This window comes from Staurois parvus, unplaced genomic scaffold, assembly GCF_062004578.1.
Source record: "Staurois parvus isolate SC_StPar_1 unplaced genomic scaffold, SC_StPar_1.0 ptg001521l, whole genome shotgun sequence".
Classification (NCBI taxonomy): domain Eukaryota; kingdom Metazoa; phylum Chordata; class Amphibia; order Anura; family Ranidae; genus Staurois; species Staurois parvus.
The window spans coordinates 433234-495524 of record NW_028319317.1 but is presented as its reverse complement, the minus strand read 5'-3'; the positions used below and the strand labels follow the sequence as shown (position 1 = coordinate 495524).

Genomic DNA, 62291 nt, shown 5'->3' with positions numbered 1-62291 from the left:
CGTCTCCAGGATCTTCTATAATTATCCGGAACAGGCCGGGGCCCCGCATTGTTCCCTGCCTGTGAATGGACGAGTCTGTCCCACCGGGGACCGTACATCCTCTGTACCATCGCCGCACCAGCATGGTCTGTGCACAACATTTACTAATATGGCTCTGACGTATACTGTGGTGCTGTACAAATAATAAACCGTTCACATCAGTCTCTGTACAGAGGAGCTTACACTCTAATGTCCCCTCCCCCACAGTCACATCAGTCTCTGTACAGAGGAGCTTACACTCTAATGTCTCCTCCCCCACAGTCACATCAGTCTCTGTACGGAGGAGCTTACACTCTAATGTCCCCTCCCCCGCAGTCACATCAGTCTCTGTACAGAGGAGCTTACGCTCTAATGTCCCCTCCCCCACAGTCACATCAGTCTCTGTACAGAGGAGCTTACGCTCTAATGTCCCCTCCCCCACAGTCACATCAGTCTCTGTACCAGAGGAGCTTACGCTCTAATGTCCCCTCCCCCACAGTCCCTGCACCAGAGGAGCTTACGCTCTAATGTCCCCTCCCCCACAGTCCCTGCACCAGAGGAGCATACGCTCTAATGTCCCCTCCCCCGCAGTCACATCAGTCTCTGTACCAGAGGAGCTCACGCTCTAATGTCCCCTCCCCCGCAGTCACATCAGTCTCTGTACCAGAGGAGCTCACGCTCTAATGTCCCCTCCCCCGCAGTCACATCAGTCTCTGCACCAGAGGAGCTCACGCTCTAATGTCTCCTCCCCTGCAGTCACATCAGTCTCTGCACCAGAGGAGCTCACGCTCTAATGTCCCCTCCCCCACAGTCTCTGCACCAGAGGAGCTTACGCTCTAATGTTCCCTCCCCCGCAGTCCCATCAGTCTCTGCACCAGAGGAGCTTAGGCTCTAATGTCCCCTCCCCCCGCAGTCCCATCAACCTCTGCACCAGAGGAGCTTACGCTCTAAGGTCCCCTCCCCCCGCAGTCACATCAGCCTCTACACCAGAGGAGCTTACGCTCTAATGTCCCCTCCCCCCGCAGTCACATCAGTCTCTGCACCAGGGGAGCTTACGCTCTAATGTTCCCTCCCCCCCAGTCCCATCAGTCTCTGCACCAGAGGAGCTTACCCTCTAATGTCCCCTCCCCCTGCAGTCCCATCAGCCTCTGCACCAGAGGAGCTTACACTGTAATGCCCAATATTATCATTATTAGTATCATACATTTCCATAGCTGGGACCAGGGGCGGACTGACCATTTGGAAACTCGGGCACTGCCCGAGGGCCCGGGGTCAGTAGGGGGCCCCATGAGATGCCCCTGGTACCTTTTTCATAGGCTTTTTTGAGTTTGGGCAAGGACACAGGGGCCCCATGATCCCCTATTGCCCGGGGGCCCCATGAGTTGTCAGTCTGCCCCTGGCTGGGACCTATACTATGGCGTTGTACAGAGCACAGGGGGCGATGTGTAGTAGCGGCGCCCTCTGGCGGAGGGAGATATACTGTGCACAGCGCTGTGTGCAGTGTGGATGGAAGCGGACGGGCGCCCTCTGGTGGAGGGAATGAGCGTTGCAGGGTGAGGGGCCCCCGGGCGCTGAGTCAGAGCTGGTTGTACAGGAATGAGCGGGGGGCGGAGCGACCCTCCCAGAGACCGACACAGGACGGGGCGGGGGGGGGGACACCGGGGGGAGACTCGGGACGTGACAGCGGAGAGAAGAGGAGGAGGGGGGACCGGACAGGTGAGAGAGTTCTACTACTACCACCCCCCACTGATTCCACTACTACTACCACCCCCACCTATTCCACTACTACCACCCCCCACTGATTCCACTACTACCACCGCCCACTGATTCCATTACTACCACCCCCCCCAATGATTCCACTACTACCACCCCCCACTGATTCCACTACTACCACCCCCCACTGATTCCACTACTACTACCACCCCCCACTGATTCCACTACTACTACCACCCCCCACTGATTTCAGTACTACTACCACCCCCCACCTATTCCACTACTACCACCCCCCACTGATTCCAGTACTACTACCACCCCCCACTGATTCCACTACTACTACCACCCCCCACTGATTCCACTACTACCACCCCCCACCTATTCCACTATTACCACCCCCCACTGATTCCAGTACTACCACCCCCCACTGATTCCACAACTACTACCAACCCCCCACTGATTCCACCACTACTACCACCCCCACCTATTCCACTACTACTACCACCCCCCACTGATTCCACAACTACTACCATCCCCCACCTATTCCACAACTACCACCCCCCACCTATTCCACCACCCCCCACCTATTCCACTACTACCACCCCCCACCTATTCCACTACTACCACCCCCCACCTATTCCACTACTACTACCCCCCACTTATTCCACTACTACCACCCCCCACCTATTCCACTACTACTACCCCCCACTTATTCCACTACTACCACCCCCCACCTATTCCACCACTACCACCCCCCACCTATTCCACAACTACTACCACCCTCCACTTATTCCACTACTACCACCCCCAACCCATTCCACCTATACCCCAACTACCTTCACCATAAACCTAACTATCCCACCATTACTAACACCCTCCACTACTACCACCCCCCCCCACACACACACCTATTCCACTGCTGCTTCCACCATAAACCTAACTATCCCACCATTACTACCACCCCCAACTACAGCACTACTACCCCTCTATATCTCTCAGCACTCCAACTAACTCCCCCCCATACTCCCCAACTATACCCCTCTACCACCAGAACCCCCTCACCCCTCACCTTAAACCTAACTAGCCCACTATTACACCTCATCACCCTCACTATCCCTCTCCACTGTACCCCCAATCACCCCGACTACCCCGTTAATAATCCCCGACTACACCATCGTATTTTGTATCACCCCAACTGCACCTCCCTGCAATACCCCCAACTACTCCGCCATACCCCTCCATATACCCCACTACTACCACTACATGTCCATCCACCACCACCGCCCCATAGCCCCAATTACACCTAAATGACTACTCAAACCCCATCCATCACCCCCCCAACCAACTACACCACCATACCCCCCCTTTACTCCTCTACTTCTCCACCGTACCCCACATTACCCCAGCTACTCCACTATTATATCCCCGCCATACCCCCAAATACCCTTATACTACTCCACCATCCCCCCAAATACCCCACTATAACCCTCTACTACCCCACCATCCCCCCAAATACCCCACTATAACCCTCTACTACCCCACCATCCCCCCAAATACCCCACTATAACCCTCTACTACCCCACCATCCCCCCAACTACGCCTCTCTACTACTCCACCATACCCCCAAATACCCCACTATGCCTCTCTACTACTCCATCATCCCCTCAACTACCCCACTACGTCTCTCTACCCCATTATAACACTCTACTACCCCACCACCAACCAACTACCCCGCTATGACCCTCTACTACTCCACCACCACCCCCAACTCCCCCCCCAAAAACTACCGTACTACAACCCTCTACTACACCATCCCTCCAACTACCCCACTATGACCCTGTATTACCCCATTATGCCTCTCTACTACTCCACCATCCCACCAACTACCCCACTATAACCCCCAACTACCCCACTATGACCCTCTACTACCCCACCATACCTATAACTACCCAACTATGACCCTCTACTACTGCACCATCCCCCCAACTACCCCACTATGACCCTCTACTACTCCACCATACCCCCAACTACTCTATAACCCTCTATTACCCCACCATACCCCCACCTACCCCAGTATGACTTTCTACTACCCTACCATGACCCTCTAATAGTCCAGTATGCCCCTCTACTACTCCAACATCCCCCCAACTACCCCACTATGCCCTTCTACTACTCCACCATCCCCCCAACTACCCCACTATGACCCTCTACTACTCCACCATCCCCCCAACTACCCCACTATGACCCTCTACTACTCCACCATACCACCAACTACTCCATTGTGCCTCTCTACTACTCCACCATACCCCCAACTACTCCACTATAAGCCTCTCTTACCCCACCATACCCCCAATTCCCCCAAAATGACCCTCTACTACCCTACCATGACCCTCTAATAGTCCACTATGCCCCTCTACTACTCCACCATCCCTCCTACTACCCCACTATACCCCTAACTACCCCACTATGTCCCTCTACTACTCCACCATCCCCCCTTGTACCCCACTATATCCCTCTAATACTCCACCATACCCCCAACTACCCCACTGTGACCCTTTACTACCCCACCATACTCCCAACTACCCCACTATACCCCTTTTACTCCACCATCCCCGAACTACCCCACTATACCCTTCTATTTCTCCACCATACCCCCAACTACCCCACTATACCCCTCTTACTCCACCATCCCACAACTACCACACTATACCGCTTTTACTCCACCATCCCCCAACTACCCCACTATACCCTTCTACTACCCCACCATACCTCAAACTACCCCACTATACCCCTGTACTACTTCATCATCCCAACTACCCCACTATGCCTCTTTACTACCCCACCATACCCTGAACTACCCCACTATACCCCTCTACTACCTTACCATCCCCCCCAACTACCCCACTATGCCTCTTTACTACCCCACCATACCCCGAACTACCCCACTATACCCCTCTACTACTCCACCATCCCGCCAACTACCCCACTAATAACCTATTACGCCACCATACCCCTCCACCACACTTCCATACCCCTCTACTACTCCACTACTCCCTCAGCTACCCCACTCCACCCCTATGTTACTTCACCACAGTCCCAACTACCCTACTATACCTCTGTACTATTCCACTATCCCCTCAATTACCCCACTATACCCCTGTACTACTGCACCATACCACCAACTTTCCCTCTCTAGCCCTCTACCACACTTCCATACCCCTCTGCTACTCCACCATTCCCTCAGCTACCCCACTTTACCCGTATACTACACCACCATACCTCTAACTACCTCACCTAAACCTCCACTAACAATCTACTAGCCCACTATAAACCCAACTACCCTTCAACTACTCCAACCCCCCACCATATTCCTAACTACCCCACCATACTACTTTACTACCCCTACATACCCCCAACTACACAAACCCCTGAACACCCCACCATATCCAACTACCCCGCTGTACCCCCCCACTATTCATGACACCTTATGACCCCTTTATAACCCCCTATTACCCCACCACACCCCTATCTATTCCTATTACCCCACCATATCACTCTATACCCCTCTGCAACCCCACATGCCTGCCCCTGTATAACTGCCCCAGTAACCCCTTCATTACCAATACCCCTCCACTTCCTCTATATAACTGCCTCAATCACCCTGTCCTCCTTCCATAACCCCCTCCCCCCACCATTTATTTTCTCACCCCCTGCCTTTCTGATATCTAGCTGTTAACCCTTTCCCGTGCTTCTTCTGGATGACAGCGTCAGTACTGAGGACTGGCTGTACTGATCAGAGTGAAGCATGCCTTGGATTCCTCAGTTAGAGATTGAAAGCAAATTTGATTGGCTGTTGGGCAGGACAGACAGTTCTCAGTACACTTTCCCCTGTGCAGTCACAGTTGTCCTCTTGTAAGGTTGAATTGCACTTGTGGGTTCAGTGACCCTGGTGCAATGTGTTGTCACTCTGGTGACCCCGGCACCGTCTGTCTCCTGGTGTCACACCCTGCACGCCCTCCCACGCCCCCTCGCCCTCTGGCCGAATGTCTTGACATGTGTCTGCAGGGATGGGTCTGGTCATGTCTGCCGAGCACTTCCTGCCATCTCTGCTGCTGCTTCTTAACTGTTTATGACCCCAGAGGTGACAGAAACATCTGCTGGGACCATAAAACCATATATCAGCCTGGCATACTGGCGTCACTGCGACGGCACAGAGCCCACCCAGAGCTGCCAATCACTGTACTTATCAAGAAGGACATTCTGCATCATCCAGGACTAATGATCAATACCGATCCTGTGCCTACACACAGGTCTACCCACTGATTTATCAATACCCCTTCTCTACGTGCCCACCCACATCTATCGATCAATAAATCGATAATCTATACATACCTACCTACTCAGATCGATTAATCAATATATCAATACCCCTTATGTACCTGCCCACCCAGATCTATCTATCAATCAATAAATCAATAAACCATCTATACATACCTACCTACTAAGATCTATTAATCAATATATCAATACTCTTCTGTGCATGCCCACCAAGATCCATCAGTAGATCAATACACCTCCTGATACCTGCCCACCCAGATCTATCGATCAATATTCATACATTCCTACCTACTCAGATCTACTAATCAATATATCAATTCCCCTTCTGTACCTGCCCACCAAGATCTATCAGTAGATCAATACACCTCCCGATACCTGTCCACCCAGATCTATCAGTAGATCAATACACCTCCTGATACCTGCCCACCCAGATCTATTGATCAATATTCATACATTCCTACCTACTCAGATCTACTAATCAATATATCAATTCCCCTTCTGTACCTGCCCACCAAGATCTATCAGTAGATCAATACACCTCCTGATACCTGCCCACCCAGATCTATCAATCAATATTCATACATTCCTACCTACTCAGATCTACTAATCAATATATCAATTCCCCTTCTCTACGTGCCCACCCAGATCTATCAATCAATAAATCAATAAACAATCTATACATTCCTACCTACTCAGATCGATTAATCAATATATCAATACACCTCCGACACCTGTACATCCAGATCTACAGATCAGTATATCAAAACCCTTCCTATACTTCCTACTCACCAGATCTACCAAAAAATGTACGAGTACCCCATAAATGTCCCACCTACCCACCTAGATCTATCAAACAATGTATAGATCCCCCACCTACCCACCCAGATCTATCATACAATGTATAGACCCCCCACCTACCCACCCAGATCTATCATACAATGTATAGATCCCCCACCTACCCACCCAGATCTATCATACAATGTATAGACCCCCCACCTACCCACCCAGATCTATCATACAATGTATAGATCCCCCACCTACCCACCCAGATCTATCATACAATGTATAGACCCCCCACCTACCCACCCAGATCTATCATACAATGTATAGACCCCCCACCTACCCACCCAGATCTATCATACAATGTATAGATCCCCCACCTACCCACCCAGATCTATCATACAATGTATAGATCCCCCACCTACCCACCCAGATCTATCATACAATGTATAGACCCCCCACCTACCCACCCAGATCTATCATACAATGTATAGATCCCCCACCTACCCACCCAGATCTATCATACAATGTACAGACCCCCCACCTACCCACCCAGATCTATCATACAATGTATAGACCCCCCACCTACCCACCCAGATCTATCATACAATGTATAGACCCCCCACCTACCCACCCAGATCTATCAAACAATGTATAGACCCCCCACCTACCCACCCAGATCTATCATACAATGTATAGACCCCCCACCTACCCACCCAGATCTGTCATACAATGTATAGACCCCCCACCTACCCACCCAGATCTATCAAACAATGTATAGATCCCCCACCTACCCACCCAGATCTATCATACAATGTATAGACCCCCCACCTACCCACCCAGATCTATCATACAATGTATAGACCCCCCACCTACCCACCCAGATCTGTCATACAATGTATAGACCCCCCACCTACCCACCCAGATCTATCATACAATGTATAGACCCCCCACCTACCCACCCAGATCTATCATACAGTGTATAGATCCCCCACCTACCCACCCAGATCTATCATACAATGTATAGATCCCCCACCTACCCACCCAGATCTATCATACAATGTATAGATCCCCCACCTACCCACCCAGATCTATCATACAATGTAAATGTCCCACCTACCCACCCAGATCTATCATACAATGTATAGATCCCCCACCTACCCACCCAGATCTATCATACAATGTATAGATCCCCCACCTACCCACCCAGATCTATCATACAATGTATAGATCCCCCACCTACCCACCCAGATCTATCATAAAATGTATAGATCCCCCACCTACCCACCCAGATCTATCATACAATGTATAGACCCCCCACCTACCCACCCAGATCTATCATACAATGTATAGACCCCCCACCTACCCACCCGGATCTATCATACAATGTATAGACCCCCCACATACCCACCCGGATCTATCATACAATGTATAGATCCCCCACCTACCCACCCGGATCTATCATACAATGTATAGATCCCCCACCTACCCACCCGGATCTATCATACAATGTATAGAACCCCCACCTACCCACCCGGATCTATCATGCAATGTATATATCCCCCACCTACCCACCCAGATCTATCATACAATGTATAGATCCCCCACCTACCCACCCAGATCTATCATACAATGTATAGATCCCCCACCTACCCACCCAGATCTATCATACAATGTATAGACCCCCCACCTACCCACCCAGATCTATCAAACAATGTATAGATCCCCCACCTACCCACCCAGATCTATCATACAATGTATAGACCCCCCACCTACCCACCCAGATCTATCATACAATGTATAGACCCCCCACCTACCCACCCAGATCTGTCATACAATGTATAGACCCCCCACCTACCCACCCAGATCTATCATACAATGTATAGACCCCCCACCTACCCACCCAGATCTATCATACAGTGTATAGATCCCCCACCTACCCACCCAGATCTATCATACAATGTATAGATCCCCCACCTACCCACCCAGATCTATCATACAATGTATAGATCCCCCACCTACCCACCCAGATCTATCATACAATGTAAATGTCCCACCTACCCACCCAGATCTATCATACAATGTATAGACCCCCCACCTACCCACCCAGATCTATCATACAATGTATAGATCCCCCTCCTACCCATCCAGATCTATCATACAATGTATAGATCCCCCACCTACCCACCCACCCAGATCTATCATACAATGTATAGATCCCCCACCTACCCACCCAGATCTATCATACAATGTATAGATCCCCCACCTACCCATCCAGATCTATCATAAAATGTATAGATCCCCCACCTACCCACCCAGATCTATCATACAATGTATAGACCCCCCACCTACCCACCCAGATCTATCATACAATGTATAGACCCCCCACCTACCCACCCAGATCTATCATACAATGTATAGACCCCCCACATACCCACCCGGATCTATCATACAATGTATAGATCCCCCACCTACCCACCCGGATCTATCATACAATGTATAGATCCCCCACCTACCCACCCGGATCTATCATACAATGTATAGAACCCCCACCTACCCACCCGGATCTATCATGCAATGTATATATCCCCCACCTACCCACCCAGATCTATCATACAATGTATAGATCCCCCACCTACCCACCCAGATCTATCATACAATGTATAGATCCCCCACCTACCCACCCAGATCTATCATACAATGTATAGATCCCCCACCTACCCACCCAGATCTAACATACAATGTATAGATCCCCCACCTACCCACCCAGATCTATCATACAATGTATAGATCCCCCACCTACCCACCCAGATCTATCATACAATGTATAGATCCCCCACCTACCCACCCAGATCTATCATACAATGTATAGATCCCCCACCTACCCACCCAGATCTATCATACAATGTATAGATCCCCCACCTACCCACCCAGATCTATCAAACAATGTATAAATACCCTACCTAGATTCACCTGCCCACCCAGATCTACCAGACAATGTATGAATACCCCACCTAGACCCACCGACTCAACCAGATCCACCAACCAATGTATGAATACCCCTTAAATAGCCCACCTAGACCCACCTACCAACCTGCTTAGACCCATCCACTCACCCAGATCTCCCAAAAAAATGCATGAATACCTCATAAATATCCCACGTACCCACCCAGAGCTACCAAACAATGTATAAATCCCCTACCTACCCACCCAGATCTACCAAACAGTGTATGAATATCCCATAAATATCCCACCTAGACCCCCTTAACCACCCAGATCTCCAAACAATGTATACATGCCCCACCTACCCACCCAGATCTACCCAACAATGTATGAAAACCCCACCTAGATCCACCTGCCCACCCAGATCTTATAAACAATGTATAAATCCCCCACCTACACCCACCTACCCACACAGATCTACCAAACAATGCATGAATACCCCACTTAGATCCACCTACCCACTCAGATCTACCAAACAATGTATGAATACCCATACATATCCCACCTAGACCACCTACCAGGCTGCCTAGACCCACCTACTCACCCAAATCTACCAAACAATGTATGAATACTCCATAAATATCCCACCTAGACCCACCTACCAACCTGCCTGGACCCACCTACTCACCCAGATCTACCAAACAATGTATGAATACTCCATAAATATCCCACCTAGACCCACATACCAACCTGCTTAGACCCACTTACTCAAGGAGATCTATCAAGAAATGTATGAATACCCATAAATATCCCGCCTAGACACACCTGCCAACCTGGTTAGACCCACCTCACCACCCAGAGTTACCAAACAAAGTATAAATCACCCACCTACCCACCCAGATCTACCAAAAATGTATGAATACCCCACCTAGATCCATTTACCCACCCAGATCTACCAAAACAATGTATGAATACCCCATAAATATCCCATCCAGACCCACCTACCAACATGCCTAGACTCACCTACTCACCCAAATCTACCAACCAATGTATGAATACTCCATAAATATCCCACCTAGACCCACCTACCAACCTGCCTAGACCCACCTACTCACTCAGATCTACCAAACAATGTATGAATACCCATAAATATCCCACCTAGACCCACCTACCAACCTGCCTAGACCCACCTACTCACTCAGATCTACCAAACAATGTATGAATACCCATAAATATCCCACCTAGACCACCTACCAGGCTGCCAAGACCCACCTACTCACCCAAATCTACCAAACAATGTATGAATACTCCATAAATATCCCACCTAGACCCACCTACTAACCTGCCTAGACCCACCTACTCACTCAGATCTACCAAACAATGTATGAATACCCCATAAATATCCCACCTAGACCCTCCCACCTACCAACCTGCTTAGACCCACTTAACTACCCGAGTCTACCAAACAATGTTTGAATACCCCACCTAGATCCACCTAACTAACCAGATCTACCAACCAAAGCATGAATATCCAATAAATATCCCACCTAGACCCACCTACCAACCTGCTTAGACCCACCTACTCACCCAGGTCTACCAAACAATGTATGAATACCCCATCTAGACCTGTGTACCCATCCAGATCTATCAAACAATGTATAAATCTCCCACCTACCCACCCAGATCTATCAAACAATGTATAAATCTCCCACCTACCCACCCAGATCTATCAAACAATGTATAAATCCCCCACCTACTACCCACCCAGATTTATCAAACAATGTATAAATCTCCCACCTACCCACCCAGATCTATCAAACAATGTATAAATCCCCCACCTACTACCCACCCAGATTTATCAAACAATGTATAAATCTCCCACCTACCCACCCAGATCTATTAAACAATGTATAAATCCCCCACCTACTACCCACTTACTCAAGGAGATCTATCAAGAAATGTATGAATACCCATAAATATCCCGCCTAGACACACCTGCCAACCTGGTTAGACCCACCTCACCACCCAGAGTTACCAAACAAAGTATAAATCACCCACCTACCCACCCAGATCTACCAAAAATGTATGAATACCCCACCTAGATCCATTTACCCACCCAGATCTACCAAAACAATGTATGAATACCCCATAAATATCCCATCCAGACCCACCTACCAACATGCCTAGACTCACCTACTCACCCAAATCTACCAACCAATGTATGAATACTCCATAAATATCCCACCTAGACCCACCTACCAACCTGCCTAGACCCACCTACTCACTCAGATCTACCAAACAATGTATGAATACCCATAAATATCCCACCTAGACCCACCTACCAACCTGCCTAGACCCACCTACTCACTCAGATCTACCAAACAATGTATGAATACCCATAAATATCCCACCTAGACCACCTACCAGGCTGCCAAGACCCACCTACTCACCCAAATCTACCAAACAATGTATGAATACTCCATAAATATACCACCTAGACCCACCTACTAACCTGCCTAGACCCACCTACTCACTCAGATCTACCAAACAATGTATGAATACCCCATAAATATCCCACCTAGACCCTCCCACCTACCAACCTGCTTAGACCCACTTAACTACCCGAGTCTACCAAACAATGTTTGAATACCCCACCTAGATCCACCTAACTAACCAGATCTACCAACCAAAGCATGAATATCCAATAAATATCCCACCTAGACCCACCTACTAACCTGCCTAGACCCACCTACTCACTCAGATCTACCAAACAATGTATGAATACCCCATAAATATCCCACCTAGACCCTCCCACCTACCAACCTGCTTAGACCCACTTAACTACCCGAGTCTACCAAACAATGTTTGAATACCCCACCTAGATCCACCTAACTAACCAGATCTACCAACCAAAGCATGAATATCCAATAAATATCCCACCTAGACCCACCTACCAACCTGCTTAGACCCACCTACTCACCCAGGTCTACCAAACAATGTATGAATACCCCATCTAGACCTGTGTACCCATCCAGATCTATCAAACAATGTATAAATCTCCCACCTACCCACCCAGATCTATCAAACAATGTATAAATCTCCCACCTACCCACCCAGATCTATCAAACAATGTATAAATCCCCCACCTACTACCCACCCAGATTTATCAAACAATGTATAAATCTCCCACCTACCCACCCAGATCTATCAAACAATGTATAAATCCCCCACCTACTACCCACCCAGATTTATCAAACAATGTATAAATCTCCCACCTACCCACCCAGATCTATTAAACAATGTATAAATCCCCCACCTACTACCCACTTACTCAAGGAGATCTATCAAGAAATGTATGAATACCCATAAATATCCCGCCTAGACACACCTGCCAACCTGGTTAGACCCACCTCACCACCCAGAGTTACCAAACAAAGTATAAATCACCCACCTACCCACCCAGATCTACCAAAAATGTATGAATACCCCACCTAGATCCATTTACCCACCCAGATCTACCCAAACAATGTATGAATACCCCATAAATATCCCATCCAGACCCACCTACCAACATGCCTAGACTCACCTACTCACCCAAATCTACCAACCAATGTATGAATACTCCATAAATATCCCACCTAGACCCACCTACCAACCTGCCTAGACCCACCTACTCACTCAGATCTACCAAACAATGTATGAATACCCATAAATATCCCACCTAGACCCACCTACCAACCTGCCTAGACCCACCTACTCACTCAGATCTACCAAACAATGTATGAATACCCATAAATATCCCACCTAGACCACCTACCAGGTTGCCAAGACCCACCTACTCACCCAAATCTACCAAACAATGTATGAATACTCCATAAATATCCCACCTAGACCCTCCTACTAACCTGCCTAGACCCACCTACTCACTCAGATCTACCAAACAATGTATGAATACCCCATAAATATCCCACCTAGACCCTCCCACCTACCAACCTGCTTAGACCCACTTAACTACCCGAGTCTACCAAACAATGTTTGAATACCCCACCTAGATCCACCTAACTAACCAGATCTACCAACCAAAGCATGAATATCCAATAAATATCCCACCTAGACCCACCTACCAACCTGCGTAGACCCACCTACTCACCCAGGTCTACCAAACAATGTATGAATACCCCATCTAGACCTGTGTACCCACCCAGATCTATCAAACAATGTATAAATCTCCCACCTACCCACCCAGATCTATCAAACAATGTATAAATCTCCCACCTACCCACCCAGATCTATCAAACAATGTATAAATCCCCCACCTACTACCCACCCAGATTTATCAAACAATGTATAAATCTCCCACCTACCTACCCAGATCTATTAAACAATGTATAAATCCCCCACCTACTACCCACCCAGATCTATCAAACAATGTATAAATCCCCCACCTACCCACCCAGATCTATCAAACAATGTATAAATACCCTACCTAGATCCACCTACCTACCCAGATCTACCAATGTATAAATCCCCCACCTACCCATCCAGATCTACCAGACAATGTATGAAAACCCCACCTAGACCCACTGACTCAACCAGATCCACCAACCAATGTATGAATACTCCATAAATATCCCACCTACCAACCTGCTTAGACCCATCCACTCACTCAGATCTACCAAAAATGCATGAATACCCCATAAATATCCCACCTACCCACCCAGAGCTACCAAACAATGTATAAATCCCCTACCTACCCACCCAGATCTACCAAACAGTGTATGAATATCCCATAAATATCCCACCTAGACCAACTTAACCACCCAGATCTCCAAACAATGTATACATCACCCACCTACCCACTCAGATCTACCAATGTATGAATACCCCACCTAGATCCATCTGTCCACCCATATCTACCAACTAATGTATGAATACCCCATAAATATCCCACCTAGACCAAGCTACTCACCCAGATCTACCAACAAATTTATGCATACCCCATAAATATCCCACTACCCACCCAGATCTACCAACCAAAGCATAAATATCCCACCTAGACCCATCTACCAACCTGCTAAGAGTCACCTAACCACCCAAATCTATCAAACATTGTTTGAATACCCCACCTAGTTCCCCCTAACCAACCAGATCTACCAACCAAAGAATGAATATCCAATAAATATCTCACCTAGACCCATCTCCCAACTTGCTTAGACCCACCTACTCACCCAGATCTACCAAACATTGTATGAATACCCCATCTAGACTCACCTACCCATCCAGATCTAATAACCAATGTATGAGTATCCCACCTAGACTCAACTACTCATCCAGATCTACTAAACAAAGTATAAATACCCTCTCAAGACTCGCCGCCCTCATGTACCAACGATTAAATGAATACTCCACCTAGACCCACCTACCCACCTGAATTTACCAACCAAAGTATGAATACCCCACCTAAACCCACATACCTACCCAGATCTTGCAAGCAATGTATGAAAGCCCCAGCTAGATCCTCCTACCCACCCAAATCTACCAAACAATGTATGAATACCGCATAAATATCCCACCTAGACCCAACTACCAACCTGCCTAGACCCATCTACTCACCCGGTTCTACCAACCAATGTATGAATCCCCCACCAACACTGACCTACCCACCCAGAGCTACCAGTCAATGTATGAATTCCCCATCTAGACCCACCTACCAATCCAGATCTACCAACCAATGTATGAAAAACCCACATATAGCCACTTTCTCACCCATATGTATTAACCAATGAATCAATACCCAGTCTAGACCCACTTACCAGATATACCAGTCAATGTATGAATACCTCCCCTAGATTCACTAACCAATGTATGATTACCCTGCCTAGACCCACCCACCGATATGTACCAACCAACGCTTAAATAACCTGTCTAGACCCTTCTACTCACCCAGATCTACCAGCCAGTGTAATTATACCCCACCTATAGCCACCTACTCACTCAGATCTATCAACCAATGAATGCATACCCTGTCTAGACCCACTTACCCACCCAGCTCTACCAACCAGTGTGTGAATACCTGACCTGAGCCCACCTACCTACCCAGATCTACCAACCAATGTACAGTATGAATATCCCACCTTGACTCCCCTAACCACTCGGATCTACCAGCCAATGTATGAATACCCTGTCTGGACCCACCAAGCACCTATATGTACCATCCAACGTATAAATTCCCTGTCTAGACCCTCCTAATCTCCCAGATCTACCAACCAGTGTAATTATAAGCCACCTATAGCGACCTACTCACCCAGATCTACCAACCAATGTACAGTATGAATATCCCACCTTGACTCCCTTAACCACTCGGATCTACCAGCCAATGTATAAATATCCTGTCTGGACCCACCAAGCACCTATATGTACCATCCAACGTATAAATTCCCTGTCTAGACCCTCCTAACCTCCCAGATCTACCAACCAGTGTAATTATAACCCACCTATACCCACCTACTCACCTAGATCTATCAACCAATTAAAACACCCTGTCTAGACCCACTTACCCACCCAAATCTACCAACCAATGTGTGAATATCTAACCTTGACCCTCACCCAGATCTACCAACCAGTGTATGAATATCACATCTACACCCACCTACCCACCCAAATCTACTAACCAGTGTATAAATAACCTGCCAAGACCCACCTAGATGTACTAACCAATAAATTAATAACTCACCTATAGCCACCTACCTAGATGTATTCATCAATATATAAATACATCTAGCATACCTCTTGAACCAGATCAGTAAAATAACAATACGACCCTCCCCTGAGGAAGCAAAGAGGGGGTGGGACGATAACAGAATTTTTTGTGTATTTATTATGCCCTCTGTGGCCTTATATTACGATCTGTGTTGGTCAGGTGACCGATGCCTGTATATTCCCTTCCCCCACGTTTTCTCCATGTATTATAACTTAGTGTAATATCTCTCCCCTTCTCAGGTCACTCTATATGCCGTCACCCACTGGACCTGATAATCTAGGCTTTGGACGCCGGCCCTACCTTCCCGTGATGCTCCATCCACCAATGGCCTGTCAACTTTCCCATCTGCAGAGATGACGGCTAGTGACCTGCAGGGACGTCCCTTCTACTGCCGAGAATGGGTCTTCCAGAGGCTTCAACACTGTCTGGAGGGGCTGGGTGGAGCGCGGGCCCCTGGTATCCTGATCACAGGGGCCCCTGGCGCAGGGAAGACAGCCTTGTGTACAGAGATCCTCTGGCCGTCTTCAGAGGCAGGGAGGAACTCTCGCCTTGGCTCCCGTGTCCTGGCACACCACTTCTGTCAAGCGCACACGCATGCCAGTTTGGACCCACTGCACTTCCTACAGAGCCTGGCACGCCAGCTGCGCCACAGCCTGCTGATCAAAGGCTACCGGGGAGAGGCCGACACTGATGCCTGTAAGGGTGATCTGAACGAGATATTCAAAAGGTGAGGAAATACTGCTCCCGCCCCTGAGGTTCTCTAGTATATCTGTTAGTTGTAGAGCAGCCAGTATTCCCAGCGCTTAACTTTTGTTATGTTACGGCCTTATGCCAAAGTGGATTAAATTCATTTTTTTTCCTCCACATTCTACAAACAATACCCCGTAATGACAATGTGAAAGAAGTCCGTTTTGGAAACTTTGCAATTTATTAAAAATTTAACCACTTGAGCTCCAGAGGATTTACCCCCCTTCCTGACCACGCCTCTTTTTGCTACTCGGCGCTGCACTAATTCAACTGATAATTGCGCGGTCATGCAATGCTGCACCCAAACGAAATTTACGTCCTTTTTTTCACACAAATAGAGCTTTCTTTCGGTGTAATTTGATCACCTGTGCGCTTTTTATTTTTCACGCTATAAACAAAAAAAGGCCAAAAATTTTGAATAAAAACAATATTTTTTACTTTCAGCTATAAAAAATATATAGTAAACTCAAAGTTGGTTATAAATTTAAGCCAAAATGTATTCTGCTCCATGTTTTTGGTAAAAAAAATCCCAATAAGTGTATATTGATTGCTTTGTGTGACAGTTATAGCGTCTACAAACTGTGGTATAGATACTGCAATTTACGCCATTTTTCTGCTATACAGCGCTGCGCTAGTTTAACGGACAATTGCGCGGTCATGCAATATGGTACATAAATGAAATTTACATCCTTTTTTTCCCCACAAATTGAGCTTTCTTTTGGTGGTATTTGATTGCCTGTGTGGTTTTTATTTTTTGCGCTATAAAAAAAAAGCTGACAATTTTGAGGGAAAAAAAACAATATTTTGGACTTTTTGCTATAAAACATGTCCAGTAAAAAAAAAATGCAAAAATCAAATTTAGTCATAAATTTCTGCCAAAATGCATTCTGCGACATGTCTTTGCTTAAAAAAAAACCCAATACGTGTAAATTAATTGGTTTACGTGAAAGTTATAGCGTTTACAAATGGCGGGAAAGATACTGGGATTTTTAGGTTTTTTTTATACTAATAATGGCGGCGATCAGCGAATTATGGCAGCGATCAGGGACTTATGGCGGGACTGCGGCGGACATTCTGACATTGGGGGGTACTGACTTGGGGTCACTGACATCCCCAAAAACACTAATACAGTGATCAGTGCAAAAAAAAAAAACACTGACACTGTACTAATGGCACTGGGGAGGAAGGGGTTAACTTTATTTTGCAGGGAAGGGTTATCTGAGTGAGGGGAGTGTTTTACTAGGGGGCGGGGGTGTGTACTGGGCGGGACAAGGCTGATCGAGAAAGAGAAACTGTTCTTTCTCGATCAGCTCATCCTCGAGCTGACAGGGAAGTGACAGACACAACAACTACTGCAGCTGTGCTCTCTGTCACTGTTTGCCGCCGATCGCCGGGAAACAGCCGCTAAGGAGCGGCTGTGACCCGGCGACTCACATCTGCGGCGGTGATCGGCGGGACAGATAGAGCGGCGGCGCACCTCTCGCGCGCCCCCTATTTGTTTACAAAACACACGTTTTAAAACGTGGTTTTGCCTGCGAGTGCCAGCCTGCCGCCGTATATGTACAGTGGCTGGGCGGCATGCGGTTAAAAAAACCACATGTACATCAGTATTCCCAGCCTTTGCTCAATACTTTGTTGATATATATATTGAATATGGCCCAAATTGTAGCATTTCAAATATATATATATATCAAATATAGACCCATATGTCAATATATTTGGGAAGAATATTTTAAAAATATATTTCAAATATATTTCTCTTCCATATGGGATATTTCAACTTACCAGCCCTTAGGTATCGTAGCTGCATTAGTTCTCTTTTTTCCCCCCTTTATTTCACCTGGTGATCCTACCAGTAATACACTTCCTGTCCTAGGGTGACAACGCTCACTCACTGTACTGCATGTATGGAGGAGCAGTGTTGTCACCACAGGACAGGACTACAGAACATCTTCCCTTCTCGATAATGGGGGGGGGTCTGTAGTCCACAAGGGGATCTAAGAACTCTTGGAGCACAGGAAGTTATTTGCTTACTGGATTTCTGGCAGGATTGCACTTACAAAACAGATGTAACAAGACACCTTTTCCATGGGATATTTCAGAGGAAGGCAAATTTCACCCCTCTAGCTTTTTCAGAAGCTACAAGTCCCATCATGCCCCTTTGAGTCATGCTTGAGGCTATCAGAGTCTTGCAATGCCTCCTGGGACTTGTAGTTCCACAACAGCTGAAGGGCCAAAGTTTGGCTAACTGTAGTATATTTAACTCCGTAACACTGCCTATACGCATATATGTGGCAGCGCAGTGGTGTGCCTGCCACATACATGCCTATGAATGGGGTCACTTTGCTATGTTGGGAGCATGCTCAGTTTCGCGCCCCAGCACCGTGACCGCACTGTCACCAACCATTTCCGGTCATCTAGCGACCATTGGGAGGTGGACTTCTGATCATGTGACCGCTGTGATCATGTTGTCTTGTTGCAAAGGATTCTTGGGTAACTAATATGGAGTCTCGTTCAGGAGAACCTCTGACGTGATATTTTGCAGTAGGGTGGCTTTTTTTGAGGTTGACCCTTGCTGAGATGCAGGAGTGAAGGCAGACCTAACTGACTCATTGAGCCTAACAACGGGTCATCTTGTTGCTGAATGAGCCCGTGCAGCTCCTCTGGCGTTGCAATCTCTTAAATGGCCAGTCCTTGCCGGTGGGAAGGAGATATCAAGACAAAGGGAGCAACTGAGAGAAGTTCAATGTTAAGGTTTGCATACATTTGAATCTCAGACACAGATATTCAGCCTTGCCATGCTCAGGCCAAAGTCCGTTCATCCTCAGTGGTCATTACAGGAGGTACAATGACCGTGGCCAATACCGACATATTGTATGGTGGCCTCTTGTTACTGACGTGTCAGACTGTGGGATGATCTGCACTACTGGTTGTGTTGTCTTGTTGCAAGGATTCTTGGGTAACTAATGTGGAGTCTCGTTCAGGAGAACCTCTGATGTGATATTTTGTAGTAGGGTGGCATTTTTTGAGGTTGACCCTTGCTGAGATGCAGGTGTGAAGGCAGGCCTAACTGACTCATTGAGCCTAACAACGGGTCATCTTGTTGCTGAATGAGCCTACTGACATAATTTCTGCTGCCAGGTGGCCTTTAGTTCCTGACATTATATATTGTTTCTTGCTACATGGGTTCCTTTTTTTAGACCTGTCTTGTTGCAGAGTGAACTTACTGATGTGTTGTCTTGTTTCCGGGTGGCTTTGTGTAGGAGGGACATTCACTGGCATGTTATCCTAAGGTAGAGCGGTCTTCCATTTCCCGACTTGTGGCCTTCTGATAGGGTGTTCCCTCACTGACATTGCAGGCTGATCTTCCTTTTACTGACCTCTAGTCTCGTTGCTTAGTGATTCCTAATTTACCTGCATAACTGGGTGGTGTTCAATTTACTGATATATGTCCTCATTGTAGGCAAGTCCTCCATTTAGCGATGTGGCTTCTTTGCAAGCTGAAAATTGGTGTCCTCTTTGTGGGTGGGTTCTTCACTTCCTCATTGCAGGTTAGTCTTCCATTTATTGATGTAGCTTCACTGCAGGATGGTTGGTAGGTGTCTTTATTGTGGACGGGTTCTTCATTCACTGACATGTGTCCTCATTGCAGGCTGGTTGGTAGGTGTCTCTATTGTGGACGGGTTCTTCATTCACTGACATATGTCCTCATTGCAGGCTGGTTGGTAGGTGTCTTTATTGTGGACGGGTTCTTCATTCACTGACATATGTCCTCATTGCAGGCTGGTTGGTAGGTGTCTTTATTGTGGACGGGTTCTACCTTCACTGACATATGTCCTCATTGCAGGCTGGTTGGTAGGTGTCTTTATTGTGGACGGGTTCTTCACTTTCTCATTGCAGGTTGGTCTTCCATTTATTGATGTAGCTTCACTGCAGGCAGGTGGTAGGTGTCTTTATTGTGGACGGGTTCTTCATTCACTGACATATGTCCTCATTGCAGGCTGGTTGGTAGGTGTCTTTATTGTGGATGAGTTCTTCATTCACTGACATATGTCCTCATTGCAGGCTGGTTGGTAGGTGTCTTTATTGTGGACGAGTTCTTCATTCACTAACAAGTGTCCTCATTGCAGGCTGGTTGGTAGGTGTCTTTATTGCGGACGGGTTCTTCATTCACTGACATATGTCCTCATTGCAGGCTGGTTGGTAGGTGTCTTTATTGCGGACGGGTTCTTCATTCACTGACATATGTCCTCATTGCAGGCTGGTTGGTAGGTGTCTTTATTGTGGACGGGTTCTACCTTCACTGACATATGTCCTCACTGCAGGCTGGTTGGTAGGTGTCTTTATTGTGGACGGGTTCTACCTTCACTGACATATGTCCTCATTGCAGGCTGGTTGGTAGGTGTCTTTATTGCGGACGGGTTCTTCATTCACTGACATATGTCCTCATTGCAGGCTGATTGGTAGGTGTCTTTATTATGGACGGGTTCTACCTTCACTGACATATGTCCTCACTGCAGGCTGGTGGTAGGTGTCTTTATTGTGGACGGGTTCCTCATTCACTGACATATGTCCTCATTGCAGGCTGGTTGGTAGGTGTCTTTATTGCGGACGGGTTCTTCATTCACTGACATATGTCCTCATTGCAGGCTGGTTGGTAGGTGTCTTTATTGCGGACGGGTTCTTCATTCACTGACATATGTCCTCATTGCAGGCTGGTTGGTAGGTGTCTTTATTGTGGACGGGTTCCTCATGCACTGACATATGTCCTCATTGCAGGCTGGTTGGTAGGTGTCTTTATTGCGGACGGGTTCTTCATTCACTGACAAATGTCCTCATTGCAGGCTGGTTGGTAGATGACTTTATTGCGGACGGGTTCTTCATTCACTGACATGTGTCCTCATTGCAGGCTGGTTGGTAGGTGTCTTTATTGTGGACGGGTTCTACCTTCACTGACATATGTCCTCATTGCAGGCTGGTTGGTAGGTGTCTTTATTGTGGACGGGTTCTTCATTCACTGATATATGTCCTCATTGCAGGCTGGTTGATAGTTGTTCTCATTGTGGGCAGCACAGTGACTAAATGGTTAGCACTTCTACCTGGCAGTACTCGGGTCGTTGGTTCAAATCCCACCCATGGCACCACCTGCCTGGAGTTTGCATGTTCTCCCTGTGCCTGTGTGGGTTTCCTCCGGGTTCTCCAATTTCCTCCTACACTACAAAGACATGCTGTTAGGTTAATTGGACCCTGGCTAAATGGTCCCTAGTATGTGTATGTATGAATGTGAGTTAGGGACTTTAGATTGTACACCCCCCGAGGGTTAGGGACTGATGTGATTGTGCATTATATATGTAAAGCGCTGCGTACATTGTTGTCGCTATATCTACCTGTACCTGTAATAAATAAATAAATAAACTGTAGGTGGGTCCTTCCCTTACTGACATATGTCCTCATTGCAGGCTGGTCCTCCATTTATTGATGGGGCTTCATTGCAGGCTGGTTGATAGGTGTCCTAATTGTGGGTGGGTTCTTCATTTACTGACATGTGTCCTCATTGCAGGCTGGTCCTCCATTTATTGATGGGGCTTCATTGCAGGCTGGTTGATAGGTGTCCTCATTGTGGGTGGGTTCTTCATTTACTGGCATGTGTCCTCGTTGCAGGCTGTTCCTCTATTTATTGATGGGGCTTCATTGCAGGCTGGTTGATAGGTGTCCTCATTGTGGGTGGGTTCTTCATTTACTGACATGTGTCCTCATTGCAGGCTGGTCCTCCATTTATTGATGGGGCTTTATTGCAGGCTGGCTGATAGGTATCCTCATTGAGGGTGGGTTCTTCATTTACTGACATGTGTCCTCATTGCAGGCTGTCAATGTGGGTGGGTTCTTCATTTACTGGCATGTGTCCTCATTGCAGACTGTTCCTCCATTTATCGATGGGGCTTCACTGCAGGCTGGTTGATAGGTGTCCTTATTGTGGAAGGGTTCTTCATTTGCTGACTTGTGTCATTGCAGGCTGATCCTCAGTTTATGAATGTAGCTTATTGGCTTATTTGCAAGCTGGTTGGTAGATGTCCTCATGGTGGACTGGTCATCCACTCATTGACATGGCTTTTTTGCAGGCTAGTTGATAGGTGTCCTAATGGTCCTCCATTTGTTAACATGACTTCTTTTTAGCAGAATTGATAGGTGTCCTCGCAATGGGCTGGTCCTCCATTTATTGACATGACTTCTTTGGAGCAGAATTGATAGGTGTCCTTATGGTGGGCTGGTCCTCCACATATTGACATGACATTTTTGCAGGCTGGTTGATGAGTGTCCTAATGGTGTGCTGGTCCTCCATTTGTTGACATGACTTCTCTGGAGCAGAATTGATAGTTGTCCTCACAGTGGGCTGTTCCTCCATTTATTGACCTGACTTCTCTGGAGCAGAATTGATATGTCTTTATGGTGGGCTCATCCTCCATATATTGGCATGACTTTTTTTGCAGGCTGGTTGATACATGTCCTCAGGGTGGGATGGTTCTACATTTAATACTGTGACTACTTTTGCTGGTTGATAGGTATCTTCATGGTGCACTGGTCCTTCATTTATTGACATGGTTTCTTTGGAGCAGAATTGATAGGTGTCCTCATGGTGGGCTGGTCCTCTATTTATTGACATGACTTCTTTGCAGGCTGGTCGATAGAGTCTTCATGGTGGACAGGAACTCCCATTTATTGATATGGCTTCTTTGGAGCAGAATTGATAGGTGCCTTCACAGTTTGCTGGTCCTCCATTTATTGACATGGCTTCCTTGGAATGTAAATTGATAGGTGCCTTTATGGTGGGCTGGTCCTCCATATGTTGACATGACTTTTTCGTAGGCTGGTTTATAGGTGTCCTCATGGTGGGCTGGTCTTCTATTGACATGACTTCTTTGCAGGCTGGTTGATAGGGTCTTCATGGTGGACTGGAACTCCCATTTATTGGCTTGGCTTTTTTGGAACAGTATTGATAGGTGTCTTCATGGTATGCTGGTCCTCCATTTATTGGCATGGCTTTTTTGGAGCAGTATTGATAGGTGTCTTCATGGTGTAGTGGTTCTCCATTTATTGACATGGATTCTTTGGAGCAGAATTGATAGGTGTCCTTACGGTGGGCTGGTCCTCCATTTATTGACGTGGCTTTTTTGGAGCGTAAATTGATAGGTTTCCTTATGGTGGGCTGGTCCTCCATTTATTGACATGACGTCTTTGCAGGCTAGATGACAATTGTTCTTGTGGTGGGCTAGTCCTCCACTTATTGACATGGCTTCTTTGGAGTAAAATTGATAGGTGTCCTTATGGTGGGATGGTCTTCCATATATTGACATGACTTCTTTGCAGGCTGGTTGGTAGGTGTCCTCATGGTGGGCTGGTCCTCCATATACTGACATGGCTACTTTGGAGTAAAATTGATAGGTGTCCTCATAGTAGACTGGTCTTCCATATATTGACATGACTTCTTTGCAGGCTGGTCGGTAGGTGTCCTCATGGTGGGCTGGTCCTCCATATACCGACATGGCTACTTTGCGGGTTGGTTGATGGGTGTCTTCATGGTGGGCTGGTCTATTCACTGACATGTGTCCTCATTGCAGCCTGGTCCTCTTGCCGCTGGCAGAGCTTCCTCCCCCTTCCCAGAACCTCTTGCTGCTGGTGGATTCTGTGGATGAGACATGCTGCTGTTGTCGTTCAGATGGATTTGGGTCGGAGTCTAGCTGCACCATCGCGGAGTTGCTGGCCAATCACCATGAGCTGCTCCCACCATGGCTGCTGCTGGTATGCACGGCACGGAGGCAAAACAAGACCATCACCAGGATGTTTACAGGTGAGTAGATATCCGTGTGACATGCATGACTTTCTTACTGCAGTTATTTCACAACATACTACAAAGCAAAGTGATGTTACTGTTACCTGTAGAAACCAGTCATACATCTCCTTGATTGCACCCTAACCCTGGATGTGGCAACTGCATTAGTTTCTTTTTTTAGGTTTTTTTCCTTTTTCACCTGGTGATTCTGCCAGTGACACGCCTCTTGTCTTAGGGTGACCACGCTCACTCTTCATACTGTATCTACGGAAGAGCAGTGTTGTCACCCTTCACACTCATAAGTTGGAGGTGTTTTATAGTCCACAGAGGAGAATCAGGCAAGGCTGATAACACCACAGAGTACTCGGTACAGCACTGGATTTCTTCCAGGATAAATTTCACAGTTACTCCAGCCACGCCAGCCACACAACAGTTACTCAAGCCACTCCACCCAGTTACTCCACCCGCTCCAGTTGTAGACTACTGGTGGAGGCAAGAACACTTCACACAATTGCCCCAGAAATTGTAGCTTTTCTAGTTTAAATATATTCTTCAGATTTTTTTAACATATAAAAAAGTAATTTTAACATATATTTTTACATGTATTTGTAAGTACATTTCAAATATTTAGATTTGTATTTTTAAAGACACACAGTATATTTGAAATGTATTTTTACAAATATATTTCATGTATTTTGTAATATAAAATGCATTTAAACATGCAGTATATATATATATATATATATATACAGTTGTGTTCAAAATACTAGCAGTCAGACATCACTAACTGGATCAATCACTGTTTTTGGTAGAAATGATATTTCTACATGGCAAATAATTTCCTAGCAGGTGTAGTAGAGTCATAGAAATCCAACAGACCCAACAGTCATGACATGCATGCTGCTGATTCTGTGTCATTGAATCACTCATTGAGGGGCGTGTTCAATATAATAGCCGTGTGGAGTTCTAATAGTGAGGTCATTCATTCTTTGAAAAACAGGTGGCAATTATTGCCCTTATTTAAGGAAGGAAGGCAGCAAATGTTGGACATGCTGGTTACAGTGCATTTCTCTCTGAAATTCTGAGGAAAATGGGTCGTTCCAGACATTGTTCAGAAGAACAGCGTACCTTGAGTAAAAAGTTGATTGGAGAGGGGAAAACATATAAAGAAGTGCAGAAAATGATCGGCTGCTCAGCTAAAATGATGGCAAATGCTTTAAAATGGCAACCAAAACCTGAAAGACGTGGAAGAAAGCGAAAAACTACCATTGTAATGGATAGAAGAATAGCCAAAATGGCGTAGACTCAGCCAACAATCAGCTCCAGGAAGATGAAAGAAGGTGTAAAGTTCCCTGTGAGGACTGTTACAATTAGAAGACGCCTATGTGAAGCCAAGCTATCTGCAAGAAGTCCCCGCAAAGTCCCACTGTTGGGAAAAAGACGTGTGCTGAAGAGGTTACAATCTGCCAAAGAGCACATTGACTGGCCTAAAGAGAAATGGCGCAACATTTTGTGTACTGATGGAAGTAAGATTGTTCTTTTTGGGTCTAGTGGGCGGAGACAGTTTGTCAGACGACCCCCAAACACTGAATTCAAGCCACAGTACACTGTGAAGACCGTGAAGCATGGTGGTGCAAGCATCATGATATGGGGATGTTTCTCATACTACGGTGTTGGGCCTATTTATCGCATACCAGGGATCATGGATCAGTTTGAATACATCAGAATACTTGAAGAGGTCATGCTGCCTTATGCTGAAGAGGAAATGCCTTTGAAATGGGTGTTCCAACAAGACAACGACCCCAAACACACCAGTAAACAGGCGACATCTTGGTTCCAGACCAACAAGATGGACGTTATGGAGTGGCCAGCCCAATCCCCGGATCTTAATCCAATAGAAAACTTGTGGGGTGACATCACAAATGCCGTTTCTGAGGCAAAACCAAGAAATAGAGAAGAACTGTGGAATGTGGTCCAATCATCCTGGGCTGGAATACCTGATCACAGGGGCCAGAAGTTGGGGGACTCCATGCAACACAGATGTACAGCAGTTCTCAGAAACAGTGCGACTACAACCAAATATTCATGAAGTCATTCAAAGGAAAGCAAAATCTTCAAACATTTCTCAGTTTATATAGTGAATGTTTGAGTTTGTAAAGAAGAATACAAACACTGCGATTTGTTTGAACCGTCTAATATTCACTTTTGTTCCATTTTATTTTAGAGGAACAACACAAATTTGATGTATTTTTCTTCATGTTTTGATTTGGAATAGAATGTGTCGTGTTCCCAATGCATTTGTGTGGATGGAAATAAAAGCTATTAGAAGGATTTTCAGCTTTATTCACTTTTTTTCAACACACTGCTATTATTTTGAACACAACTGTATATATATATATATATACTGTATATACACATACATACACACACATACATTGCATGTTAAAATGCGTTTTTATATGTGTATATATATATATATATATATATATATTTTTTTTTTTTTTTTTAAATATATTGAATACGGTCAAAATTGTAGCATTTCAAATAATTTTTTTTTCCATATGGATACATGTGTTAATTTGCTTGTAGTTGAATGGGGAACCCGAGTAATAATCTTGCAGAGGGACCCCTTTGTAGCTTTTATGTCCCTGAGATGCAGAAATGTCCTTTTTGGCTGCAGTTTACCGTTGAATACAACCCAAGTCTCCGTTCTTTATTGCAGGTATAAGAAGCGTCATTTATTAGCGGATATACATTATTCCCATAGTATATGTAGTGTGGTTTGCAGATCCCGTTGGTAAATATCGTCCTTTTGTTTTCTGCAGGTTTCCGGAGACTGTGCCTTGACGACCTCCGCAAAGCGCACATTGTACGTGACGTTCAGCAGTACATCCTGTGCCGCCTGGACTACGAGGAGACTCTGCGGCAGCACCTGACCCTGGACACTGCCGAGATGCTCAACCAGCTTCACATAAAGAGCAACGGGTGCTTTCTGTACCTGGAGCGTGTACTGGATGGGGTGTCCGAGGGCTCCATCCTCCTCCGAGAGGTCCGTCATATCCCCGGCACCCTAAATGGGCTATACCTGTGGTTGTGCCAACGCCTGTTCTCTGGGCGCCAGTTCTGTCAGGTGCAGACACTGCTGAACGCCATCCTGGCATCACCTTCTCCGCTTTCGCCTTCCCAGCTGCACAGAGCCGTGTGGACAAAACAGATGAAAGGCTGGAGCGCCGAGGACTTCAACAAGGTCCTGGAGTCCATCTCCTCCCTGCTTCGCCCGCCGGGGGTCTCTCGGAGCTGGGTGGTGCTCTTCCATCACAGCTTCTCAGAGTGGCTGCTGGACGTCAAGTATTGCACACAGAAGTATCTCTGCAGTGTATCTGAGGGCCACAGTATGCTGGCCATGAGCTTATCAACAAAGGCTCCTGATCTGTCCCCTGGGGAAATCCAGCAACTCGCCAGGCACCTCTTGCTGTCTGATCTCCGAGGGCTAGATCCTTCTCACCTGGCACTGTGGCTTTTGTGGACTGGGGTGCCCGTGTCGGATTGCTTGGCCTCAGACATTCCTCTAGAACTGGAAGTTCTGCAGCTGCTGCTCTTGGCCAGATCCAAAGTAGATGGAATTTCAGCTGTAGAAGACTCTGGAGCTCTGAGAAGGACCCTAGAGCGTGGCGGATCTATGGAAATATTATTGGATGGTGGAGGTAGTCTCAACAAACGGGATCGAGCAGGACGGACCTTGCTGGCTGCAGCAGCCCATGCTGGGAATCTGGAAGCTGTGACCCTTATGATTTCCAGAGGAGCCAATCTAGAGTCCACAGATGAAGATGGGCAAACGCCTCTAGGCCTGGCAGCTCACCAGGGCCATCTCTGGGTGGTTGAGCTCCTACTGCAACATGGTGCCTGTCACAATCACACAGACAGTCGGGGGTGGACGCCCCTGCGGGCTGCCTCTTGGGGAGGCCACACAGATGTGGTGGAAGCACTACTTGCGGCTGGAGCTCAACCCGACATCTCTGGTTGTGACGGACGCACTGCGCTCAGGGCAGCGGCCTGGGGAGGGCATGAGGGGCCAGTGAAGGCCCTGCTAAGAGCTGGAGCTGGGATAGACCAGGCTGATGTGGAGGGCAGGACTCCCCTTATGGCTGCCGCATATATGGGCCATCGTGCAGTGGCAGAACTTTTGCTGGAATCTGGGGCTAATGTGAATACATGTGATTTAGAGGGCCGGACTTCCCTTGCCGTAGCCTGTCTGTGTATGCCCTCTGGGAACACGTATCCAGAAATGGTATCTCTGCTACTGGAACATGGTGCAGATCCAGAGCTGCGTGATAAAGAAGGGGTCACACCACTACTGGTGGCTGCTTACGAGGGGAAAGAAGAGGTAGCGGAGCTTCTGCTAGAGGCTGGTGCTGTCCCTGATAGACCTGGCAAAGGTCATATGACACCACTCCTTGCAGCTGCCTTAGGGGGCCATGCTGAAACGGTCCGGGTCCTGCTTCTGTGGGGTGCTGCAACTGACATTATGGACAGCGAGGGGAGGTCGGCGCTCCTCCTGGCAGCTGCTGCTGCTGGAGGAGAAGAGGCTGTCAGGGTCTTGCTGGACAGGGGCCTTAACGAGAACCACCAAGACCTTCTGGGATGGACTGCACTGCACTGGGCAGCCTGTGAAGGACGGAAAAATATCTGCCGCACCCTGACAGATGGAGGAGCCAAGCTGGGCATGAGAGACAGAGAGGGGAACACCCCGCTCCTGCTGGCAGCTCAGGAAGGGCACACAGGCTGTGTTGATTTACTGATTAACCGTGGGTCCCTGGTAGACCAACGTGGCAGTGACCAAATGACGGCTTTATGCTTTGCTGCGCTTGGGGGCCACAAAGGCACAGTGAAATTACTACTGAAAAAAGGAGCAGACCTTGATGTCAAAGCCAGTCACGGAAAGCCCCTCCTGTACCTGCTGGCCCTGCAAGGACTGACAGACGTGGTCGAAATTTTGTTTGACCATGGAGCCAACCCTGAGGTAAGAGACTGGGAGGAACGCACGGCGTTGCACGCCTCCTGCTGGCAAGGAGACTGGGAAATGGCAAGGATTCTCCTACAAAAGGGCAAAGCCAACTGCAATGCCTTTGACAAGGAAAGAAGGACTCCTTTACACTGTGCCGCATGGAGAGGGCATGTCAATATCGCCCACCTTCTTCTAGAGAATGGGGCTTTTGTTGATGCACAGTGCTCACAAGGTGCTACCCCCCTCTGTATCGCTGCTCAAGAGGGACATGAAGAGCTGGCCCGGGTGCTTCTGGAGGAGGGCAAGGCCAGCCCCTTCCATGCAGACCATTATGGCCGGACGCCAATAAGGGTTGCAGCCAAAGGTGGACACATGGCAATTGTAAATCTCTTGGAGAAACATGGCGTTCCACCATACCAAGGCTTGATAGGAAAGCGTCCAGAGAAAGACACTATTCAAAAAGAAGTGGTGGAAGGGAGTGGTGGTAGCTGGTCTACCCTTTCTCCAGTTTCCACAGGTAGCCAATCACTGGATAACTCCCTAAAGAGCTCCAAAGGATCAATATTAACCTCATCCACCTACCACTCCCAGGCAACTGTGCCAGCAGACAGTCTGACTTTTACTCAGCAGGTTCAGCAACACTCTCTTCCCCGCAGCCGTTCACGCCAAGCCGTGGCCCTCACTGGCATGCTTGGTGGTCAAGTCCTTCCTGAATTTAAATCCATTCAAATTTCAGCTGCATCAGGCTTAGATCAGACCTCCAGCCCACATCATGTTCTGCAGAGATCAGAAGTGGTTGGTGTGCACTCTCAGAACCCAAGTTCCCCGGACCGTGAGTTAAAAAGGAACGGGATTCTCACAAACCCAAAATATGGAAGCCCCACCTATTCTCGTTTCAAGGCAGATTATGTTCCTCCTTCAAACAGGAATGCTAGCTCCAGGTCATACCGCAGGACAGCAGACCCTGGGGATGACCAAAACAAGAGTTCTGGATACTCTTCAAGCCAAGCTGGCACCGAGCAGGAACTCTACTACAAACAAACTGCAGACTCTGCAGAAAACAATAAAAATATTGTGCAATTCGCCATTAAAATTGGGAAACCGGTGACTTCACCCCAGATAATTGGGACTTCTGCATCTTCTCCAAAGAGGAATCCAACTCCTATGACCCCCTCCAAGAAAACTGTGGAACCTGTTTATTCCCCGAATAAGCCTCCAAATCCTATATCCCCCACTTCAAGGTGCGAGGACCCGGTCTACTCTGCTAAGAAGCCTTTGGACTTTGTATTCTCTCCTATGAGAACTGCAGATGGTGCATCCTCGCCCAATAATACCACAGAGGAACCACAGTTTTGTAGGACCAGGGACCAAACTGGATCGCCAAGTCCACTGAACTCACCAGTTATCTCCATGACCACTATGGACCCTCAGCTCCACCTCAAACAAGCCATCAAGCTGCAGTTCGAGGGCCGCACATGCGGGTTTACCTACAGGAAGGAAACTCCGCTGTGAGGTGGGTATGGTAACTGCCAATCAGACCTAGATCTAGAGATAGACCTACTTGGGAGTCCCAATTGGACCTAGATCTACTTGGGTGTCCCAGCTGGACCTAGATCTACTTGGGTGTCCCAATTGGACCTAGATCTACTTGGGTGTCCCAATTGGACCTAGACCTTTTTCGGTGTCCCAACAGGACCTAGACCTACTTCGGTGTCCCAACTGGACCTAGACCTACTTCGGTGTCCCAATTGGACCTAGACCTACTTCGGTGTCCCAATTGGACCTAGACCATGGCTTAGGCCTACTTGGGAGTCCCAATTGGAACTAGATCTAGAGCTAAACCTTCTTGGGGTGTCCCAATTGCACCTAGACCTATTTGGGTGTCCCAGTTGCACCTAGACCTATTTGGGTGTCCCAGTTGGACTTAGATCTACTTGGGTATCCCAAATTAACTAGATCTAGAGCTAAACCTTTGTGTGTCCCAATTGCACCTAGATCTTGACCTACCTGGGTGTCCCAATTGGACCTAGATCTAGACCTTCTTGGGTGTCCCAAGTGGACTTAGACCTACTTGGGTGTCCCAAGTGGACCTAGACCTACTTGGGTGTCCCAGTTGGACCTAGACCTACTTGGGTGTCTCAGATGGAACTAGATCAAAGCTAAACTTTTTTGGGTGTCCAAATGGGGCCTAGATTTAGAGATAGACCTACCTGGGTGTCCCAATTGGACCTAGATCTAGAGTTAGACCTACCTGGGTGTCCCAACTGGACCTACAGTATGTAGAGGTAGACCTACTTGGGTGTCCCAATTGGACATAGACCTTCTTGGGTGTCACAATTGGACCTAGACCTACTTGGGTGTCCCAATTGGACCTAGACCTTCTTGGGTGTCCCAATGGGACCTAGATCTTCTTGGGTGTCCCAACTGGACCTAGACCTTCTTGGGTGTCCCAATTGGACCTAGACCTACTTGAATGTCCTAGTTGGCCCTAGACCATCTACTTTGATATCCCAATTGGACCTCAACCTACTTGGGTGTCCCAATTGGATCTAGGCCTCGACATACTTTGGTGGCACAATTGGACCTAGACCTACTTGGGTGTCACAATTGGACCTAGACCTACTTGGGTGTCCCAACTGGACCTAGACCTTCTTGGGTGTCCCAACGGGACCTAGATCTTCTTGGGTGTCCCAACTGGACCTAGACGTTCTTGGGTGTCCCAACTGGACCTAAACCTTCTTGGGTGTCCCAATTGGACCTAGACCTTCTTGGGTGTCTCAATTAGACCTAGACCTACTTGGGTGTCCCAATTGGACCTAGACCTACTTGGGTGTCCCAAGTGGACCTAGACTAAGATGATTCTGGTACATAAAAACATCTGCCTGGCATTTCTGAAGACGTGGTCAAAAGAGCCACGAAACGCGTTGGAGGTTTTGTATATCTGTGTGCAAATATAAATGAGATTTTTCGTATATTGATGCAAAGTGCAAGGTTGTATATTCCCCTCCTTGGCTGTAAACCCCTTCCCCACATGTGTTGGAGATGAGGAGAGGGGGAGGTGTTCTGTAATCCTACCCTAGGGTGACCATGCTTCTCCTCCATAGATACAGTACAGTGTGTGAGTGTTGTCACCCTAGGACAGGAAGTGTCCTTCCCCACATGTGTTGGAGATGAGGAGAGGGGGAGGTGTTCTGTAATCCTACCCTAGGGTGACCATGCTTCTCCTCCATAGATACAGTACAGTGTGTGAGTGTTGTCACCCTAGGACAGGAAGTGTCCTTCCCCACATGTGTTGGAGATGAGAAGAGGGGGAGGTGTTCTGTATTTCTATCCTCGGGTGGCAGCGCTGCTCCTCCATAGATACAGTATAACGGGGTTCACCAACCAGTAGATCACGGTCAGGTGACTGGGTAGATCATGATCTGGGCTTGCTGACCCACCATCCCAGAGCATCAAACAGAGTGTAATGCAGAGGAACTACTTGGAAAGTAGGGAGCAGGAGCTGTCCCATGCAGAGTGATCCCAACTGCACTGTACTTCTTATCCCGGCTAGCGGTCTCCAGAGTGGTGCCAGCAGGAGGAAAGAAGAGATCTTCAGGTCAGTGGGAAACAATACACTGGGCATAATAGTATAAGCCTGCTTTCACACTGGTGTGCTGCGGTCTACCCACACCACAGGTGCAGTGCAGGGTACCTGCATCTCTCCTGCGGGCTTTCTGTGCTTAGCCATAGACTTCTATTATATCCTGCGGGTTTGGTGCGCTTAGCTATAGACATCTATTATATCCTGCGGGTTTGGTGCGCTTAGCCATAGACTTCTATTACAGTATATCCTGCGGGTTTGGTGCGCTTAGCCATAGACTTCTATTATATCCTGCGGGTTTGTTGCGCTTAGCTATAGACGTCTATTATATCCTGTGGGTTTGGTGCGCTTAGCCATAGACTTCTATTATATCCTGCGGGTTTGGTGCGCTTAGCTATAGATGTCTATTATATCCTGCGGATTTGGTGCGCTTAGCTATAGATGTCTATTATATCCTGCGGGTTTGGTGCGCTTAGCTATAGACTTCTATTATATCCTGCGGGTTTGGTGCGCTTAGCTATAGACGTCTATTATATCCTGCGGGTTTGGTGCGCTTAGCTATAGACATCTATTATATCCTGCGGGTTTGGTGCGCTTAGCCATAGGCTTCTATTACAGTATATCCTGCGGGTTTGGTGCGCTTAGCCATAGACTTCTATTATATCCTGCGGGTTTGGTGCGCTTAGCTATAGACTTCTATTATATCCTGCGGGTTTGGTGCGCTTAGCTATAGACGTCTATTATATCCTGCGGGTTTGGTGCGCTTAGCTATAGACATCTATTATATCCTGCGGGTTTGGTGCGCTTAGCCATAGACTTCTATTATATCCTGCGGGTTTGGTGCGCTTAGCTATAGACGTCTATTATATCCTGCGGGTTTGGTGCGCTTAGCTATAGACATCTATTATATCCTGCGGGTTTGGTGCGCTTAGCCATAGGCTTCTATTACAGTATATCCTGCGGGTTTGGTGCGCTTAGCCATAGACTTCTATTATATCCTGCGGGTTTGGTGCGCTTAGCTATAGACTTCTATTATATCCTGCGGGTTTGGTGCGCTTAGCTATAGACGTCTATTATATCCTGCGGGTTTGGTGCGCTTAGCTATAGACATCTATTATATCCTGCGGGTTTGGTGCGCTTAGCCATAGGCTTCTATTACAGTATATCCTGCGGGTTTGGTGCGCTTAGCCATAGACTTCTATTATATCCTGCGGGTTTGGTGCGCTTAGCCATAGACATCTATTATATCCTGCGGGTTTGGTGCGCTTAGCCATAGACTTCTATTATATCCTGCGGGTTTGGTGCGCTTAGCCATAGACATCTATTATATCCTGCGGGTTTGGTGCGCTTAGCCATAGACTTCTATTATATCCTGCGGGTTTGGTGCACTTAGCTATAGACTTCTATTATATCCTGCGGGTTTGGTGCGCTTAGCCATAGACTTCTATTATATCCTGCGGGTTTGGTGCGCTTAGCTATAGACGTCTATTATATCCTGCGGGTTTGGTGCGCTTAGCTATAGACTTCTATTTTATCCTGCGGGTTTGGTGCGCTTAGCCATAAACTTCTATTATATCCTGCGGGTTTGGTGCGCTTAGGCATAGACTTCTATTATATCCTGCGGGTTTGGTGCGCTTAGCCATAGACATCTATTATATCCTGCGGGTTTGGTGTGCTTAGCCATAGACTTCTATTATATCCTGCGGATTTGGTGCGCTTAGCCATAGACTTCTATTATATCCTGCGGGTTTGGTGCGCTTAGCTATAGACGTCTATTATATCCTGCGGGTTTGGTGCGCTTAGCTATAGACTTCTATTTTATCCTGCGGGTTTGGTGCGCTTAGCCATAAACTTCTATTATATCCTGCGGGTTTGGTGCGCTTAGCCATAGACATCTATTATATCCTGCGGGTTTGGTGCGCTTAGCCATAGACTTCTATTATATCCTGCGGATTTGGTGCGCTTAGCCATAGACTTCTATTATATCCTGCGGGTTTGGTGCGCTTAGCCATAGACTTCTATTATATCCTGCGGGTTTGGTGCGCTTAGCCATAGACTTCTATTTTATCCTGCGGGTTTGGTGCGCTTAGCTATAGACTTCTATTTTATCCTGCGGGTTTGGTGCGCTTAGCCATAGACTTCTATTTTATCCTACGGGTTTAGTGCGCTTAGCCATAGACTTCTATTTTATCCTGCGGGTTTGGTGCGCTTAGCTATAGACTTTTATTATATCCTGCGGGTTTGGTGCGTTTAGCTATAGACTTCTATTATATCCTGCGGGTTTGATGCGCTTAGCTATAGACTTCTATTATATCCTGCGGGTTTGGTGCGCTTAGCTATAGACTTCTATTGTATCCTGCGGGTTTGATGCACTTAGCTATAGACTTCTATTATATCCTGCGGGTTTGGTGCGCTTAGGCATAGACTTCTATTGTATCCTGCGGGTTTGGTGCGCTTAGGCATAGACTTCTATTGTATCCTTCGGGTTTGGTGCGCTTAGCTATAGACTTCTATTGTATCCTGCGGGTTTGGTGCGCTTAGCCATAGACATCTACTATATCCTGCGGGCTTGGTGCGCTTAGCCATAGACTTCTATTATAGCCTGCGGGTTTGGTGCGCTTAGCCATAGACATCTATTATATCCTGCGGGCTTGGTGCGCTTAGCCATAGACTTCTATTATATCCTGCGGGTTTGGTGCGCTTAGCTATAGACTTCTTTTTTACCCTGCGGGTTTGATGCACTTAGCTATATGTTGGTGGGTGTACCACCTGCCAAGCATGACCCTTTCAAGTGAATGAGGCCGCCCTGCAAGCTTGTGCAGTGCAGCAGACAAAGGGTGAACGCAGGTGGCGTTGTGTTGCTTTCTCACCACCTGCTAACACCTGGGACCCTGCAGAAGCATGCAGTTGCAGGTTGCTCACAGAGTGGTCTCATTTACTTGAATGGATCGCGATTGACAGGCAGTAGCACTCACCAAAGGCAACATGGGGTTTCATTCCTGCTGCGACAATTGTGTGTACACCTTTGGCTGCTAAAAGGGGGTAGGGATTGGGGGCTGTAAAACCGCGATTAAACCGCAGGTGTGAGCGAGCCCTAGGGGGGGGCGCTACTGAATTCAACTAAGGGCTCATTCGCAAGTGCAGCAGGCAATGCTGCTCCTCTGAAAAGCGATCCGAGTGTGGTTGACAAGTGGTGAGGAGGGTGACATGTTGCCTCCTCACCAACTGATCCAAACCCAAGATTGCGACGCGGTAGTGCGGCAATTAGAGTTTTAAATCGGGTGTGAAGAGGCGACAGTGTGCCCGGTGACCTTTGACTTTTCCCTTGTTGTTCAGGTAGATTTCCACTTCTTTAACCGCTGCCGCGTCACCCTATAGCCGAAATACTGCTACAGGGTGGCACGGGTGTGCAAAATCACGTATATATATGTGATTGTGCAGTTCCGGGTATGGGGCGCGCACGCGCCCTACCTGCGCCGCCATTCGTGGCCACGGCTGTCAATCAGCGGGTCCCGGATGGTGATTACTCGCCGGCATCCGGCGATCGCCGAGTATTACCGACGGGGGAGAGACCTGTGAATAAACAACACAGATCTCTCCCCTGTCAGCTCCTGCACACTGCTTTGTATGGCTCTGCATAGCTGAGCCATACAAAGCAGTGTGCTTACAGGGAAAAACAGCACACAGTTAACCCTTTGATTGCCCCATATGTTAACCCCTTCCTGCCCAGTGCCATTAGTACAGTGTCAGTGCGTTTTATTAGCACTGATCACTGTATTGGTGTCACTGGGGATGTCAGTGACACCAAGTCAGTTCCCCCCCAGTGTCAGAATGCCTGCCGCAGTCCCGCTATAAGTCGCTGATCGGCGCCATTACTAGTAAAAAAAATAAATAAATCCCAGTATCTTTCCCGCCATTTGTAGACGCGATAACGTTCACATAAACCAATTAATTTACACGTATTGGGATTTTTTATTTAGCAAAGAGACGAAGCAGAATTCATTTTCGCTGAAATTTATGCCGAAGTTTGATTTTTTTAAAACATTTTTACTGGATGTGTTTTTGAGCAAAAAGTCAAGAATATTGTATTTTTTTTTTTCAAAATGAATAGCGCAAAAAAAAAAATAAAAAACCGCACAAGCGATCAAATGCCACTAAAAGAAAAGCAAAAAGTGAAAAAATATAGGGGATTTTTTTTTCAAAATAGTTTTTTTTTTCGTTACCGCGCAAAAAAAAAAACACACAGGCGATCTGTGTGAAAGTTCCATCTGTGGGGAAAAAAGACGTAAATTTCATTTGGGTGCAGCATTGCATGACCGCACAATTGTCAGTTAAAGTAACGCAGCGCCGTATCGGCCGGGTGAGGAAAATGGCCAGGTGAGGAAAGGGCAGAAATCCTCTGTAGGGGGAGGGGTTAAGGTTGCCCCTCCCCCTTCTGTAGAGTGAGGATTGTATTTGTGTCCTACTATAGAGCGGAGCCTTACACGGTAAGGCCACTTTTTTTTTTTGCTCCGCCCTCCACTTTACACAAATGTAAAAATATGAATTTTGTATTATTATTATGATGATGATTATTATTATTATTATTATTAATAATCATTTTAGATCCCAGATCTCTCCTCTAAAATATATATATATATATTATTTTTATTATTATTAATAATAATAATAATAATAATCATCATCATCATAATAATAGAAATAATATATACCGTATTTGCCGGCGTATAAGACGACCCCCCTACTTTTCCTGCTAAAATGTAGTGTTTGGGCTATACTCGCCGTATAAGACTACCCCTCTTCCAATGCACACCAGTGGGAGGAATAGTGCCCCATCATTGGTGTCAGTGGGAGGAATAGTGTCCCATCATTGGTGTCAGTGGGAGGAATAGTGTCCCATCATTGGTGTCAGTGGGAGGAATAGTGCCCCATCATTGGTGTCAGTGGGAGGAATAGTGTCCCATCATTGGTGTCAGTGGGAGGAATAGTGCCCCATCATTGATGTCAGTGGGAGGAATAGTGCCCCATCATTGGTATCAGTGGGAGGAATAGTGCCCCATCATTGGTATCAGTGGGGGGAATAGGTGCCCCATCATTGGTATCAGTGGCAGGAATGGTGCCCCATCATTGGTGTCAGTGGGAGGAATAGTGCCCCATCATTGGTGTCAGTGGGAGGAATAGTGCCCCATCATTGGTATCAGTGGGGGGAATAGGTGCCCCATCATTGGTATCAGTGGCAGGAATAGTGCCCCATCATTGGTATCAGTGGCAGGAATAGTGCCCCATCATTGGTGTCAGTGGGAGGAATGGTGTCCCATCATTGGTGTCAGTGAGGGGTGGAATAGTGCCCCATCATTGGTATCAGTGGGAGGAATAGTGCCCCATCGTTGGTGTCAGTGGGGGGGGGAATAGTGCCCCATCGTTGGTGTCAGTGGGGGGGAGGAATAGTGCCCCATCGTTGGTGTCAGTGGGGGGAGGAATAGCGCCCCATCGTTGGTGTCAGTGGGGGGGGAATAGTGCCCCATCGTTGGTGTCAGTGGGGGGGAGGAATAGTGCCCCATCGTTGGTGTCAGTGGGAGGAATAGTGCCCCATCATTGGTGTCAGTGGGAGGAATAGTGCCCCATCATTGGTATCAGTGGGGGGAATAGTGCCCCATCGTTGGTATCAGTGGGAGGAATAGTGCCCCATCATTGGTATCAGTGGGAGGAATAGTGCTCCATCATTGGTATCAGTGACACCAATGATGGGGCACTATTCCTCCCACTGAGACTTGCTGACCCTGTTCTCGTATGGTGCTGCTGCAGCCAGCATATGTGGTTGCAGCAGCACCTCTACACAGAGCACTTACCTGCTGCTCCGGCACTCAATTTTCGCGGGGCCGCTCGGCTCCGCCCCCTCGCCGGTGATTGGCCGCCTGTGTGCCTTTCCTGAGCTACAGTTCTGGCGGCCAATCACCGGTGAGGAGGCGGAGCCGCGCAGCCACACGAACATCCAGTGGCCGAACTGAAGGAGACGCCGCGCTTCCTGGACCGGATCGTCGTGGGACTGGATCCAGGTAAGAGACGTCAGCCCCTGCAAACCCCTGTACTTAATGCCGCAGCCCCCCTAACATGTGTACCGGCGTATAAGACGACCCCCAACTTTTGAGAAGATTTTCAAGGGTCAAAAAGTCGTCTTATACGCCGGCAAATACGGTATATATATATATATATATTTATATTTTAGAGGAGAGATCTGGGATCTCAACCCTAAAATATATATATTCTTATTATTATGATGATTATTATTAATAATAATAATAAAAATAAAAATATATATATATAGATTAGAGGAGAGATCTGGGGTCTTACAGATGTTTCCATAAAGAGGACCTGTCATGCTGTATTTCTATCACAAGGGATGTTTACATTTCCTGTGATAGGAATAAATGTGATGAAAAATGTTTTTTAATCAAAATAAATAATTTTAAAAAATGTAGAGCACCCGTCACCCTGTGCCCGCGTGGCGAACCCATGCGTAGGGCGTGCATGCATATGTAAATGGTGTTCGCACCGCATGTGAGGTATCACCGCCAACGTTATAGCGAGATCAATAATTCTAGCGCCAGACCTCCCCTGTAACTCTAAACTGATAACCTGGAAAAAGCGTGCTCAGTATTAAGGCCTGACACATTCGGTATCGATTTACTCGGTGTAACATTATCTTTTACATTTTACCAAAAAATTGGGTTTTATATTGTGTTTTTTTTGCATTAAAATTCTTTAGTGTATTTTTACCTAAAGAAAATGCGCTGCACAAATACCGTGTGACATCAAAAATGGTAAGAACCGCCATTTTATTCTCTAGGGCCTCTGCTAAAAAAAAAGGTTTGAGTGCAGGGCCAGTGCTAGACTATTTTGTGCTCTGGGCAAGACCCCTACCCCCCCCCATCCTAGCACAAACCCCCCCACTCTAATCCCCCCTCCTAGCAGATCCATACCCAATCCCACCTCCTAGCACAAGCCCCCTCCCAATCCCCCTCATAACAGAAATCCCCCATCCCCCTCTCCTAGCACAAATCTCCTTCCAATCCCTTTTCCTAGCACAAATCCCCCCACCCCAATCCCCCCTCCTAGCACCCCCCAATCCTCCCATCTAGAACAATCCCCCTCATAACAAAAATCCCCCATCCCCCTCTCCTAGCACAAATTCCCTCCCAATCCCCTCTCCTAGCAGAAATCCCCGCACCCCAATCCCCCCTTCCTAGCATACCCCCAATCCCCCCATCTAGCACAATTTCCCCCTCCCCAGATCCCCCTCTCCTAGCACAAATTTACTCCCAATCCCCTCTCCTAGCACAAATCCCCCCTACCCCAATCCCCCCCTCCTAGCATACCCCCAGTCCTCCCATCTAGCACAACCCCCCCCCCCCATTCCTCTCTCCTAACACAGCCTCCCCCCCATCCCCTCTTCTAGCACAAATCCCAGCATCACTCTTATTATTATACAGGATTTATATAGCGCCAGAAAGGTTTGCTCAGCGCTGTACATTATAGTGGGGGACAGTACATGTAGAGACAATACAGTAACAATACAATACACGAGGGGTTCGAGGGCCCTGCTCTTTGGAGCTTACAATCTAGAAGGGAGGGGATGGTGGCACTGGAGGAAGTGGCTGTGGGGGATGGAGTGGTAGGAGTGGCGGAGATCGGCTGTTAGGCGAGGGTGGGGTAGGCTTCCCTGAAGAGATGGGTTTTCAGGATGCGCCTAAAGGTGAGGAGAGTAGGTGACAGTCTGATGGATTGGGGTAGTGAGTTCCAGAAGATGGGGGAAGTCCTGGAGAAGTCCAGCAGTCGGGCGTGGGAGGTGGAGACCAGGGAGCTAGAAAGTAGGAGGTCTTGTGAGGAGAGAAGATTACGGGTTGGGTGGTATTTGGGTATCAGGTCGGTGAGGTGGTTTGGGGCAGCGTTATGAATGGCTTTGTATGTCTGTGTTAGTAGTTTGAATTTGATGCGTTGGGCAATCGGGAGCCAATGGAGGGAATGACAGAGGGGGGTGGCAGAAGAGGAGCGGTTGGTAAGGTGGTCTTCTTCCTTTATTCCCCCCACCTAGGAAGAATTCCCCCAAATCCCTCCTCTAGCTAAACCCCCTCCAAATGACCCTTCCCAGCATGTACAGTATCGGTGCTTTTCTTTGCTGTGTTGGTAGGAGTTCTTGATGCTGTGGTAGATCATTTGACCTTCAATGAGATCCATCCCATGTAAAATTGGGGCACCTGTTTGTTGATTGCCTTTCATAGCTGGAGATCTTCCATCCAGATCCCCGATGCCCATCCCGTGGTCAGCAGTCTCTAGTGGGAGTAGGCGCATTGATTTATAAAGATGTTCTGATGGCCTCTTGTCTAACCCGTCTTCTGCAGTATGCCTCCACTCCTCAACCACACCTCTAGCATGTCAGACTCCAGACTCCAACCATCATTTCTGGAATGCATACTGTGTGTTTGCCCTTTGGTGATGTCAGGGGCCTCAGTTGAGGCCCCCCCATACCACATCAGTTGACAACCACTGATGTAGATTATTTTGAGGGAGGCTAGATCTTTCCAACTGATATAGTGAGCTATGTATCCTTACAGTGGCAAGAAAAAGTATGTGAACCCCTTGGGATTACGTGGAGTTTTGCATGAATTGGGCATAAAATGTGCTCTGAACGTCATCTAAGTCACAACAATAGAAGAAAACAGTCTGCTGAACATAATACTACACAAACATTAGATGTTGCCATGGTTTAATTGCACATAACATGTAAACATTCACAGTGCAGGGAGGAAAAAGTATGTGAAGCCCTAGCTTAATGACTTCTCCCAGAGCTAATTGGAGCCAGGAGTGAGCCAACCTTGACTCCAATCAGTGCGATGATATTGAATGTGTTGCTGACAGCTGTCCTGCCCTTAAAAAACACACACCTGTTTTGGGTTTACTGGTTTCAAGAAGCACTGTCTGATGTGAACCATGCCTCGCAGAAAAGAGCTCTCAGAAGACCTACCATCAAGAATTGTTGACTTGCATGAAGCTGGAAAGGGTTACTAAAGTATCTCCAAAAGCCTTGATGTTCATGTGTCCACGGTAAGACAGACTGTCTACAAATGGAGAAAGTTTAGCACTGTTGCTACTCTCCCTAGGCGTGGTCGTCCTGTAAAAATGACTGCAAGAGCACAGTGCAGAATGCTGCATGAGGTAAAGAAGAATCCCAGAGTGTCAGCTAAAGACCTACAGAAATCTCTGGCACATGCTAACATTTTTGTTGACACATCTACAATAAGGAAAACATTAAACAAGAATGGAGTACATGGGAGGACACCACGGAGGAAGCCATTGCTGTCCAAAAAGAATATTGCAGCACGTTTGAAGTTTGCAAAAGAGCACCTGGATGTTCCACAGCACTACTGGCAAAATATACTGTGGACAGATGAAACCAAGATTGAGTTGTTTGGGAAGAACACACAACACTATGTGTGGAGAAAAAAAGGCACAGCACACCAACATCAAAACCTCATCCCCACTGTAAAACATGGCGGAGGGAGCATCATGGTTTGGGGCTGCTTTGCTGCCTCAGGGCCTGGACAGATTGTTGTCATTGATGGGAAAATGAATTCCAGAGTTTATCAAGACATTTTGCAGGAAAACGTACGACCATCTGTCCGCCAACTGAAGCTCCGCAGAGGATGGGTGATGCAACAGGACAATGACCCAAAGCATACAAGTAATTCAACAAAACAATGGCTGCAACAGCACAGAATACGCCTTCTGGAGTGGCCCAGTCAGAGTCCTGACCTCAACCCGATTGAAATGCTGTGGCATGACCTTAAGAGAGCGATTCACACCAGACATCCCAAGAATATTGCTACACTGAAACAGTTTTGTGAAGAGGAGTGGTCCAAAATGACTCCAGATCATTGTGCAGGTCTGATCTGCAACTACAGGAAATGTTTGGTTGAGGTTATTGCTACCAAAGGAGGGTCAATCAGTTATTAAGTCCAAAGGTTCACATACTTTTTCCTCCCGGCACTGTGAATGTTTACATGTTATGTGCAATTAAACCATGGCAACATCTAATGTTTGTGTAGTATTATGTTCAGCAGACTGTGTTCTTCCATTGTTGTGACTTAGATGACGTTCAGAGCACATTTTATGCCCAATTCATGAAAAACTCCACGTAATCCCAAGGGGTTCACATACTTTTTCTTGCAACTGTAGATCTGGATGGTGGGTGGCCCATACGCCAGTTGGGTGGTTGATGATGGTAGTGGTGGGTAAGGGTGGTGATGGTGCTGGTGTTTAACAGTGGTGATGGTAGTGGTTGGGGGGTGGTGATGGTCATGGTTGGTGGTGCTGGTAGAGGTGGGCAGGGGTGGTGATGGTGCTGGTGGGTGGTTGGGGGGTGGTGATGATAGAGGTGGGTAAGGGTGGTGATGGTAGTGGTGCGTGGTGATGATAGAGGTGGGTAAGGGTGGTGATGGTAGTGGTGGGTGGTTGGGGGGTGGTGATGGTAGTGGTGGGTGGTTGGATGGTGATAGTGGAGGTGGGTGGGCAAAGGTAGTGATGGTGGTTATGGTTGCTTGTGATGGTGGTATTGGGTGGGTTTTGTGAGTTTCATAACAAGGGAGGACTGGTTTACCGATATCAGACTCACCAATATTTGCATTTCCAGGTCTTGAACCGGAATCGGCATGGCGGGGAGCTGTGGTGTGACCTCAGGGATGGTGCAGCACCGAGCTTCATGGAAGAAGAATGCCTTGTATTGGAAGAGCAGAGATTTCCAATGTGGTGAAGTTGTGCCATGTGTGCCTAGGGCACAAACTTTGCCAACTGACTCCCCCACCCCCACCCTTCCCGTGACTACTAATGGAACTTGTATTGCATTGACTTTTTTTTTTACTGACAACCTCAAGTATTGCAGGACTTCAATCCCATACTAAAACCATCAACGTTTATACATAATCAACAATATGCAAAAGTTATGAAAAAAAATACCACTGACAATAAAAGTGCCTTCTGTTTTTATTAAAACCTCGAAGGGTGATGCTGCTCCTTGTAGTGCACCGCACACATCTGCCGCAGTCCTCGTGTTCACAACGGAACTCCTTAAAGAAGAAGTATCACGTTGATGTCCTTAGTGTCCTCCAATGTGCATGTAGCATTTTGTCCCGTTTTGACCTGTGCTGTGGTTGATGAGCTAGTGCGGGCGACGGCGAGCCTTACCTCCCCCCGCATTGCCGTTCAATCACATTGCTTACCAGGAAATGAATTTATCATGAGTTCTGAGCGATGGTCGCAACCGTTGGCAGCAGGAGCATGTTTGTGACGAGCGCCGTCATTACTGGTCTGTATATGTGTTCCCAGTGCAACCCACACCCTGGACTGTCTATTACAGGGGTGTCTAACTGGCGGCCCATCATGCCTCTGCCTTTTGGGAGTCATGCTTGTAACTGTCAATCTTGAAATGCATCATGGGACTAGTTTGGCAACAGCTGGAGGGCCACCAGTTTGACACCCGTGGTCTAACACATGTACAAGGTGTTGAGGCCAAGCATGGTGGATCAGGTGCATGTAAAGGACCAAATGACTGGCCAACAGAGGACCATTTACTCTAGGCTGTCTGATGCAACCAGAACTAACCCCCCTCCACTGATGACAGGGATCGGAGACCAGGGTAAGTATCACATGATCCTCATGCTTAGTGATTGGTTGGTAGACCTCAGCAGTGTCACATAGGAGGTTGCATGATCGCCCACGTCTGGAAGCATCAGGTATTGTTGCTGCTTGCAGAGAAGGAAGATGGTAGAGCTGGCAAGGTATTAGATAGTCACTGGGGGCCTATCTGTAAAGACACGGTCACTTTTGGCCCAAATGTAATGTACAGCACAGAAGAGTGCAGGAGTCAGGATTGTGTAATATAGAGCACAGAAGAGTGCAGGGGTCAGGATTGTGTAATATAGAGCACAGAAGAGTGCGGGGGTCAGGACTATGAAGTATTCAGCACAGAAAAGTGCAGGGGTCAGGGCTATGTAATGTACAGCACAGAAGAGTGCATGGGTCAGGGCTATGTAATGTACAGCACAGCTAGAGACTACAGGAATCAAGACTACAGCACGGTGTACAGAGTGCAGGGGTCAGGGCTATGTAATGTACAGCAGAGAAGAGTGCAGGGGTCAGGATTGTGTAATATAGAGCACAGAAGAGTGCAGGGGTTAGGACTATGAAGTATTCAGCACAGAAGAGTGCAGGGGTCAGAGCTATGTAATGTACAGCACAGAAGAGTGCAGGGGTCAGGGCTATGTAATGTACACCACAGAAGAGTGCAGGGGTCAGGGCTATGTAATGTACAGCACAGAAGAGTGCAGGGGTCAGGGCTATGTAATGTACAGCACAGAAGAGTGCAGGAGTCAGGATTGTGTAATATAGAGCACAGAAGAGTTCAGGGGTCAGGACTATGAAGTATTCAGCACAGAAGAGTGCAGGGGTCAGGGCTATGTAATGTACAGCACAGAAGAGTGCAGGGGTCAGGGCTATGTAATGTACAGCACAGAAGAGTGCAGGGGTCAGGGCTATGTAATGTACGGCACAGAAGAGTGCAGGAGTCAGGATTGTGTAATATAGAGCACAGAAGAGTTCAGGGGTCAGGACTATGAAGTATTCAGCACAGAAGAGTGCAGGGGTCAGAGCTATGTAATGTACAGCACAGAAGAGTGCAGGGGTCAGGGCTATGTAATGTACAGCACAGAAGAGTGCAGGGGTCAGGGCTATGTAATGTACGGCACAGAAGAGTGCAGGAGTCAGGATTGTGTAATATAGAGCACAGAAGAGTTCAGGGGTCAGGACTATGAAGTATTCAGCACAGAAGAGTGCAGGGGTCAGGGCTATGTAATGTACGGCACAGAAGAGTGCAGGAGGCAGGACGGTGTAATATAGAGCACAGAAGAGTGCAGGGGTCAGGAATATTTAATACACAACACAGAAAAGTGCAAGGGTCAAGGCTATGTAATATACAGCCCAGAAAAGGATTTTCTTGCTTTATACCTCTGTTGTAATGGCAGAGTCTGATGTATGGGGTGTCATCAACAAATTCCATCACACCAAGGAAAGTGAAGGGGGAGGGTGCCATATGAATAATTATACGCTAGCCTTGGGTTCCAAGGACAGTTGGGAATCCAAGGTCATGCCAAGACAGCAGCAGCCAGGAAATTCTGCATTTTGTGCTACACCACAGCAGTCAGTAGGGGGCGCTCAGAGCCCAATGTAGCAGCTTGAGTGGGATTGCTTGGTAGTCCCACAATGCAGAAATCCTGTAACTGACAGAAAAAAAACTCTTGTTGCGCCATTTCATTTCTCCTAAGGCTTGTCATAAGGATCCCATCACCGAAAATGGAGTTGTGAATGACTGTAATCGAATTGTACGTTTTTCTGTATGGGAAGTTGGCAAAATGTGTTACAACCTGATTATACAATCTCTTGTAATCTACAATCTCTTGTAATCGTTCCTTAAAAGTCGAATACTTTTTTTATTCATATTGGATAAGGCAGTGGTCCTCAACTGTATGGAGACCAGGGCCTGGTCAATTCTTCCAAAACCTGGCAAGCCCCAAGGGAAAAGAAAAAGCTTATACTCCCACGATTAAAGCATGGAAATAAAAAATATGAATTGAATTGCTGAAGGGCTCAGGAGGGTGTAGGTGGTGGTGGTGGTGGACAATGTTAGGGGACTCTGCAGTAAACTTGGTGGCCCTCTAGAGATGAGGTTTCTGGAGGGAGCTGGAGCCAGATGTGGGAGACAGGGTCTCCCCAGGAGGCTGAGGGCTTTGCAGTGGCACTTGCGTAGAGTGTAGTGTCTTGCCAGGGCTGAGGAACACTGTTGGAGGTTCGGGGAACTATGGAGGCTCTACAGCAGGCTTGGGGGCAGTGCTGGGTGGCAATGTGGGAGGTCGGAGCACTGTAGGTGCTGAATGCTCTAAGGGGTTCTATGGGCACTGTGAGAGTTTGAGGGGCATTGTAGGCACGGAGGACTTTCAAGGGGTCTGGGGGCACTATGATAGGTAGAGGGGCATTGGGTGGCACTGTGGGTGCTGAAGGTTCTCAGGGAGGTCAGTGGCACTGTGAGAGGTTGAGGGGCATTGTAGGCACGGAGGACTTTCAAAGGGTCTGGGGGCACTATGATAGGTAGAGGGGCACTAGGGGAGCTGGTTGGCACTGTGGGAGGTTTGGGGGGCACTGTAGGTGCTGAAGGTTCTCAGGGAGGCTGGTGGCATTGTGAGAGGTTGAGTGACACTGTAGGTGCTGAAGGTTCTCAGGGAGGCTGGTGGCACTGTGAGAGGTTGAGGGACACTGTAGGTGCTGAAGGCTTCTGGGGGAGTGGGGTGAAAGGTTGAGGGGCAATGTAGGCATTGAGGGCTTTCGGGAGGGGGAGGGGTGCACTATGGGAGCTGGGAGGCACTGTGGGAGGTTAGAGGGTCTGCAGCTGGCAGGAATCCCAGAAGGAGGAAAGCCATGGTCTGATGGTTGGGAACCCCTATGACAGAGTATGGAGATGTAGCACTGTAGGTGCTGAAGGTTCTCAGGGAGGTTGGTGGCACTGTGAGAGGTTGAGGGACACTGTAGGTGCTGAAAGCTTCTGGGGGGTGTGAAAGGTTGAGGGGCACTAAAGGCACTGAAGGCTTTCGGGGGGGGTGTAGCGCACTATGGGAGCTGGAGGCACTGTGGGAGGTTAGAGGATCTTCAGCTGGCAGGAATCCCGGAAGGAGGAAAGCCTGGTGGTTGGGAGTCCCTATGACAGAGTATGGAGTGGTAGCTCTCTATGTCCCACTGGGGAGATTTATCTTCACTTCCTGTAATGTAGACTCAACAGGTGCAAAGAGAAAACCTCTCCAATATGAGGGAAAATCCTTCCTTAGACTGGTGTAGTCAGAAGAGGTGTCCCCCACTAGAAGATTCCCCTCTCTTCTTGTTCTGGCGACAACTCAAAATTTTGGATTTTTCCCTTAGATTTATTTTAAGTTAGCCACACACGTTGCAACCATGGTTTTAAATTCTTTCTACAGCCGTCTTTAGGTTTTCCAAACAGGTCTGTAATGTGTCTGATGGAATCAGCAATTGGTATCCAACCAGGAAGGTCCAGTTTTTTGGTAGATCTAAAGGCGATTGTACAATCAGATTATAATGCCTTTGGCTAGCTTCCCTTTTAAAGTGCTTGCCAAGCCAAAAACGAGAAAATTCTATCATATCAAGACAGGCAGTGAAGGGAAATCTCCCCAGGAGCTAAACATTTTTTTTTTTTAAATTGGATTTAAAGGCAAACATTTGTTTTTCAAGTTTTGCATAGAACGGGAAGAGTGAGACCCTCTGTCAAGTTTTAATTGCTGTCCGTGTCCCTGCTGGGAAGATTTGCCAATATGTAGAGCCCCGTGAATATTGCCAGCAAGACAAAAAGCAAGGGGAAATCTAGAGGGGAAATCTTCCAATGGGGACACCTCTTCTGGGGACAACTGTTAAGGATCTTCACTCACTTCCTACTGTACTTCTGGGACAGGAAGTAAAGGAGGATCTACCCAACAGGGCAGCACACAAGACGCCATCCAAATACAGAAAAGGTTTTGGCTTTGCACACACTTTAAAAGTGAATACCTGTATAGAAGGCTGTGCTGAGAGAAGTACGGAGCCCTCAATGGGCGACCTCCTGAAAATGCTACTTTCCTGGCTGCTATGTTAACCCTTTTAGTTTAACCCCTTACCAAGTGCTGACATACATCCTTAGACCCTGTGGGGTTTATTTCCTAATGCTGGGGAGTGCAAATTAGGCTCACTTCTACATAAAAACCAATCAGCTTCCAGATTTTATTGCCAAAGCTTAGCTGAACAAGCTGAGGTTAGAAAATGATTGGTTTCTATGCAGATGTGAGCCTGATTGTTCTCTCTCCAGCTTTAGTAAATAAACCCGTGTGTCCAGACATTATGGTCTCCTGCTTACTTGGTACCATCCACAGGCAGCTTAACTCTTCAAAAGAAATGGAAGTTAAATCCATCACAATTTTTTCTTCAGCTAATTGCAGTACAGAGGGCCCGTTTCCAGTCTTTGGAAGTGCAATAAGACACTAGTACGCTGGCTAAGGAAACATGGAAGAAGAGGGGAGGGTCCGGCTAGGACTGAATAAAGTAAACAGGAGGGAAGGACAGAGGAAAGACCCAAAATCACATAGCATACAAGTTGTACAGGCCCAAAACCTCCATTAGATGTCAGCTAACTACAGAACCATAATAACCTCATGTAGTTCCATACAACAAATAAAAGAAAAATACACGAAAGTGGGACAGAACAGCGATGCACCCTAAAGTAGACCTTAGCACCAAGAGGTGGAGTTCCCGATTGTGTGACCATTATGACTGGCTGTCAGAGTGGTTACATAATTGAGAGCTCATTGCCCAGTTCCTGATCATAAATGGTGACCAGGTGCTTTCGGTGATAGCTTAGTTACTGTGCTGGGAGCACGCCTGGAGGCAACCCTCAACACAATACAGCGGAGCTACATGGTCACATAAATGTGGAAATCTGGCATTAAGGCCCAACTGCCAGGCTGCCACATATATAGGTTACATTAATGCCCACTGCATATACAGGGTCAGTTAAGGCCCACCCACTCTGCTGCCACATAAATGTGTTATGTTTAGGTGCCCAACCGCCATGCTGCCAGATATGTGCGTTCCACAGGGTAATACTTTCTGAGACAACGACCCCAAACAAGTATGAAGTTTAGAACGTCAGAGCTAAGTCAATACTGATTGTACCAAGTCGGCATCTTGGAAGTAAGGGATCAGTATGCCAGCCAGGCAACCAGTATTTTCAGAGGGAGAGGCCAGTGATGGTTGCCTCCATTCTTCACCCACTATAGGTTCTCTTTGCAGAGGCTCCTCCTACCAAGAAATGATGACCCGCACCCGTGGTGCAATTTGGTGAGAGTGTCTTTGCCCGAAAACTACCAATCGATTGACAGATATGATGCACATCGTGCTGGAACTGGTGACAGATTCTGGGAGTCTTGGTGCCATCTGGTTGAGGTCTGAGCTGGAAAACCTTACAGCGACAACCTACCTACCTTAGCAGGCAGTCCATGGGGTGTGTATCCAAAGGGTCTCAAAATAGCCACATGAAGGAAGATGGAGTCCAATATCCAGCAGATAAGGATGGACCAGTGGTGGTGGTGGTGGTGGCTCTTGCTGACCACTGCCAAGGTATTTTAATCAATATCTAATAACCACCTAGTCCTCACTCATGTCTTCACCTCTGGTGCAGTGAATGGATGTAACTGAAGATCATACAATCAGTGGCATGTATATGGAGCTATCATAGGTGTAGCTCCCCTCTAGGTAGCCAAGGATAGCTGGTTAGTTTTATTTTAGTGAGGAAGGCTGAGTAGCAGAATGGGCATGAGTCAGCCTGGGTGTGAGCTAGGTCACCTTAGGCTAGGGCTGAGGGTCCTGTGGATCAGTTCCCTGATGCCTCCCCTGATCTCTCTTACTGCACCCACAGACTGCTGCCAACCAGCTGCCGCCCTCCACCCTCACTTCCCCTACAGAAGGACTCAAATGACTCTCCCACGGTAATACAGATTCCCCACACCACCTTGCCCTGACCTGTATCCCTTCACCTCCCCTGACCCAACTGTCACCCCACCCACCCCAACATGCCTCCTGCACTCCTCCTCCTCATTTTCCTCTCCACCATCCCAAAAATCGCCTCCCTCTACCCGCCTACCCCCCCAAAACAGCTCTACATTGCCCCTTCACTACTCCCCTCTCCCCACTACGGCACTCACCACCTCCTCCTACTACTCCACTCCCCCGTCGACCCACGTGCCACCACTATCAGACCCACACGCTCCTACACTTCCCATTCCCATGCCACCTTCCTCACCCTTCTCCTTCTCCTATCTGCTGGGGACATCTCCCCGAACCCTGGCCCCTCGCCACCTCACCCCTCCTCTAGGGACCCCTTATCCGGACGTCCGGCGAGACGGACGTGTCTCGGCGAGCTCCTGCTCCCCCGGCCCCAATCCGCTGCCATCTGGGCGGCAGCGGACCCTGACGGGGGCCCCACGACCCTCCGGTCCCTGTTCGCCAGCCAGGGAAGACCACTGGACCTTTCTCCCGGAGCTCCGGGACTTGCGGCCTACCCGGCACCTGAAGCCGCGGCCTCGATTTCTGGCGCGGCCGACCAGGATCGCCGGACATCAGCCCGGACTACTGCCACTCCGCTCCTCGGTCCCCGCCGATCAGGGGATCACCCCTGCGCCCCTACCGCTGCCATCAGGGCCCATCCGGGCCCCTGTGTCTGCTGCCGAGGTCCCCACCAACACCCACAGTCACTCCGTCCCTCCAGCGGAGCTCCGGCGGTTCGCAGCAGCCTGAGGCCTACCGCGGCACCCGAAGCCGCGGTGTTTCCTGCCAGCCGTGGCTGGAATCGCGGCGGGAATTGCGGCCGCGGCGGGACGCCTCCGCTGCTCCGGGAAGCTACCACCACCACCAACGGTCCTGCTAACCCAGGAGGGATCCACCTCCACCCCGACGCTCCAGGACACCAGGTACTTCACCAGGGGCGCCCACTACCCACCAGGGAGCCCAACCACCATCACACCGCCAGCCTCCAGGGACTCACTCACTCAGGGATCCCACCATCCACCTGAAACCCCAAACCACCAGGGACCCTAAGCCACTATCCCTCCAGGGATCGCTACTACCCCACCAGGGATAGCACGGCCACCATCCCACCGGGGATCCCCTGCCCACCACCCCACCTGGGATTACCAGCCAGCCACCACACCAGGGAACGCTCGCCCAGCACCCTGATTTCCGGCACGCTATTCCCTCTGGCGACGCCCTGGCGACTAATGGCCCACCACGACCCTTGAAGCCGCAGTCTCTCCTACCGGCCGCAACAGATCACGGTTGAGCACAAACCACGCAGGGCCGACGATCGCTACCGCAACGCCCCGCTCGACTCTGATGACGATCCTTCAACACCTTCAGCGCCTCACGACGCCGAGCCCTCAGCACCCGACGCCTGGCCTCAACAACCCCAGTCACCGAGCCGCCAGCATCACCAGTCGCCGTGCCTACCATCACCCCCAGCCATCGCACCCTACGACCCCTCCACTAGCCGAACCACCGTACCCACTGAAGACATGCCACAGCACCCATGGTCGCCAGCTTACTGCACCCACAGACTGCTGCCAACCAGCTGCCGCCCTCCACCCTCACTTCCCCTACAGAAGGACTCAAATGACTCTCCCACGGTAATACAGATTCCCCACACCACCTTGCCCTGACCTGTATCCCTTCACCTCCCCTGACCCAACTGTCACCCCACCCACCCCAACATGCCTCCTGCACTCCTCCTCCTCATTTTCCTCTCCACCATCCCAAAAATCGCCTCCCTCTACCCGCCTACCCCCCCAAAACAGCTCTACATTGCCCCTTCACTACTCCCCTCTCCCCACTACGGCACTCACCACCTCCTCCTACTACTCCACTCCCCCGTCGACCCACGTGCCACCACTATCAGACCCACACGCTCCTACACTTCCCATTCCCATGCCACCTTCCTCACCCTTCTCCTTCTCCTATCTGCTGGGGACATCTCCCCGAACCCTGGCCCCTCGCCACCTCACCCCTCCTCTAGGGACCCCCCTGCTCCCGCCAGCTGCCGTAACCCCCTCAACCTCATATCTGTGCCCCTTCTCCCCGCATCCATCCCCCCTCTCTCGGTTGCACTCCTGAACGCCCGCTCGGTCTGCAACAAACTTACTGCCATCCATGACCTCTTTATCTCCCGCTCCCTTAACCTCCTAGCCATCACCGAAACCTGGGTACAGGCCACTGACTCCACCTCCCCTGCGGCACTCTCCTATGGAGGTCTCGTCTGGTCCCATTCACCAAGACTGAGCGGTCACAAAGGTGGTGGGGTCGGCCTGCTCCTATCACCGCTGAGCACCTTCCAGGTCCTCCCTAACCCTCCCTCCCTAACTTTCTCCTCCTTCGAGGCTCACTGCATCCGGCTCTTCTCACCCACCCCCCTAAGGATCGCAGTGATCTACAGGCCTCCCGGATCCATACCCCGCTTCCTGGATGACTTCGCTGCCTGGCTTCCCTTCTTCCTCTCCTCTGAGCTACCAACCATCATCCTCGGGGACTTCAATATCCCCATCAATGACAACAGCCCGGCTACTTCCCAATTCCTCCACCTAACCTCCTCCTTCGCGCTCACACAGCACACTCAATCCTCCACCCACATCATTGGGAACACCCTGGACCTCGTCTTCTCCCACCTCTGTACCCTCAACCAGTTCTCTAACACCCCCTTCCCTCTCTCCGACCACCACCTCCTCACGTTCTCCATCTCCCCTTCCCCTAACTCCCCCCCCCCCAGAGCGCCAAACCATCACCAGCCGCAACCTTCGCAACCTGAACCCGGCCCCCCTCCACTCAGCTGCCGACCGCCTACACGACAGCATCCTTCCACTGTCTTGTCCTGACCTAGCCACTAACACGTACAACGACTCACTATCAGCTACCCTAGACTCTCTGGCACCCCTAACCACACGCTACATCAAACCCAGACCGCTCCAACCATGGCAGAACGACCACACTAAATGCCTCAAACGTCGCAGTCGTGCGCTGGAGAGACTATGGCGCAAAACCAGGTCCCCCCGTTCATTCTCCCTCTACAAATCTGCCTTCCTCACTTACACCTCCTCCCTCCACGCCGCCAAGCAGGCCTACTTCATTAACCTGATTAACACCCTCTCCACCTGCCCTCGCCGACTCTTCTCCACCTTCAACTCCCTGCTCTCTCCCCCCCCTCCTCCACTCAGTACCTCACTCACCGCCCACGAGATAGCCACTCATTTCCACAATAAAATTGATGCTATCCGTCAGGACATAGTCAACTCGCAATCTACCTCCCCACCTAGCCTCCCCCCCCCTATCTCCCCCTCATCTCTTCCCTCCTCTGACCTTGCAACCGCACTGCCCCCCTCCACACCCAAGACCCCGCTTACCGTAACCCCACCAGCTCTGCACTCCTTCAGCCCCGCTACCACTGAGGAAGTCACCAGGGTCTTCTCTGAAGCCCGCCTCACTACCTGCCCCCTAGACCCTATCCCCTCTCGACTCCTCCAGTCACCCCCCTCTTCCCTCATCTGCTCCCTCACCCACATCTTCAATCTCTCCCTCTCTACCGGCGTATTCCCCTCCCCCCTAAAGCATGCGCACATCACCCCCATACTCAAAAAGCCCTCCCTGGACCCCTCTGACCCAAACAACCTCAGACCCATCTCCCTGCTGCCACTCACTTCCAAACTCCTGGAGCGCTTAGTCTACAACCGCCTAAGCGCCCACCTAACTGACAACAACCTCCTTGATCCACTACAGTCCGGCTTCCGTCCCCTACACTCCACCGAAACCGCCCTCCTCAAAATCACCAACGACCTACTTACCGCCAAAGCCAAAGGCGACTACTCTGTCCTCCTCCTCCTGGACCTCTCCGCGGCCTTCGACACAGTTGACCACCCCCTCCTCCTTAATAAACTATTCTCCCTTGGCATCAGAGACACCGCTCTCTCCTGGTTCTCCTCTTACCTATCCCGACGCTCCTTCAGCGTTTCCTACAATGGTGCCACCTCCCCTTCCCTCCCCCTCTCTGTTGGGGTCCCCCAGGGCTCTGTCCTTGGACCCCTTCTCTTCTCCATCTACACCTCCTCCCTTGGCAAACTCATACACTCCCACGGCTTCAACTACCATCTCTATGCTGATGACACTCAAATTTACCTCTCCACCCCTCACCTCACCTCCACTTTCTCCGCCCGCATCACTCACCTCCTAAACGACATCTCTGACTGGATGTCGCTCCATTTCCTCAAACTCAACCTCTCCAAAACCGAGCTTCTCGTCTTCCCTCCTGCCCGCGCCCCCCCCCCCATCCTATCCATCACTACTAACATCACCACCATCAATCCCGCCCCGCAAGCCAAAGTCCTTGGGGTCATTCTGGACTCTAACCTCTCCTTCCAACCTCATGTCAAATCACTGACAAACACATGCAGGCTCCACCTCCGCAATATCGCCAAAATACGCACCTTCCTTACCCCAGACACCGCTAAACTACTTGTGCACTCCCTGATTATCTCACGCCTTGACTACTGCAACTCCCTCCTCACCGGCCTACCCCAGTGCAAACTCTCCCCGCTTCAGACCATCCTGAACTCAGCTGCCAGACTCATCCACCTCACCAGCCGCTCCACCTCTGCCACCCCCCTCTGCCTCTCCCTCCACTGGCTCCCTATCGCCCAACGCATCAAATTCAAACTACTCACTCTGACCTACAAAGCCATTCACAACACTGCCCCTAACTACCTCACCGACCTGATTCCCAAGTACCACCCTACCCGTACCCTTCGCTCTTCACAGGACCTCCTTCTATCTTGCTCCCTGGTCTCCTCCTCACACGCACGTCTGCAAGACTTCTCCAGGTCCTCCCCCATCCTCTGGAACTCACTACCCCAATCCATCAGACTGTCACCTTCCCTCCTCACCTTCAGGCGCTCCTTGAAAACCCACCTCTTCAGGGAAGCCTACCCCACCCTCACCTAACTGCTGCTCTCCTTCATTCCTCCTACCACTCCATCCCCCACAGCCACTTCCTCCTGTACCACTACCCCCTCCCTCCCAGATTGTACGCTCGAAAGAGTAGGGCCCTCTTACCCCTCGTGTGCTGTTCGTAGCTGCTGTAATGTTTCATGTATTGTCCCCCCCTCTATTGTACAGCGCTGAGCAAACCCTTTGGCGCTATATAAACTCAATGTAATGTAATGTAATAATGTAATGTAATCTAGAGACCTGAGCAGTTTCTAGAAGGCAGTAGGTAGAGGTGAGGAGGGGCTGATCGGCATACTTAAGGTTTCTTCACCAATCACTAGGCAGGAGGCTTGGTATGGGATTAGGACAGCCCTTGCGTATGACTGAGTCTGCTCAGCAGCAGGAGAGTTTGAGTGGAAGATGGAGTGAGAGGCTGAGATGTAGGAGCATGGGAGGGGGCCCAGTGGGAAGGGGCCTACCTCTAGGCTGGATCTGGAAGGAGGATCTCTCAACCTCAGTAGTTCCTTGAGAGACGACCACCTGTGCAGCAGGGAAGAAGCCAGCCAAGGAGGAGGCCTGAAGGCAGCCACCAACCCAAAAAGCTTGCAGGAGAGGAAGAGTGAGTAGTCCCATACCCCCTCGGCCAGATAAAGGGAAAGGGCATTCGGGTGGGAAACCTGACTAGCTGCCATCTGGACTGTCTGATTTACGGAGACAAATTCTGGGTCCCCTTGCCCATGGATTCACCCAGTACATCTTGATGAGGAGAGGACTCGTCTGGGGTCTGGGATGGTACACTAACAGAGGTTGGAGAACTTGCCCAGAAGAGAAATTTCTGTCTTTTTGGACTTGTACATAGTTGCCAAGAAATTGTCCTCACTTTACTGCTTCTTGGGTATTCCATACACCTCTCAACCCCATCCAAGTTTATTACCCCTTAATAAAATCACAAAAAAAACAAGCCTAAGGACTGGTTACTGTCTCCTGTGTGCAAGGTCTGAATAAAATGCACGTTACCTGGCTGTACAGGACTATAGGAGGACCCAAAACTCAGAGACTCCTAAGGGGGTAGTGCTACAATAGAAGTTCAGCCTGGTCACCTAAGGTCCAGGTCTTAGAGATTTGCCCACACAAGCTGGTCAGATCCTTCATCTAGATCCAAATGTGTCTGGGTTTTGTTTAGTGCCTTTAACCACACGCAACATCAGACCCCGACCGCTCCAGCCCTGGCAGACTGATCACACCAAAACCCTCAAACGACAAAGTCGTGCCCTGGAGCGACTATGGCGCAAAACAAATCCCAACAAGCCTTCACCCGCTATAAATCTGCCTTCCGCACCTACACCTCCTCCCTCCATGCTGCCAAACAGGCCTACTTCCTGACCCTCATCAAGGCCCTCTCCTCCAATCCTCGCCGACTCTTCTCTGCCTTCAACTCTCTACTCTCTCCACCCCCACCTCCACCCAGCGCCCTTGAGATTGCCAATCACTTCAAAAACAAGATTGACACAATTCGCAAGGACATTGCCGCAACTCACACGCCCTCTCAACCCGTCCCCTCTCACACAGCTACCCCCTTATCCCCCCTCCCCCTCAACATAACCCGCAGGGACTTCATCGCTGCTCAAACTCTCTCCAACCCCCTTCACCCTCACTCAGCTACCCCCTCATCACCCCTCTCCCACGGCCCCACCACTGCTCTGACCTCCTCTTCCACCCCACCCTACATTCCTCATACTGAAGCTCCCCCCACACTCCGCACCTTTGACCTTACTACCATCGAGGAAGTCTCCAAGATCCTCTCTGATGCCCACCTCACCACCTGCCCCCTCGACCCTATCCCCTCACAACTCCTACGACCTTCCTCCTCCTCCATCCTACGCTCCCTCACCCACATCTTCAATCTCTCCCTCTCCTCAGGCACTTTCCCCTCCCATCTGAAACATGCACACATCACCCCCATACTTAAAAAGCCCTCCCTGGACCCCAATGACCCGAACAACCTCAGACCCATCTCCCTGCTCCCATTTACATCTAAACTCCTCGAGCGCCTAGTCTACACCCGCCTATGCTCTCACCTCAACGACAACTACCTCCTCGATCCCCTACAGTCCGGCTTCCGTCCCCTACACTCCACCGAAACTGCCTTACTCAAACTCTCCAATGACCTGCTAACCGCTAAAGCTAATGGCCACTATTCAGTGCTCCTACTCCTTGACCTCTCTGCGGCCTTCAACACAGTCCACCACCCCCTCCTCCTCAAAAAACTACACTCCCTCGGCCTCAGAGATTCTGCTCTCTCCTGGCTCTCATCCTACCTGTCACAACGCTCCTTCAGCGTTACCTATAATGCTACCACCTCCCCCTCACTCCCCCTCTCTGTTGGGGTCCCTCAAGGCTCTGTCCTCGGGCCCCTTCTCTTCTCAATCTACACCTCCTCCCTTGGCCAACTCATACACTCTCACGGCTTCAACTACCACCTCTATGCCGACGACACACAAATCTATCTCTCAACCCCCCACCTCACCCCCTTGGTCTCAGCCCGAATCACACACCTACTGAGCGACATATCAGACTGGATGTCGCTCCACTTCCTTAAATTGAAACTCTCCAAAACTGAATTTCTTGTCTTCCCCCCAGCCCGGACACCACCCCCCATTGATTTCTCTGTCACATCCAACAACGCTACCATCAAACCCGCCCTGCAGGCCAGAGTACTGGGTGTCATTCTGGACTCCAACCTATCCTTCCAGCCCCAAGTCCAATCTTTAACAAACTCGTGCAGACTCCGCCTCCGCAACATCGCCAAAATCCGCACGTTCCTAACCCCAGAAACCACTAAACAGCTCATCCACTCCCTCATCATATCACGACTCGACTACTGCAACTCCCTCCTCACTGGCCTGCCTCGCCGCTGGCTATCCCCGCTTCAGTCGATCCTGAATACAGCTGCCAGACTCATTCACCTTTCCAACCGCTCTGTCTCCGCCACCCCCCTCTGCCAATCCCTCCACTGGCTTCCGATTGCGCAACGGATCAAATTCAAAATCCTAACGCTGACGTACAAAGCCGTCCACCATACTGCCCCAAACTACATCACTGACCTAATATCCAAGTACCGCCCAGCACGCACACTCCGCTCCTCACAAGACCTCCTTCTCTCTAGTTCCCTGGTCTCCTCCTCCCATGCCAGACTCCAGGACTTCTCCAGGGTGTCACCCATCCTCTGGAACTCCCTGCCCCAACCCATCAGATTATCACCTACTCTCCTCTCCTTTAGGCGCACCCTGAAAACCCACCTCTTCAGGGAAGCCTACCCCACCCCCTGCTAACTTGCCGACCTCCTCCACTCTTCCTACCACTCCATCCCCCACAGCTATCTCCTCCTGTGCCACCACCCCCTCCCTCCTAGATTGTAAGCTCGTAAGAGCAGGGCCCTCGATCCCTTCATGTATGGCATTGTATTGGTATTGTTCTGTCGCATGTTCTGTCCCCCTTTGTAATGTACAGCGCTGAGCGAACTATTGGCGCTTTATAAATACTGTATAATAATAATAATAATAATAATAGTGCCTAACTCCAGTCAAACTTTTTTTCTTTGGTTTCACATGGATGGAAAGACTAAAGAAATAGTGTCGTGCTCTATCGGAACAACATGGGACGTTGTGGCTGGATTAATGCCTTTACTGAATGCTCCGGTGTCCCTGTTAGTCACCAAGCCGCAAGTTCAACCTCCGACTCCAACAAATCTCATCCCAATTGCTGTTTTACCAAACCAAGAGTAGGCAAGGATCAGAAAACCAGGGCCCATTATTTCTGATTTCTGCACTTAGGGGCAGGGGCGGACTGACAACTCATGGGGCCCCCAGGCAATAGGGGACCATGGGGCCCCTGTGTCCTCACCCACACTCAAAGCACACCCAAAAAAGCCTATAAAAAGGTAACGGGCATTTCATGGGGCCCCCTACTGACCCTGGGCCCTTGGGCAGTGCCCGAGTGCTCGAATGGTCAGTCCGCCGCCGCTTAGGAGTGTCACTGGTGTACAGCCAATCGTATTTAAAGGATGACTTGTAGAAGGGTTCAAAGAGCAGCCGCCTGATTGGACAGATTCCCAGCAGCACAAAACATGATATCAAAGTGAATCTAAACCCAAGAAGACAAATGCCTTAATGTAAATTGCAGCTGACCAGTTCTTAGATGTGCGGGCTGCATTAGCTTTCCTTTATTTCAGCTAACTACAGAAAAATACCTGTTGATCCCGCCAGAAATCCAGTGCCCTTGTCTTATTTCCCAACAGTCCCGCATTTTTGTTTCACAGTTTAACCCTTCTCCTGCTGTCCTGTGTACAGGGGCTGAGGTCTGAAAAGGCTCCACTGGAGGGAAGGGGGTCTAAACAAGAGAGGGCGGGGGGGCACTTCTATACTGGTATATACCATACTGTTGTCCTCTTAGGACAGGAAGTGTGTTACTGGCAGGATCACCAGGTGAAAAAAAAAAGAAAACAAATGCAGCCATCACATCTATTGACTGGTAAGCTGCAATATATTATATTTTTATTCTTGGGTTTAGATACATTTTAAATAAAGTTCTTGAACCGTTTTCTGCTGCTAAGGCTTGTATTTATTCTCACACTCCTCTATAGATCCTTCACACAGAGGCTGAGATGACCATCCTGGAACTGTGGACTGTGTGCAGACCCCCAACAGTACTCTAACATGCTTTTTTTTTTTTTTTTAAAACCTAAAATATTTTTAGAAAGGGACTTTTTTATGCAACGCCAAGCACCCACCCAATCAGCCATATTAAGAAAAAAAAAAAGGAGAAATAAAATTAAATTAAATTTAAAAAAATTAAATATATACAGGTGAAACTCCAAAAAGAAGCATGCATATGTACTCAGTACTTGGTTTCCAAATGAGATGCAAAAGTTGCTCTCATCAGAAAAGGGGACTTTGGACCACTGAGCAACAGACCAGGTCTGTTTTTCTTTAGCCCAGGTAAGACGCTTCTGATGTTGTTTGTTGTTCAGGAGTGGCTTGACAAGAGGAATACGACATTTAAAGCCCATGTCCAGGATCCATCTGTGTGTGGTGGCTCTTGATGCACTGACTCTAGCCTCAGTCCACTCCTTGTGAAAGTCCCCAACACTTTTGAATGGCCTTTTCCTGACAATCCTCTCCAGGCTGCGGTCATCCCTGCTGCTTGTGCACCTTTTTCTTCCACACTTTTCTCTTCCATATAACTTTCTATTAACCATTTCAATACCGGGCAATTTTACACCTTCCTGCCCAGGCCAGTTTTCAGGTTTCAGCGCTCTCACATTTTGAATGACAATTGCGCGGTCATACAACATTGTACCCAAACTAAAATTTTATCATTTTCTTCACACAACTAGAGCTTTCTTTTGGTGGTATTTAATCACCGCTGGGGTTTTTATTTTTTGCTAAATTAACAAAAAAAAGACCAAAAATTTTGAAAAAAAACACATTTTTCTTTGTTTTTGTTATAAAAGTTTGCAAATAAATAATTGTTCTTCATAAATTTACAGCAAGCATTTACCTGAATGACATCGATTCATTCAGGGTTTTTTTTTTTTTTGTGCTTAGCTGTGATTTGGCCACAGCTAATCACATGACATGTGCATGTGATTAACTGTGACCATTCACAGCTATTCGCTAGTATACAATGGATGGCATGAAAGGAAGCCATCCATTGTATACAACTGTCATGTGACCTGCTGTGATTGGTCACAGCAGGTCACATGGTACCGGCAACAGGGGCCGATACTCAGATCTGTCATCGGCCATGTCCGAGGTACACGGCCGGTGACAGATCGCGCCGCTGCGCGGCTCTGCAGGAGCGCAATCTGCGCATGTGCCGGAGGATGCCATATGGCGTCCACCCGGAACGCTGATGACAT

General features: G+C 48.7%; 1 protein-coding gene across 1 annotated transcript; it reads left to right on the top strand.

The window, feature by feature from the left end:
- Window positions 1-1624: 1624 nt before the first annotated feature.
- LOC149435411 (uncharacterized) lies at window positions 1625-44768 on the top strand. The gene is made up of 5 exons (XM_089662701.1): window positions 1625-1734; window positions 16792-17279; window positions 24916-25145; window positions 27953-31645; window positions 44403-44768. The coding sequence occupies exons 2-4, from the start codon at window positions 16906-16908 to the stop codon at window positions 31642-31644; spliced, it is 4296 nt and encodes a 1431-aa protein (XP_089518827.1). The 5' UTR covers window positions 1625-1734; window positions 16792-16905; the 3' UTR covers window position 31645; window positions 44403-44768.
- The last annotated feature ends 17523 nt before the right edge of the window (window positions 44769-62291 follow it).

Coding starts and splice junctions, on each gene's coding strand:
- LOC149435411 (XM_089662701.1), top strand. CDS start 16,906: ATGACGGCTAGTGACCTGCAGGGACGTCCCTTCTACTGCCGAGAATGG. Junction 17,280..24,915: donor CTGAACGAGATATTCAAAAG/GTGAGGAAATAC, acceptor TCCTCATTGCAG/CCTGGTCCTCTTGCCGCTGG. Junction 25,146..27,952: donor CATCACCAGGATGTTTACAG/GTGAGTAGATAT, acceptor TGTTTTCTGCAG/GTTTCCGGAGACTGTGCCTT.